Raw genomic sequence first — 72,089 nt, forward strand, 5'->3', positions numbered from 1 at the left:
TGGTTTTATTTTTGTCTCTGAAATCCTCTAATAACATTTAATAGCAATCTGGTCCTCGTTAAGTTGAAATAAATGTTGTCAGTCAATGTGTAAACACTTAGGTTAGTTCCTTTCCCTGTTCAGTACAGGGTCTGGGAGTCTAAGCATGAACCTTCTCAAGAGTAGAAAACAGAGATAGGGATCCAACAGCTTCTAGGAGAGGAAAAGGTGGGATTCTAGACCTGTGTATGTTACATGCCCTGGAGGGGGAAGGTGGTTGTAGTCCTGGCAAATGAAGGACATCTTTGCTAGGACCCAAATGTCTAAGGACCCTGATAATCTACAGTGTCTCAGTGAAATAGAATCTGATTTCTCAGGATCTCTATGTGATCCAAAGACTAGAATGTTTTCAAAGAAAATTTTCAGTCTTAATTTTAGAACTTCAATTTTTGCAGTAGAAACTCCTTTGTTTCTGAGAAAAGTGCATGTATTGAATTGTAAACACTCTATTTCTATCGCAAAAAAATGTAAATGTGGATTGCTTGTCTATAGTCACTGTAGTTCTTACCTTTCCAATATCTTTCCTTTTAGTCCCCAGGTCCAGGCCTGAGAACATAGGGGATTGGAAAATGACCTTGTATTCAAACCAAACATAGAAAAGGGAGGTGGCAGAGGAGTAGGGTGTTCAAGAGTCTGGGATCCAGTGAAACTTTAACTTTAATGGGTATATAGTCTAAAGGCGATTTATTTATGTTCATCATCTATGGCTTCTGTTCTTTTGATCTGGATATGTTGGAGCCATAGTGAAACACCAGCCACCATCAAGGCCATAGGAGTGTAAATAACAACATGAGCTATCCTGTTTTGAATTGGTTCCAGAGTCTCTTTGGTCATTAAAGCTGGGCCATTCATTATCAGATCCTATACCTAGGTGAAGCCAACATCAAGGAGCCAGTCCCTAGAGCAGGTTTTAAGCTATAGAGTTGCTTCAGTCCAAAAGGAAAATACTTCCACACACCCAGAAAATGAAAAGTTATCTACCTATAAAAATTAGCAAGAACTTGTATCCTTCCCTGGCAAACCAGATTTCAGTTAATTCACTTTACTCAAAGTTGGTCTGTTCTTTGGAACTCTTCCTGGGTAAACAGCTTTTTGTTTTGGATTTACCTGAACACAAACATGACACTTGACTAAGACATTCCACTCCAGGCTGTATAGTATAAATATAGCATATCTTGGTCTAAACAACTCAAAGTTTTGTGGATCACAGATGAGTAGCCAGTAATCAGAGTACTGTCAGCTGTCAATCATCTTTCTTTAGTGTCCACCATTAACTGTGGGTCTGAGATGTTCTTTTTTTCTTTAGCACTGAGTATGAGGCATCACTGGGTTAGAGAACATCATGAGAATATCAATAGGTTCCACTGATTTTACAGGATTTTAAGGGGCAGCTTGGTCTTTATACCAGCAATGGAGAACAACACTTCATAGAGGCCAGTGGTTTCTCAAAGGGCCACTTGTTGTTGTTGTTGTTTCTGCTGCTGCTGTTGTTGTTTTTAATATCTCTTTCCCTAAGGATGAGAAGAACTTTTTCTTATATATCACACCATGAAAATGCCTAGCAGTAAAACTATAGTTACTGTCCCTGTATACGGTGGTAAAAATTGTTTCCCCATCTGAGAGCTTGGGTCTCATTCTACTGTTCTCTCTGAATCAAGGTATGTAGTTTGGATCCAGGTCATTTCAGTTAACATATTTACTTCACCTCCCAAGTACCTGGTTTCATATTTCAGCTTGTGACACTCATGAGTAAGTACTTATGGTAATCAACAGACAATAGGGTAACAAGAGTGATGGCAGTGGCTTTCTCAAACTGAACACATGGGTGTGGAAGTTATAGGACCCAGTAGCTCACTCAGACCTCTGACAACCAACATTTTGATGTTCCGCAGGGGAGTGTTGCAATGGCACAGTGTGCTATGAATAAGAAGATCCTGACTCAGAGTATATTTCTGGGATTTTGGTTTGTTTGTCTGGTTGTTTGCTTGGCTTGTATTTGTTTTTATTCTGGTTTGGTTGCTATAGACTATTAGTGCTGTTTCAACTGGAGGTCAGCATGTAGATGAATGCAAACTGATCCATTCTTATCACCCTGTACAAAGATTAAGTCTAAGTGGATCAAGGACCTCCACATCAAACCAGATACACTCAAACTAATAGGAAGACAAGTGGAGAAGTATCTCGAACACATGGGCACTGGTGAAATTTTCCTGAACAAAACACCAATGGTTTATGCTCTAAGAATTGAAAAATGGGATCTCATAAAACTGCAAAGCTATTATAATTTAAAGGACACTGTCATTAGGAAAAAATGGCAACCAACAGACTGAGAAAAGATCTTTACCAATTCTACATTTGGTAGAGGGCTAATATCCAAAATCTACAAAAAACTCAAGAAGTTAGAGTCCAGAGAGTCAAATAACTCTATTAATAAATGGGTCACTGACCTAAACAAATCATTCCCAACTGAAGATTCTCGAATGGCCGAAAAGCTTCTAAAGAAATGTTCAACAACTATAGTCATCAGGAAAATGCAAATCAAGACAACCCTGAGATTCCACCTCACAACAGTCAGAATGGCTAAGTTAAAAAACTCAAGTGACAGCAAATGCTGTGGAGGATGTAGAGAAAGAGGAACACTTCTCCATTGTTTATGGTGTTGCAAACTGGAACAAGCACTCTGGAGATCAGTCTGGAGGATCCTCAGAAAATGGGACATTCCACTACCTGAGGACCCAGCTACACCACTCCTGAGCATATGCCCAAAAGAGTCTCCAACATGGAATAAAGATACGTGCTCCACAATGTTCATAGCAGCCTTATTTATAATAACCAGTAGGTAGAAAGAACCCAGGTGTCCTTCAAGAATAATGGATTAAAAATATGGTAAATCTACACAGTGGAGTATTAGTACCCATCTATCAAAAACAATGACTTCATGAAATTCATAGGCAAATGGAATGAAATAGAAAATATCATCCTGAGTGAGGTAACCCTATGACAGAAAAACACACTTGATATGCACTCATTTATAAGTCGATATTAGCCCAAAAGCTCGAATTACCCAAGATGCAATCCACAGACCATAGGGAGCTGAAGAAGGATGACCAAAATGCAGGTGCTCTAGCTTCATCTTTAAGGGGAAAATAAATATCCATAAAAGGGGATAGGGAGGCAAAGGTTACAACAGTGAGTGAAGTAATGGCCACATGTGGTTCATATATATACAGCCATCAAAACTAGATAGCATTAATGAAGCTAAAAAGTGCATGCTGAAAGGGTCCGGTTATACATCTCTCCTGAGAGACACATGTAGAGTGTGTCCGATACAGAGGTCAATGCTAGCAGCACACCACTGAACTGTGAACAGGACCCCCTTTGGGGGAAATAGAGGATGGATTGAAAGAGCTGAAGGGCCTTGCAACCCCATAAAAACAACAATGCTAACAAAGCCGAGCTTCCAGGGACAAAATCACTACCCCAAGACTATATATGGAATGACCCAGGGTTCCAACTGCATATGTAGCAGAAAATAGACTTGTTGGGGTACCAGTGGAAGGAGAAGCCCTTGGTCCTACCAAGTTTAGATCCCCAGTACAGGGGAATGTTGTGGGGGAGCAGGGATGGTAAAGGGGAAGGGAATAACATTTGAAATGGAAATAAAGAAATATATCTAAAAAAAGAAATGGAGATATATGTAAATCCTCAGTTGAGTGTTGTTGCTGTAAATAGTTAAGAATTTCTCTCCTTCAAAGAAAAGATCTTGGAATGATATAATTTCTCTGTATGAAGAAAAAAACAATAAATATACAATTTATCTACCTGTTCAAGAAAAATAAGTTTCTTTCCACGTTTTTTAAAAAAAGCAATGCTGCGGTTATTTGGCACTTTGATAGACACATTATGTCTCTTGAATTTCTAAAATTATTCAGTATTTCTTTGTTCAGTTTTTAATTATCAAGAGTACTTTTTTGCTACTTTTTAAATAGTGCCATAACATATATAACAGGGGGCCAAATCCCTCTTGTGCAAGTAAGGACATTTCCATATGTTCACATTAGTGGTTGAAAAGTAGAATGTACCTGACATGACTGATGCTCCCACATCCACCTCTCAGTCATTATTCATTTACCTTTAATCCACAATTTTCACAATTGTGTGAATTCTCTTGAACTTTATATAAATGGGAGTATTGCGTGCTTCTTTTAATTTACCACTGCCTGATTCTGAAATGTTTCTTTTACTTTATTTTTGTTTATTAGTTTGATTTTGACATTGCATTTGACTATGTAGCCCTATCTGAACTGGAGCTTACTATATAGACCAGGGTAGAGCTAAACTCAAAGAAATTCATCTTTTTCTGTTTTTGTGCTAGACTAATGGTATTAATCCCTATACCTCAAATAATTTTTCCTTAGTTCCTTGTAGGGGTTTTCTTTTTATTTGTGATTATATTACTTTTATTTTTTGAAGATTTGTCAATCATCAAAGAATCAGAACCCTTTACTGACTTAATTTTTCTTTCACCTTTAAATATGTAATTCCACTGACTTTGAGCTAACATTGTCCTTAGTCTAAAAATAGTTAAACAGACACCTTGTTACTGTACGCATTAAATCACATTTTTGTTCTCTTTATTATTTGTGCATCTTTGCTTTTTTGCACAAACCCAAACACTTACACATATATGTTTTATATCATTGTGTTTACTGTGAATTCATTTCTTGAGTTTCTATAGCATACTGTATATCTAGAGAATTTTTGCTATCTCTCTCTAAATTTTAAAAGTCAATGTTTCTAACTGTATCTTCTGAAAGATCTCTCTTTACTCCCACCATAACTCAAGTCTACCCTTATACAACAAGCTGTTTTGCTCACTGTTCTCCTTAGCTTATGAGAATGTAGACACTGAAGCCTGGTCTAGAGTATTTTGAAACAATTCCAAATAATGTAATAAAATGAAGACATTTCAGTGTAGGTTGTTTGATTAGGTACCTAATACTTGTGTCAAATGATCCTTCAACTTACAATAATTTTTTTGATGTATACCCACTGTGAGAAATAACATCGCAGAATGGAGACACAATGTGTTTGTGAAGATTCACATACTTCCCATACTTTTGAGTCTATATTCAGTGTCTCATCAATGTTTCCTTATTTATTGATAGCAAGAATTGGGGTGGCTGTGATTATGTGTTTATGCATATGTGTATGACTATATTTGCATGGTTGTTCCTTTCTCTCTGATCAGCAAACTAATGAACATCCCTTGCTTGGACCTTTCTTATTTTGTTGTTTTTGTTTTTGTTTGTATGTCTGTTTGTTTGCCCGAGTTAACCCAAGTGGGATTAGCACTGATTATCATCGTTGCAGGTTTTCCTATAGTTGGCTACTTGGACTGATACCCATCTTTACATTTAGAGAGCAATAGTAAACCCACCCTAGTGCTGAAAACTGAGAGAGAGAGAGAGAGAGAGAGAGAGAGAGAGAGAGAGAGAGAGAGAGAGAGAGAGAGTTCCAGGCACTGGCAAATGTTTCCAGGAATTTGACAAATTCTATACCACTTGTCTGAGCATATTTCTTGGCACAGCTTCCCAAAACTGAAAATATAATATTTTCAAAGACGACATAACACATAAGCTTCTCTCAGACACTAATTCCTGTTTATATCAACTTGGGGTCTGGATGATCAGAAAACCAAGCTCCTCTTACAATTAACCTAAAGAAGATTGTTGGTCATGGTAGATACCATAAAGTCAATCTTTGTTTCCTTCTGTTCCAGGGTTGAAGGTTTTCGGTATGTAACAAGATGAGTTTGCTGGTGCAAACTGTAAAGGTGCTGCTACCCAGTATCCTATGTGAGAAAGCTAAAAGTCAGCCACCCTTTCCTCATGGAATTTTTAGTTTAAGACCTGCTTCATTCTTTCACATTAAGAAACATTACTTCCTTATTTTCTTCTTTCTTTCCCTCCTTCATTCCTTCCTTCCTTTTCCCCTTTCTTCCTCCTTTATTTACCTGTCATCTCCTTTTCTTCTTTTCATAGTGTGTATGGTATGAAATCTACTGGAAAAATTCTTTCTTCTAATTTTTGTCTCTATTGATCTTCCATTCCATAGTATCAAATAGACAAATTGTTATCAACCAATCCCTAACATACCTTTCTGTTTCTCAGGGAGAGCTGGTCACTGTCAGATGAAGCATTAACTAACATGATATCTTGTTACAATTTCCACTCACACCAACAGAATTTGCAAGTCACATTTTTTTGTATTGGATATTTTATTTATTTACCTTTCAAATATTAACCCCTTTCTGACTTTCCATTATGGAACACCCCTCATCCCATTCTCTCTTCCCTTAGTTCTAGGAGGATGCTAACCCACCCACCCACTTCTAGCTCCCACCCAGGTATTCCTCTACATTGAGGCATCCAGCATTCAGAGGACTAAGGGCCTCTCCTCCCATTGCTGTCCTACTGTCCATGCTCTGCTACATATGCAGCTGGAGTTATGGGTTCTCCATGTGTATTCTTTGGTTGGTGCTTTAGTCCCTGGGAGTTCACTGGTATCTGGTTGGTTGATATTGTTGTTCTTCCTATGGGTCTCACACCCGTTCAGCTCCTTCAGTCCTTTCTCTGACTCCTCCTATGGGGAAAAGATGCTTAGTCCAATAGTTGACTGTGAGTCTCCACCTCTGTATTTGTTAGGCTTTGACAAAGCCTCTTCGAAGACAGCTATACGGCTCCTGTCAGCATGGACTTCTTAGCATTTACAATAGTGTCTGGGTTTGGTGTCTGGATACGAGATGGATACCCATGTATGGCAGTCTCTGGATGGCCTTTCCTTCAGTCTTTACTCCACACTTTGTGTCTGTATTTCCTCCTGTGAGTATTTTGTTCCCTCTTCTTATTTTTTTATTCATGATGAATATAAAATATTTATTTAGACCATACATATAAATATAATCAATTATATAATTGAATAGGTTCATTATCTACCTTAACATGTGTCTTTTCTCTCTTTCTCTGAAATTTTAGTTTTTTATTAGATATATTTCTTAATTTACATTTCAAATGTTCTTGCCTTTCCCGGTTTCCTGTCCATAAGCCCTCCATCCCCTCCCTTCCCCCATACAGATGTTCCCAAACCCATCCAACCCCCTTAAATCCCCGACAACATTCCCCTGCACTGGGGGTCCAACCTTGGTAGGACCAAGGGCTTCCCCTTCCACTGGTGCCCCCAATAGGCCACATATGCAGTTGGAGCCTTGGGTAAGTCTTTGGGTAGTGGTTTAGATCTTGGAAGCTCTGGCTGTTCCCCCTTCTAAGAAGTACTGAAGCATCCATATTTCAGTCTTTCTTCTTCTTGAGCTTCATGTGGTCTGTAAATTGTATTTTGTGTACCCCAAGTTTTTGGTCTACCATTAACTTATAAATTTACAAAGCTTTTGTAAGGCAAAGGACATTGTCATTAGGAACAAATGGCAACCAACAGGTTGGGAAAAGATCTTTACCAATTCTACATCTGATAGAGGACTAATATTCAATATATACAAAGAACTCAAGAAGTTTTAATCCTGGAAATCAAATAACCCTGTTAAAAATGGGGTACAGAGCTAAGCAAATAATTCTCAACTGAGGAATATCAAATGGTAGAAAAACACCTAAAATAATGTTCAACATCATTATTCATTAGGAAAATACAAATCAAAACAGCCCTGAGATACTAACTCACACCAGTCACAATGGCTAAGATCAAAAACTCAGGTGGCAGCAGATACTTGCAAGGACAAGAAAGCGAGAAATAAGGACACTCCTCCACTGTTGGTGGGATTGCAAGGTGGTACAACCACTGTGAAAATCTGTCTGGAGGTTCCTCACAAAATATTGAACATAGTACTACCTGAGGACCCAGCTGTACCACTCCTGGGCATATAACCAAAAGATGTTCCCAGATATAACAAGGACACATACTTCACTATGTTCATAGCAGCCTTATTTATAATAGCCAGAAGCTGGAAAGAACCCAGATGTCCTTCAACAGAGTAATGGATACAGGAAATGTGGTACACTTATACAATAGAGTACTACTCAGCTATCATAAAAAATAACTTCATGAAATTCTTAGGCTAATATCATCCAGAGTGAGGTAACCTAATTATAAAAGAACACTCATGATGATATCCACTTATTAAGTGGATATTAGCCATGAAGCTCAGAATATCCTAGATACAATTTACAGACCACATAAAGCTCATTGTCACTCTTAAGCTCCTGATACAACAGCATATCCAATCTTGCTTTTGGGGTCTCAGCTTGCTTCAATGGCAGTGAGTCTGAGATCTCTTACTCTCTCATGAAATAGCAGTATGAATGCTGAAGATACCACTACTGACTAATTACAACAGTAGGGCAGTATGCCATTCAGACAATTTTACAAACCAGAACAAAGTTCTGTTTCAGTTTCTCAGAACCATGGTGTTTCTCCCTTAGTCTTCAAGAATATGACTGATATGTAACAGATTCTCCCAGTATTTCTGCAACAGAAGCAGGGCTGAATTTTAATCATGACACTTAAGCAAAAATTCCTTGTAAAGAAGAAAAAGAAACATACTGATTGAGATGGGATAGAAGAAACAGAGGCTCCATCATTGTGACATTCTGTGCAGAGGAATGTTTGAGAGCTGTGATTCAGATTTCTTGAATTGGGCCCTGTTTGTTGTGAAGACTTCCTGAGACTTTTGAAAATATATGTAAGGCTTTACCAATTTACACTTTCATAACTATTTGAAATTTAGTGAGGTACTATAACTCTATCCAAGAGAAAGCCTTCATCAATGCTGGTCTCTGTCTTCATGGTGAAGAACTAATCCATAGAGTCAAATTTGACTATCACCTCTTTTTAGGATACAGAGTATTGGTATAATATTATTTTACTTAATTTTTTGTAGATTATGTAGCACTGTGGAAGATGATGTGCTTAGCAAAATCCACTAATATAATAACATTGCAAAAATTTGAAATTACAATGAAGGGTCTTTATTATATTACCTAAATCATAGATTAAGAATATTGTATAATCTAGGCTTTACACTTTAAAATTTGAAATATACTCAAACATATATAATCACATAGAGGTGTCCTAAACTGCATTCATGTATATAATGATACAATAATATTTTTATTATTCTATTATTAAATTATTATAATAATTTTATAAATTTTTAAAAGATTATCTTAAGACATTACATGTTCAATATAATCCTTCCTTTAGATTTCACATGATCAACTATTCCTTCACTGGTCTCGGTAACGTTACTTTTTGCTTGACCCATAGGAATTTCAGCAGTAGTAGCAACAACACTTAGGGAGGCATATGAACACTGATGAAAACTCACAAAGTTCCATAATAACTTAGGTATTTGAAATAACCTAAAATTTATTATAATGAAGTGTTATAAGAGTTAGGTATATTTTTTTTTATTAACTTGAGTATTTCTTATATACATTTCAAGTGTTATTCCCTTTCCCGGTTTCCGGGCAAACATCCCCCTCCACACTCCCCTTCCTTATGGGTGTTCCCCTCCCAACCCTCACCCCATTGCCGCCCTCCCCCCATAGTCTAGTTCACTGGGGGTTCAGACTTAGCAGGACCCAGGGCCTCCCCTTCCACTGGTGCTCTTACTAGGATATTCATTGCTACCTATGGGGTCAGAGTCCAGGGTCAGTCCATGTATAGTGTTTAGGTAGTGGCTTAGTCCCTGGAAGCTCTGGTTGCTTGATATTGTTGTACTTTTGGGGTCTCGAGCCCCTTCAAGCTCTTCCAGTTCTTTCTCTGATTCCTTCAACGGGGGACTTATTCTCAGTTCAGTGGTTTGCTGCTGGCATTCGCCTCTGTATTTGCTGTATTCTGGCTGTGTCTCTCAGGAGCGATATACATCCGGCTCCTGTCGGTCTGCACTTCTTTGCTTCATCCATCTTGTCTAATTGGGTGGCTGTGTATGTATGGGCCACATGTGGGGCAGGCTCTGAATGGGTGTTCCTTCAGTCTCTGTTTTAATCTTTGCCTCTCCCTTCCCTGCCAAGGGTATTCTTTTTTCTCATTTAAAGAAGGAGTGAAGCATTCACATTTTGATCATCCGTCTTGAGTTTCGTTTGTTCTAGGGATCTAGGGTAATTCAAGCATTTGGGCTAAAAGCCACTTATCAATGAGTGCATACCATGTATGTCTTTCTGTGATTGGGTTAGCTCACTCAGGATGATACTTTCCAGTTCCAACCATTTGCCTACGAATTTCATAAGCTCGTTGTTTTTGATAGCTGAGTAATATTCCATTGTGTAGATGTACCACATTTTCTGTATCCATTCCTCTGTTGAAGGGCATCTGGGTTCTTTCCATTTTCTGGCTATTATAAATAAGGCTGCGATGAACATAGTGGAGCACGTGTCTCTTTTATATGTTGAGGCATCTTTTGGGTATATGCCCAAGAGAGGTATAGCTGGATCCTCAGGCAGTTCAATGTCCAATTTTCTGAGGAACCTCCAGACTGATTTCCAGAATGGTTTTACCAGTCTGCAATCCCAACAACAATGGAGGAGTGTTCCTCTTTCTCCACATCCTAGCCAGCATCTGCTGTCACCTGAGTCTTTGATCTTAGCCATTCTCACTGGTGTGAGGTGAAATCTCAGGGTTGTTTTGATTTGCATTTCCCTTATGACTAAAGTAGTTGAACATTTCTTTAGGTGTTTCTCAGCCATTCGGCATTTCTCAGCTGTGAATTCTTTGTTTAGCTCTGAACCCCATTTTTTAATAGGGTTATTTGTTTCCCTGCGGTCTAACTTCTTGAGTTCTTTGTATATTTTGGATATAAGGCCTCTATCTGTTGTAGGATTGGTAAAGATCTTTTCCCAATCTGTTGGTTGCCGTTTTGTCCTAACCACAGTGTCCTTTGCCTTACAGAAGCTTTGCAGTTTTATGAGATCCCATTTGTCGATTCTTGATCTTAGAGCATAAGCCATTGGTGTTTTGTTCAGGAAATTTTTTCCAGTGCCCATGTGTTCCAGATGCTTCCCTAGTTTTTCTTCTATTAGTTTGAGTGTGTCTGGTTTGAAGTGGAGGTCCTTGATCCACTTGGACTTAAGCTTTGTACAGGGTGATAAGCATGGATCGATCTGCACTCTTCTACATGTTGCCCTCCAGTTGAACCAGCACCATTTGCTGAAAATGCTATCTTTTTTCCATTGGATGGTTTTGGCTCCTTTGTCAAAAATCAAGTGACCATAGGTGTGTGGGTTCATTTCTGGGTCTTCAATTCTATTCCATTGGTCTATCTGTCTGTCTCTGTACCAATACCATGCAGTTTTTAATCACTATTGCTCTGTAATACTGCTTGAGTTCAGGGATAGTGATTCCCCCTGAAGTCCTTTTATTGTTGAGGATAGCTTTAGCTATCCTGGGTTTTTTGTTATTCCAGATGAATTTGCAAATTGTTCTGTCTAACTCTTTGAAGAACTGGATTGGTATTTTGATGGGGATTGCATTGAATCTGTAGATTGCTTTTGGTAAAATGGCCATTTTTACTATATTAATCCTGCCAATCCATGAGCATGGGAGATCTTTCCATCCTCTGAGGTCTTCTTCAATTTCTTTCCTCAGTGTCTTGAAGTTCTTATTGTACAGATCTTTTACTTGCTTGGTTAAAGTCACACCGAGGTACTTTATATTATTTGGGTCTATTATGAAGGGTGTCGTTTCCCTAATTTCTTTCTCGGCTTCTTTCTCTTTTGTATGGAGGAAGGCAACTGATTTATTTGAGTTAATTTTATACCCAGCAACTTTGCTGAAGTTGTTTATCAGCTTTAGTAGTTCTCTGGTGGAACTTTTGGGATCACTTAAATATACTATCATGTCATCTGCAAATAGTGATATTTTGACTTCTTCTTCTCCGATCTGTATCCCCTTGATCTCCTTTTGTTGTCTGATTGCTCTGGCTAGAACTTCAAGAACTATATTGAATAAGTAGGGAGAGAGTGGGCAGCCTTGTCTAGTCCCTGATTTTAGTGGGATTGCTTCAAGTTTCTCTCCATTTAGTTTAATGTTAGCAACTGGTTTGCTGTATATGGCTTTTACTATGTTTAGGTATGGGCCTTGAATTCCTATACTTTCCAGGACTTTTATCATGAAGGGGTGTTGAATTTTGTCAAATGCTTTCTCATCATCTAATGAAATGATCATGTGGTTCTGTTATTTCAGTTTGTTTATATGATGGGTCACGTTGATGGTTTTCCGTATATTAAACCATCCCTGCATGCCTGGGATGAAGCCTACTTGATCATGGTGGATGATTGTTTTGATGTGCTCTTGAATTTGGTTTGCCAGAATTTTATTGAGTATTTTTGCGTCGATATTCATAAGGGAAATTGGTCTGAAGTTCTCTTTCTTTGTTGTATCTTTGTGTGGTTTAGGTATAAGAGTAATTGTGGCTTCGTAGAAGGAATTCGGTAGTGCTCCATCTGTTTCAATTTTGTGGAATAGTTTGGATAATATTGGTATGAGGTCTTCTATGAAGGTTTGATAGAATTCTGCACTACACCCGTCTGGACCTGGGCTCTTTTTGGTTGGGAGACCTTTAATGACTGCTTCTATTTCCTTAGGAGTTATGGGGTTGTTTAACTGGTTTATCTGTTCCTGATTTAACTTCGATACCTGGTATCTGTCTAGGAAATTGTCCATTTCCTGAAGATTTTCAAGTTTTGTTGAATATAGGTTTTTATAGTAAGATCTGATGATTTTTTGAATGTCCTCTGAATCTGTAGTTATGTCTCCCTTTTCATTTCTGATTTTGTTAATTTGGACGCACTCTCTGTGTCCTCTAGTTAGTCTGGCTAAGGGTTTATCTATCTTGTTGATTTTCTCAAAGAACCAACTTTTGGTTCTGTTGATTCTTTCTATGGTCCTTTTTGTTTCTACTTGGTTGATTTCAGCTCTGAGTTTGATTATTTCCTGCCTTCTACTCCTCCTGGGTGTATTTGCTTCTTTTTGTTCTAGAGCTTTTAGGTGTGCTGTCAAGCTGCTGACATATGCTCTTTCCTGTTTCTTTCTGCAGGCACTCAGCGCTATGAGTTTTCCTCTTAGCACAGCTTTCATTGTGTCCCATAAGTTTGGGTATGTTGTATCTTCATTTTCATTAAATTCTAAAAAGTTTTTAATTTCTTTCTTTATTTCTTCCTTGACCAGGTTATCATTGAGTAGAGCATTGTTCAATTTCCACGTATATGTGGGCATTCTTCCCTTATTGTTATTGAGGACCAGTTTTAGGCCGTGGTGGTCCGATAGCACGCATGGGATTATTTCTATCTTTCTGTACCTGTTGAGGCCCGTTTTTTGACCAATTATATGGTCAATTTTGGATAAAGTACCATGAGGAACTGAGAAGAAGGTATATTCTTTTGCTTTAGGATAGAATGTTCTATAAATATCCGTTAAGTCCATTTGGCTCATGACTTCTCTTAGTCTGTCGACATCACTGTTTAATTTCTGTTTCCATGATCTGTCCATTGATGAGAGTGGGGTGTTGAAATCTCCCACTATTATTGTGTGAGGTGCAATGTGTGTTTTGAGCTTAATAAGGTTTCTTTTACGTATGTAGGTGCCCTTGTATTTGGGGCATAGATATTTAGGATTGAGAGTTCATCTTGGTGGATTTTTCCTTTGATGAATATGAAGTGTCCTTCCTTATCTTTTTTGATGACTTTTAGTTGGAAATTGATTTTATTTGATATTAGAATGGCTACTCCAGCTTGCTTCTTCTGACCATTTGCTTGGAAAGTTGTTTTCCAGCCTTTCACTCTGAGGTAGTGTCTGTCTTTGTCTCTGAGGTGTGTTTCCTGTAGGCAGCAGAGTGCAGGGTCCTCGTTGCGTATCCAGTTTGTTAATCTATGTCTTTTTATTGGGGAGTTGAGGCCATTGATATTGAGAGATATTAAGGAATAGTGATTATTGCTTCCCGTTATATTCATATTTGGATGTGAGGTTATGTTTGTGTGCTTTCATTCTCTTTGTTTTGTTGCCAAGACGATTAGTTTCTTGCTTCTTCTAGGGTATAGCTTGCCTCCTTACGTTGGGCTTTACCATTTATTATCCTTTGTAGTGCTGGATTTGTAGAAAGATATTGTGTAAATTTGGTTTTGTCATGGAATATCTTGGTTTCTCCATCTATGTTAATTGAGAGTTTTGCAGGATACAGTAACCTGGGCTGGCATTTGTGTTCTCTTAGGGTCTGTATGACATCAGTCCAGGATCTTCTGGCCTTCATAGTTTCTGGCGAGAAGTCTGGTGTGATTCTGATAGGTCTCCCTTTATATGTTACTTGACCTTTTTCCCTTACTGCTTTTAATATTCTTTCTTTATTTTGTGCGTTTGGTGTTTTGATAATTATGTGACGGGAGGTGTTTCTTTTCTGGTCCAATCTATTTGGAGTTCTGTAGGCTTCTTGTATGTCTATGGGTATCTCTTTTTTTAGGTTAGGGAAGTTTTCTTCTATGATTTTGTTGAAGATATTTACTGGTCCTTTGAGCTGGGAGTCTTCACTCTCTTCTATACCTATTATCCTTAGGTTTGATCTTCTCATTGAGTCCTGGATTTCCTGTATGTTTTGGACCAGTAGCTTTTTCCGCTTTACATTATCTTTGACAGTTGAGTCAATGATTTCTATGGAATCTTCTGCTCCTGAGATTCTCTCTTCCATCTCTTGTATTCTGTTGGTGAAGCTTGTATCTACAGCTCCTTGTCTCTTCTTTTGGTTTTCTATATCCAGGGTTGTTTCCATGTGTTCTTTCTTGATTGCTTCTATTTCCATTTTTAATTCCTTCAACTGTTTGATTGTGTTTTCCTGGAATTCTTTCAGGGATTTTTGTGTCTCCTCTCTATGGGCTTCTACTTGTTTATTTATGTTTTCCTGGAATTCTTTCAGGCATTTTTGCGATTCCTCTCTGTAGGCTTCTACTTGTTCTCTAAGTGAGTTCTTCACGTCTTTCTTGAAGTCCTCCAGCATCATGATCAAAAATGATTTTGAAACTAGATCTTGCTTTTCTGGTGTGTTTGGATATTCCATGTTTGTTTTGATGGGAGAATTGGGCTCCAATGGTGCCATGTAGTCTTGGTTTCTGTTGCTTGGGTTCCTGCGCTTGCCTCTCGCCATCAGATTATCTCTAGTGTTACTTTGTTCTGCTATTTCTGACAGTGGCTAGACTGTCCTATAAGCCTGTGTGTCAGGAGTGCTGTAGAGCTGTTTTCCTCTCTTTCAGTCAGTTATGGGGACAGAGTGTTCTGCTTTCCGGCGTGTAGTTTTTCCTCTCTACAGGTCTTCAGCTGTTCCTGTGGGCCTGTGTCTTGAGTTCACCAGGCAGCTTTCTTGCAGCAGAAAAGTTGGTCTTACCTGTGGTCCCGGGGCTCAAGTTCGCTCGTGGGGTGCTGCCCACGGGCTCTCTGCAGCGGCAGCAACCAGGAAGACCTGTGCCGCCCTTTCCGGGAGCTTCAGTGCACCAGGGTTCCAGATGGTCTTTGGCTTTTTCCTCTGGCGTCTGAGATGTGTGTGCAGAGAGCAGTCTCTTCTGGTTTCCCAGGCTTGTCTGCCTCTCTGAAGGTTCAGCTCTCCCTCCCACGGGATTTGGGTGCAGAGAACTGTTTATCCGGTCTGTTTCCTTCAGATTCTGCTGGTGTCTCAGGCAGGGGTCCTGCCGCTCCTGGGCCCTCCCCCACGGGAGCCCAGAGGCCTTATAGAGTTTCCTCTTGGGCCAGGGATGTGGGCAGGGGTGAGCAGTGTTGGTGGTCTCTTCCGTTCTGCAGCCTCAGGTGTGCCCACCTGACCAGGCGGTTGGGTCTCTCTCTCACAGGGTCTCAAGAGTTAGGTATATTAGTTTTATACTTGGCTAGTACTTTTTCGAGTCTACATGGTTTAATTTGAACTAACTCAAATTGCAGATTGAAAGTTTCCATAAGGAATAAGCAATAAATCCTATAATAGATTAACTTTTGAATCTACGTTTAATATATTATCATTTTTGTTTCTCAACTGACTTCAAAAATTAGTCTTTTTTTATCAAATCCAGGACTCATATAGAACTGTATGACCTTAAATTTGTAGTAGAGGATGACATTGAAGTTCTAGAATTACTGCTTTCTACTTTCAAAAGCTGGGACTATAGGAGTCATCACGAGGCCTTGTTCATGCAATGCCCTTAACAATTTTTTAATACTAGGCAAAAAATCCATCAATTAAGATAAATCCCAGTACATTATTTTCTTCTTCCTTAGTATCAAGAATTAGACTGCATCTATATAGATATGTGTGTGTGTATGTGTGTGTTCTGCATGTATTTATTCTTCCTCATAGTTTTGCCTACACATTATTCTTCCTAATAGTTTTGCTGTATATTCACAGGAAGAAACAGGCTCAGATTCAGTTCATTATTTTTCCTGAGCACATTAAAATTACTATTAACTATGGTTCTGCTTTTTCTTGGGCCCAGCAAGAAGAAAGACTCAACTTTGTCTTCATTTTTGCAATCTCTCCAGCATGGGGAGGATATAATACAGGTCTATCCAAGAAAGATCACCAGAGTCTGGGCTGGTATCTAGTATCAATCACTGTAAAACTAAGAACAAGAGAAGTTTCTAGTTACTTTCCTGTTCACTTGTCATCCAGCATTTTCTCCTTGTCTTTACCTACTTTTGTTGAGAATGGTCTGGGCACATTTCATCCCTACATTTTGTAATGGGAGACTAGAGATCCTAGCAATTCTTTGTGTTGTAGATGTAAAAACACCTGTCCTAGTCCAATGGCCCTGAATAATTACCTTCCTTGGCAGAAGGGTAAGTGTAACACCTCTTTTATTTTCCATTCATCTACCATAATCCACTACAGTGTTGCTGAAGCAGCAGGATTGTTTATCATAAACTGGAGAGAAGATGCTTGTTGACATCTACTAATTTCAACGTTAAAAATATAAAGGCCATGGAAGGAAACCACATCAGCAAATATCTAAGAAAAAGGTTACCCTGAACCACAGACTTGAAGTTTGACTTCCACTCTGACCTCAACAGATCATTAAAGGATGTGAGAAGAGGCAAGGCTATTGAGAAATCCTTTTTTTTTCATTTTTGGTGGGGTTTTCTGTCTTGATTATTGCTAATGGTATTAATCTAGTGAAATGATACTTTTCCCTCTACTTTTTCAAATTATTTACTACCAACATTGAAATAAGTTACCCTTTTGATGGATTCCCTATATTTGAGAGTGTGATATAATTGCTTAATGAAAACATACATGTGTGAATAGATGCATGATAATGGGTAGAAACAGGGTATGGGTCATAATTTGTCTCTATGGAAGACTCTTGTATGTACCCTGTTTAACAAGCACTATAAAACATACGTTAGTCACACTTTTCATCAATTTTCAGGTTAATTATTTATAAAATATATTCCAACACATCTTCTTGACACTAACTTTGTCACCAATATCATTTTCAGGCCCCTCATGGGTATCATCAACCTGGAAAATTTTACATCCTACAGAATGATTACACATACATGCAAACTCTTTCCATTCATTGGATCATGGAGACTCACACTCAATCCACCATAGCTTTACTCCCAATTAGGATCTACTTGGTACCCATTATGGTATCTCCCTGTGTTTACCTTCTATCTTCACTTCTGTACATGCTTCTCTCACCAAAGAGATTCAGTTCCTTTGTTCAGAAATTAAATTAAGATTCATCTCTTCTTAGTTTCTGGAGAAGGCGTGATGCCCATAGCATATGCAAGTAGAACAATTGTATATTCAAAGACAGGGATGATATTACTGATAGAAAACTAATATTCTTAAAAGTCAATACATTGCATTAATATGCAATAACTCAGGTACAATAATGTGAAGCCTCACAGAAATATTGGGTTTAGATATAATCCCAGCCTAATCTAGGTAAAGAGCTCATACACATAGATTGAAGGAGAGATACCCATGAATTTCTCTGCTCTTGATGTCAGTAGTTCTTGGATAGCTTCTCTGTCAAAAATAGTGTAAAATAAGACTGTTTTCCTGAAAAAATTAATATTATGAAAGCTCCTGCCCTTCTGCACAAACCATGTCTTCCAGTATTTTTCTATTATTCTTCTGGGAATCATTGTTATCAAAATGATCCTTGCTGAGTTCCATGGGGAGTTGTGTAGATCAATCATGTGGATACATCTGCAACCTTTTCCATACACAAGGCTTGGAAACGATTTGGAAGAGTAGAGTTGAAATACTGTAAGAATCAAAAGATTGGGGAGTTTTCTCTGAGATTGTATCTCCTATGAATATCAGAAGATATACCTGAAAAATCTCACCTAAATAACTGCCCAACAGTGACCTGAAAAAAGGAGGACACTTCTGAACTGGCCAAACTGGATGGGATAAACCCCATATGCTCTCAGTTCTACACAATGAAATATACACAACTGGCTAAAGCTAGGAGCAGGAGAGGTCTTCCTCTCCAGGGCAGAGCACAACCAATTGATTGAATGTCCAATAATGATCAACCCTGTATATACATATACATATATATGTGTGTGTGTGTGTGTGTGTGTGTGTGTGTGTGTGTGTGCATGTGTGTGTCTGTGTGTGTGTGTGTTTGTGTATGGGTGTGTGTGTGTGTGTCTGTAACATTATACTAACTCAATAGTTTATAGATAAGAATATGTGTGTATGTGTGTCTGTGTGTGAGAGTGTGTGTGTGTGAGAGTGTGTGTAAGTATATTTAATTATGCAGTAATAATTAATGGAAAAAGAGGTGATGAATTAAAAGTAGAGGAAGAATGTATATTTGGGAGATTTAAGAGGGAAGAAATAAAAGAGACAAAATTTATTATTAAAATTCAAACTCACATATAAGTAGAAAAAAAAAGATGAAGCTACACCACCTCAATAACCTTCACAGGTAAATATGAATTTGCCCTATAACCATTTATATACTGTTTAAAATTTACGGTAGATTCCAGGCTCAGCTATAAGAGAAATACAACAGAAAATCTTATAATGAATATGAGAAAAATCAAAACAATATGCATCTAATAGCCTGGTGATTCGTTGTTATTGTTGTTGCTGCTGCTCCTGCTGTTGTTGCTGCTGCTGCTGCTGCTGCTGCTGCTGCTATCCAAAATGGAGCACATTCTCTACAAATAAACTCAAATAAACTTGTACTGGCTCTCTGATCTAAAACATAAGAGGACCACAGGCCTCTTGAGGCACTGACCTGACCAGTGCCATGGCCATTCCTACAGTTTCCTGATTTGCATGTGCTCGGAGGCCAGCCCACTGCTCAGTCGACTTCTTTATAGTCAGGTCTCATCCTGTGCTGGAGTCAGCTTCACACATGTTACACAGAAACATGAACGTGCCCACTCAACTCCTTGGGTTGCTGCTACTCTGGCTTACAGGTAAGGAAGACTGAATAAACTGAAAATTTATACTGATCAGTGCGGTAAGTGCTCCATTGATGGTCTCCATAAATCTGTCTTATACCAAGATGAATTATATGGCAATTCTTTTTCAATTTTCAATCTCAGGTGGTAAATGTGACATCCAGATGACACAGTCTCCTGCCTCCCTGTCTGCATCTCTGGAAGAAATTGTCACCATCACATGCCAGCCAAGCCAGGGCATTGGTAATTACTTATCATGGTATCAGCAGAAACTGGGGAAATCTCCTCAGCTCCTGATCCATAGTGCAACCAGCTTGGAAGATGGGGTCCCATCTAGGTTCAGCGGCAGTAGATCTGGCACACAGTATTCTCTTAAGATCAACAGACTACAGGTTGAAGATACTGGAATCTATTACTGTCTACAGATTTCTAGTACTCCTCCCACAGTGATTCAGGCCATGACATAAACCACCCAGGGAAGCAGAAGTGAGAGCCCACTCTATTGCAAATGCTTCTTCTGGTGTCTCTGGCTGCTGAGACTTTTTCCCTTAGGCTAAATTCAAAGGTCAACGTGATCCTTTTGCATGAGGATCAGAGTAATTTTCATATCCTAATTTTTTTTTCCAAAAATGAGCATTAAAACAGGGAATGCTTCTCATAGTTCCCAAGGGGAAAAAAAAAACTTCCCACACACACACACACACTCACACACACAAATACACACACACAGATGGGGGGCAGAGAGGGAGAGAGGGAGTGAGAGAGAGAGTCCTTGGTACCACCATCTAAGAATTTGGCAGGTTTTTGACATTGTGCTAGGAGGGAAGAAGGCTCAATATGAATACAGCTGAGGAATATGTTCTTTGTATCTTTATGAGTCTCATTAAGACCCGGAATACAGTAACCATGGGACCTTTGTTTATGCTTTTTTATTTTCATCTTTATTAACTTGGGTATATCTTATTTACATTTCAATTTTTATTCCCTTTCCTGGTTTCCAGGCCAACATCCCCCTATCCCTTCCCCTTCCTCTTTTATATGGGTGTTCCCCCTCGACATCCTCCCCCCATTACTGCCCTCCAACCAAGAGTCAGTTCACTGGGGGTAAGCCTTAGCAGGACCAAGGTCTTCCCCTTCCACTGGTGCCCTTACTAGGCTATTCATTGCTACCTATGCATTTGGAATCCAGGAACAGTCCATGTATGGTCTTTGGGTAGTGGCTTAGTCCCTGGAAGCTCTGGTTGGTTGGCATTTTTGTTTATATGGAGTCTCAAGTCCCTTCAAGCTCTTTCAGTCCTTTCTCTGATTCTTTCAAAGGGAGTCCCGTTCTCAATTCAGTGCTTTGCTACTGGCATTCCCCTATGTATTTGCCATATTCTGGCTGTGTCTCTCAGGAGAGATCTACATCCAGTTCCGGGCAGCCTGCACTTCTTTGCTTCATCCATCTTATTTAGTTTGGTGGCTGTTTATGTTAGTCATGTTCTAATTCCTTATTTTAAAACACTTACTTCATTTAGGTGGCTTTTCTTTTCTTTTTCTATATGCATTCCAACTGATGCTGATACCAATAAAATCAGGTATATAAACTTCTATTCTTAGTAATGCCTCTGCCATTATGCTGATATAGTGAAGATTTAGGTGTAAAGCCACATCCTTGTGCTCCAAAACCATGTCTCCCTGCCTGCGGCCCCATTTACTACCATGTAGAAAATGGGTTAATTTTCTTAAAACAAACATTCAAAGATTAAATACTGTCTTTTATGAATTACCTTGTCTATACATACATACATTGCTGTCACAGCATTGGAAATGCAGATGAGTTATTTGCCTTCCTAATAAGGACAGAAATGAACAAATAGGTAATGGAGGAAAATCTCATCCTTTCCATGCATATGAGAGTTGACACCACGGCTGAGAATCATGTGATCAGGAAGCCTTACTTTCAGTAAAAAATGGACTTGAGATTCGAAGAATAATCTGTTCTCAGTGTGGCTGTCTGCCAGAGCAGCAGCAACTCCATTATCTGAGTGGGAGCACTCATGTCTGTGTGTAACTTATGTGAAGCTGATTCCTGCTTAGGGTGTGACATAAAATTTGGACATATAAAAGTTCACCTGAACTCTGTACAAAAACATTACATTAACCTTATGTCTTAGCAACAGGAAACAGTTGCAGCATCTGGAGACCACAGAAGGAGAATTGTGGAAGCTTGTGCTCTCTCTTCTTCTTCCCTGGGTGGTTTATGCCATGGCTTGAATCACTGTGGGAGGATCACTGTATCCCTGTTGGCAGTAATATATTGCAGCATCTTCAGGATGTAGGCTGCTGATTTTGAGAGAAAACTGTGTGCCAGATCCACTGCCACTGAACATTGATGGGACATCATGTTCCAAAATATCTGCACCATAGATCAGGAGCTTTGGAGATTTCCCTGGTTTCTGCTGATACCCTGATAAATACCTGCTGATATCCTGACTTCCCTGTCATGTAATTGTGACAGTTTCTCCCAGAGATGCAGATAGAGAGGCAGAAGACTGAGTCATCTTGATATCACATCTTGCACCTGACATTGGAAATGGAAACAAATTCACACACAAATTATTCTCTCATATATAAGACGTTTATGGAGACCAAGGAGCACTAACAACAGCCATATGTGTAACATTACAATTTATTCAGTCTTCTTCACCTGTAAGCCAGAGCAGCAGCAACCCCAGGATCTGACTAGGAGCATTCATGCCTGTGTGTGACATGAGTGAGGCTGACTGTATCACAGGGTATGACCTGGCGATAAAGATGTCCTCACATCAGTGGGCTGTGCTCTGGGTCTATGCAAATCCTCAAAGGTAAGGAACAGCTGCAGGCATGTTAGTGATCTATTAAGAGGCCATGCACTTCTGATGGTTGAGATCAGAGAGAGAATATGGGTATATTTGTAGAGAGTATGCTCATCTTAAAAAGAACAGCTCCAGTCTGTGAGTTGCACTTATTTTGATTTCTGCCTGATTCAATGTAGAATTTCCTTATTATGTTTTCTTTCACGACCTAGGCTCACAGATATGAACTCATTCTGGTAAATAAATAAGTAATTATATAGTCCTCTCATAGCTATTTGCATGTGTTATTGAGAAGATGCAGATACTACTTTTTCTAATTTTTATTTGTGAGATTGCATTTTAATTATGACATTTCTTCCTTTCTTCCCTCTGAATCTTAACAAATATTCCTATTTACTCCCTTTTAAATTCATAGCCTCTTTTTCATTATATTTTTATTTAATGCAAATAGGCATTTCTGATGACATGAATATTCCAAGATATCAACTGTTAATAATTCCATATACCCTTATTCACATGTAAATTTTCAGGTTAATTATGTGGATCCCGTGGAACTAGAGGGTTTTCAAGCCACCATGTGGATACTGATAATGAACCTAGGTCCTCTTCAAGAACAGTAAATCCTCTTAGTTGCTGAGACATCTTAAAACCATTCTCTGAAAATTACAACTTTATGTAGGCTATGGAGCTTTTATAAAAACATGTTTATAATTTCTGCATTTCTCATTGTGTCCTTAAAACTCACCTTCTGTGACATGTTTTATGGAATCATGGTTCAAAACATTCACATGCACAGCAATCATATGAAGTGTATTTATTTTCTACAGATGCTTAGACTTGAATTTATTGTTACACAGGTCCCAGGATCAGAAATGCTTCAGGAGGAAGACAATGAGTATGTGTGCTAAATCTGCCTAAAAACTGAGAGAGTCAACAGAGAATCCTTTATTTCTTTTTTTAATTAATGTTTTAGAGATTCTCACTATATTATAGTGTAACTTTCTAAAGTCTTATCAAAGAATTTTACATTTAATTTTATGCCAAATCTTCTCATTTACATCTCACCATAAAAATTGACCTCCTTTCATTTTCATACTGCTCTAGTTAGGACTTTGAGTACTATATTGTATAAGTAGTGAGAGAGTGGACAGCCTTGTCTAGTCCCTGATTTTAGTGGGATTGCTTCAAGTTTTTCTCCATTAAATTTGATGTTAGCTACTTGGTTGCTGTATAATGCTTTTATAGGTACAGTTGGGGGCCTTGAATTCCTGATCTTTCCAGTACTTTTGTCATGAAGGTGTGTTGAATATTGTCTCAGTGTCTAATTAAATGATCATGTTTTTTTTTTCCTGGATTTTCTTCATATAGTGGATTACAGTTAAAGATTTCTGTATATTGAACTATTCCTGCATCCCTGGGATAAAGCCGACTTGATCATGATGGATAATTATTTGATGTTATCTTGGACTCAGTTTGCAAGAATTTTATTGAGTATTTTTTCATCGATGTTCATAGGGATATTGGTCTGAAGTTCTCTTTCTTTCTTCGATCTTTGTGTGATTCATGTATATGTGTAATTCTGGCTTCATAGAAGAAATAAGGTAGTACTCTGTCTGTTTCTATTTTGCGGAATAGTTTGGACAGTATTGTTGTGTGTTCTTCTATGAAGGTCTGATCGAATTCAGCACTAAACCCATCTGTTCCTTGGCTCTTTTGTTGGGGTTGTTGTTATTGTTTTGTGAGATTTTTAGTAACTGCTTGTATTTCTTTAGGAGTTATAGGGCTGTTTAGATGTTTCATCTGATCCTGATTTAGCTTTGGTACCTGGTATTTGTTGAGGGAATTGTCCATTTTCTCCTGAGTTTTAAGTTTTGTTGAATATAGGCTTTTGTAGTAGGTCCGATTTTTTTTTTTGAATTGTCTCAGATTCTGTTGATATATCTCCCTTTTCACTTCTGATTTTCTTAATTTGGTTACACATTCTGTGCCCTCTGGTTAATCTTCTTAATGGTTTATCATTCTTGTTGATTTTCTTAAAGAAACAGCTCCTGGTTTTGTTGATTCTTTGTATAGTTAGCTTTGTTTCTACTTGGTTGATTTCAGCCTTGAGTTTGATTATTTCCTGCCTTTTATTCCTCTTGTGTATATTTCCTTCTTTTTGTTTCAGTGCTTTCATATGTGCTATCAAGATGCTAATGTACGCTATCTCCTGGTACTTTTTGAAGGCACTCAGAGCTATGAGTTTTCTTCTTAGCTCTGCTTTATTTTTTCCACATAAGTTTGGGTATGTTGTTCGTTCATTTCCATTATATTCTAAAAAGTCTTTAATTTCTTTATTTCTTCCTTGACCAAGTAATTATTGAGTAAAGTTTTGTTGAACTTCAATGTACATGTGGGTTTTCTGTTGTTATTGTTGTTATTGAGGGCCAGCTTAGTCTCTGGTGATCTGATAGGGTGCACAAAATTATTTCAGTCTTCTTATATCTATTTATGCCTGTTTTGTGCCCAATTTTATGGTAAATTTTGGGGAAAGTAGTGTGAGGTGCTAAGAAGAAGAAGGTGTATCCTTTTGTTTTTGAATGAAATGTTCTATAAATCTTTGTTAAATCCATTTGTTTCATAACCTTTAACAGTTTTCCTATGTCTCTGTTTAATTTCTGTTTCCATGATCTGTCCATTGATGGGAGTGGGGTGATGAAATCTACTATTATCTTGTGAGGTGCAATGTGTGCTTTGAGCTTTAGTAAGGTATCTTTTATGAATGTAGTTGCCTTGCATTTGCTTCATAGATTAATAGGATTGAGAGTTCATGTTGGTGTATATTTTCTTTGATAAATATGAAGTTGATGAAGTTTGGTTAAAAGTCAATTTTATTCGATATTATAATGGCTACTTCAGGTTATTTCTTTGCACCATTTCCTTGAAAAGTTGTTTTTCAGTCCTTTACTATAAGACAGTGTCTGTCTTTGTACTGAGGTGTGTTTCTTGTATGCAAGAAAGTGCTGGGTCCTCTTTATGGATCTGGTTTGTCAGTCTATATCTTTTTATTGGGGAATTGAGTCCATCCATTTTAGGAGGTATTAAGGATAGTGATTGTTGCTTCCTGTTATTTTCGTTTTTAGAGGTGGAATTATGTTTGTGTGTGTCACTTATTTTGGTTTTGTTGCAAGGAGCTTATTCTCTTGATTTTGCTTGGGTGTAGTTTCCTTCCTTGAGTTGGACTTTTCCATCTATTATCTTTTGTAGGGCTGGATTTGTAGAAAGATATTGTGTAAATTTGATTTTGAGATTGAATATCTTGATTTCTGCATCTATATTAATTGAGAGTTTTGCTGGTATAATAGCTTGGACTGGCATTTGTGTTCTCTTATTCTCTGTATGACATCTGTGCAGGATCTTCTAACATTCATAGTCTCTGGTGAAAGGTCTGCTCTAGTTCTTATAGGTCTGCTTTTATATGTTGCTAGACCTTTTCCCCTTACTGCTTTTTTTGTTTTGTGCATTTGGTGTTTTGACTCTTATGAGACAGGAAGGATTTCTTTTCTTTGTCAATCTATTTGGAGTTCTGTAGGCTTCTTGTATGTTTATGGGCATCTCTTTCTTTAGGTTAGGGAAGTTTTCTTAAATAATTTTGTTGAAGATGGGTACCGGGACTTTAATTAGGAGTCTTCATTCTCTTCTATATGTATTATTCTTAGGTTTGAGCTTCTCATTGTGTCCTGGATTTCCTGGATGGTTTGGGCTAGGACCGTTTTGCATTTCACATTATCTTTGATGGTTATGTGGTTGTTTTCTACTTCTGATATTCTGTCTTCTGTATCTCTTCTACTCTCTTGGTGATGCTTCCATCTAGGCCTCCTGATCTCTTCCTTAGGTTTTCTATCTCCAGGTTTGATTTCCTTTGTGTTTTCTTTATTGTTTATATATCCATTTTTAAATTTTGGATGGATTTGTTCAATTCCTTCACCACTTTGGTTGTTTTTTTCCTGTAATTCTTTATAGTATTTTTGTGTTTGCTCTTTAAGGGCTTCTAATGGTTTATTTGGATTGTCCCATAATTTTCTAAGGATATTATTTATGTCTTTACTAAAGTCCTCCATCATCATTATGAAATGTGATTTTTAATCCAAATCTTGATTTTCTGGTGAGTTTAGAAACCCAATATTTGCTTTGTTAGGAGAACTGGGCTCTGATGATGCCAAGTAGTCTTGGTTTCTGTTGCTTAGTTCCCTGTGTCCGTCTCTGGACACACTAAATCAGTCCCTTTATACTATGGTGGAGTCTCATCTTCCAGTCATTCCATTGTCTTAAACCTAATGATACTACATTCCATCTATAATCTAATTTTTGAACTGCTGGTTAAAACTTCCTTGCATCCATAATGTATTATCTATAGAAATGTGTGAAATAATGAGATTTCTCAAAAGAAAATCACACTGGTGCTCATTTTGGTAGCACATATAGTAAAATTGTAACAGTACAGAGAATTATCATGGCCCCTACTCAAGGATGACACACTGATTCATGAAGCTTCCATATTTTTAGACAACTTCCCTAATCTAAAAAAGAGATGCCCATAAACATACAAGAAAACCAAAGAACACCAAATAGATGGCACCAGAAATTAAATTCTCCCTGTCACAAAATAATTAAAACACCAAATGCACAGAAAAAAGAAAAAGTATTGAAAGCACTAAGAGAGAAAGGTCAAGTAACATATAAGAGCAGACCTATGAGAATTACACAAGACTTCTCAACAGAGTCTATAAAAGCAAGAAGATCTTTGGCAGTTGTCACACAGACACCAAGAGAACAAAATTGTGAGCACAGGCTACTATACCCATCAAAATTCTCTATTATCATAGAGGGAGAAAATAAGATATTCCATGACAAAACCAAACTTACACAATATCTTTCTACCAATCCAGTCCTACAGAGGAAAATAGAAAGAAAACTCTAAAACAAGAGGAAAACTACAGTCAATAAATACAAGAAACTAATCTTAAAACAAACCCAAAAGACAAGATCCACATAATCATTTTTCCACTTCTAACAACAAAATTAGCGGCAATCTTTGGTCCTTAATATTTCACAACATCAATGGACTCAATTCACAAACAAAAAGACATAAACTAACAGGCTCGATACATAAAGAGGACCCAACTTTTTGCTGGATACTGAAAACATATCTCAGTGATAAAGACAGATACTGCCCCAAAGTCAAAGGCAAAATTTTCCCAGGCAAATGCTCCCAAAAAATAAGCTTGGGTAGCAATTCTATTATCTAATAAAAATAGACTTTCAATAAAACAATATCAAAAAAGATGGAGAAGAACACTATATACTAATCAAAGAAATAATCCACAAAGATGAACTCCAAATTCTGAACAACTATGCCTCAAAAGCAGGGCACCCTCATTTGTAAGAGAAATTTTACTGAATCTCAAAGCACACATTGAACCTTATAGTAATAGTAGGAGACTTTAACACCTCACTCTCATCATGGAAACAGAAACTAAACAAAGAGGTAGTGAAATTGACAAATGTTATGAACCTAATGAACTTAACAAATATCTATAGCACATTTCACTGAAAAAATAAAAAAGAATATACATTTGTCTCAGCATGTCAGGGTACTTTCTACAATATTAACCATATTTATTGGACACACAACAAAGGCTCAACCAATACAAGAAGATTTAAATAATCTAATGTATCTTGTCATATCACCATGGACTAAGACTGATCTGCAACAACAGTGAAAACAACAGAAATCCCACATACACAGGGAAGCTGAACAATTGTCTACTCAATGATAACTCAGCCAGGGAAGAAATGCGGAAAGAAATTAAAGACTTTTTAGAATTTAGCAAATATGAAGGCACGACATTCAGAAATTTATGGTATACAATGAAAGCAGTGTTAAGAGGAAAATGCATAGGTGAGAGTGCTTTCATAAAAATAATTAGAGAGCATATACTAGCAGCATAATAGCACATGCAAGAGCATTAGAACAAAAAGAAAGAAACATATCCAAGAAGACTAGACAACAGAAAATAATCAAACTCAGGGCTGAAATCAATCAAGTAGGAACAAAGAGAGCTATACAAAAGTCCATAAAACCAAAAGCTGGTTCTTTGAGAAAATCAGCAAGATAGATAAAACCTTAGCCATATTAACAAGAGTACACAAAGACAGTATCAAAACTGACAAAATCAGAAACGGAAATTGAGACCTAACAGAAACTCAAGAAATAAAAAAAAAAATTATGAGATCCTATTACAAAAGCTTATAGTAAACAAAACTGGAAAATCTAGATGAAATGGATAATTTTCTAGACAAATACCAGTTTCCAAAATTAAATCAGGATCTGTTAAGCCATCTAAGCAGTCCCACAACCCCTTAAGAAATAGAAGCAATCATTAAAAGTCTCCCAAACAAAAATCCTTGAGACCACATGATTTTAGTGCAGAATTCTCTAAACCAATACTTCTTAAAACATTTCATAAAATAGAAACACAAGAAACACTACCCTATACGCTTTGTTGTCCCGCGCTACGTCTCGCCAGCAGGAACGACGCGGCACACACAGGATCCTACTACAGAAAAGCTTTAATGCGTCTTGAGAGGGAGAGCATAAGCTTACAATGCGGAGACGGAGAGTGAGGAATAACCGTCCCTTATATAGGAAACTATCCTCGCCTAGGACGTGTCACTCTCTGACTGGTCGCTGCCAATTATGCCAGATGACGTACCAAAACGTACGTGTCCCTTTGAGTAGGGACGTTACCAGGCGCCTGCGTATTGCCCTTTTTACTAGGTGCGTTCTGCCGGATGCCGGTGCCATCTTGTAATGGAGTTTGTGAGGACAGCTCCTCGGACAGCTCCTCACATCTCTGTGAGGACAGCTCCTCGGACAGCTCCTCACATCTCTCCCCCCTTTCTGTTTTTTTTTTTTTTTTTTTAAGCAAACAGGACACCCAGATATAGGAGGGTGAAGACAGAGGTCATATCCTCGTACGAAGTTGGCGAACCTGTACAAGAGAGATACCCTTAGGCTGTTGTTGGGACCCAGGGCACTCCCGACCCGTCGCACTGCCATTTTTCGAGGGAGGGAAAACTGGGGCAGAAACCCTCATGTAATATGACATGCCTTCCAGGGAGCATATTTGGTAGAACTTCCCTGTGCGATGCTAAGCTCGTCACCCCTCATGGGCTGCTCAAGCCGGACACTCTAATCCTGTGCAATGAACCGAGGTTCTAGGAGTGCAAGAGCTGTCCAGCCGGCGACCTGTTGCTTGAGCATGGTCAACCAGATATCGGCCGACGCTCCTTGTTCAAGGGCTACAAGCGCCTGGGCGATCACTACTTTGTCCTTTCTTGTTTGAGATCTCAATTTGCAAAGCAACCAGAGGAGTAACACTAATCCACAGCAGAGGATCACTCCAAAAAGTCCCACTCCCACCCATTCCTTGAAATAAGAGACTGCTGAGGTGATCCAGGACGACAATCCCTCCGTCAAAGACAGGTCCAGTCGGGTAGAATTTATTTGAATGATGGTCGCTCTCAGCTCCCGAAGTGTCTGTTCAAACTCCGAGGTCCAATTCTGTAACAGATGCTGTGAAAGACTCTTAGATTAGCAGCTCGGGTAAATTTGTCATATTATATGGAGGTGACACAAAGGCCTGGGAGTTTTTGCTCACAGCCAAGCTGGGCCAGTTGCCATAGAATGTCTAATTGCTCTCGGACCAGATCTATACGTTGGTTGACAAGCATAAGGCCTCCCTATATCTGAGTATTGGCTGAGGCCTGTCTGTCCCGAGCCACAGAGATGGTGGCCGATAAATCGTTGATAGTTTGGGTTGTCTGTACTGAATTTGACAAGGCCAATGCCGAGGCAGTAACCGAGGGAGCGACTGCTCTCGTAGCAATAATGCCAGCAATAATTGCAGAAGTACCAAAATCTCTTTTTCCTCTAAATAAGGTCATGGTCCCCGGGGCATCAACAGGGATCGGGATAAAGCGAGGCATGCGGGTAACTACTGCGATATTTTATATGAGTAGCTGTCCAGACAGAGGAAGCAGGTTTGATGTTCCCCGTCCAGGAAAATGACAACCGTCCCTTTTCGCCCTTTCCTCCAAGTAGCATCGCTATGGGCGTAAGATCAGTGCAGCTACCATTAACCCAATGTAAGGCCACCACCATAGAGAACTGTGGCGTTAGCCACAATGTCCTCCTCACCAGTTCCCCATGTGGCCTCCCTTAACCAAGCAGAAGATTGATTATATAACATAATGCAAGGGAGATCAAAAGATGTTTTGTTGAATATGCCAAAACAAAGGCTGCCCTTAAGGGGAATAGTCCTATTTTCTTTTAGTCGTTTAACCTGTGGATCCTTAGGTAAATAGGCCAACCCTAAATCCCTGTTAGTGGTACATCACCGGCATCGGGAGTGGAAAGGTTGACATTATTCCCCATCGTAGCTCGCCCTGCACCGTTGCTGGCATCCATGGAAGAAGAGTGAGGAGGTGCAGGAGTCCCAGTCCCTTCTTGATCACTTGCTGTGATGCTCCAAGTAAGTCGTCCTAGGATCCATATGGGATTTCATTGTCCTGTGGAAAAACACAGACAGCTCCCCTGGATCTTATTAAAACAGGATCCGGGCCTTTCCATTCATTTGTTAATACATCCTTCCATTTGACTAATTCTTTTGTCCTCTTGGGCTCTGAGCAATGTCGCTCAGCTGCTGTTTGTCCAGCTTCATCAAGATTTAAAAAATTTAAGGTAAAAAGGGCCAGAGCAGTGGCCACTCGGGGTGTTGGGGGGAGTTCTATCATAATTCCCCTCCTTTGTTTTATTAAATATGATTTGAGCGTCCGATGAGCACGCTCTATGATTCCCTGTCCTTGAGGGTTGTAGGGCAGGCCCGTCAGGTGGGTAACCTGCATCTGAGCACAAAACTGACGGAATTTTTGAGATGTGTAGGCGGGGCCATTGTCAGTTTTTACACATTTTGGCTTTCCCCAAGCACTCCATGCTTCAAGGCAGTGCTGAATGACATGTGTTGTTTTTTCTCCTGTAAGTGGGGTGGCATGTAGAATGCCAGAACATGTGTCTATAGATACATGCACATACTGAAATTTTCCAAAAGTAGAATTATGAGTAACATCCATTTGCCAGATTTGCAATGGCTGTATTCCTCTTGGGTTGACCCCGATGTGAGGAACTGGGAGGAACTGGCAGCACTGTTGGCATTGGGTGACTATATCACGTGCCTCTTTTCTAGTTATAGAGAAGAGGCGGCGTAAAGTTTCTGAGGTGACATGGAAATTGCCATGAAAGGCTTTAGCGGCCTCTAAAGGAGAGGCCAGGGCCACAGCTATACTAACAGCACTAGCTCAGCCTCCTCCTCTGAGTCTAAGGTTTTATTTTCAGAGCTTTCAGAACTGTCGAGGTTCAGCGCTTCTAGCTCTTTCACAGGGTATAGGCTGGCTCCCCCTCCTGGTTTATGTGTAGAGGAGGAAGTGCTGGAATCTGAAAATTTCAACGCTCCCTTGTCTTTGGACTTACCGGGAGGGCACCTTTTCTTTCTTAGGACGTCTTTTTTCTTGCGCGCGCCCAACCTCTCACTACGTTCGGTTTCTGACAGACTTTCCCGGACTACCTCGAGAGTGGCCTGTCCTTCTACTACTGCTGCCTTACACGTTTCATCCTTTAAACAATTCTTAACCAGCTTCCATATAGCTTTGGTCCCTAGGCGCAGATCATCTTCCGCCAATTTTTTGTCAAGGTCTTTTCCAAGTTTGTTCCATGAGGCAATCGTAAACGAGCCTGAACAGGCAAACCAAGGCGCCACCCTCTCCACCTCCTTCACAAAGTTTTTAAGTGTTCCTCCTCCAATTTTGATGTTCCTCTGCTTTAACACTGTTTCCAAGGCCGTGACCACAGACTGTGAGGATCCCATGATGGGCCAGGAACGCCGGCGGCTTATCTACGTCCGTCTGACAAGGCGTGAGGTGAAAGGGTAGAGACGGACACGCTGCTCTCTTATGTACGGGAGTCTTACACGCGCCTCCCCGGACGGTGCCGCTTATCTACGTCGGCCTTATCGCATCCTTGTTCCTCAACAGTCAAAATCGAAGGTAAAAGGGAGCTGCGCGAAGCTCACTTATATACGAGAGACTGAGACGCGCCTTCAGCTGCTGTGATCGTCCTTTTAACAGCGAAAACGGTGAAAACAGAACATAAAGAATAGTGTGGCTCCCAGGACAAATACTATAGCCTCAACAAATCCTTCCCAAGGCGGTGACAACCCCAGACCAAAGTCCAAGAGAGGGCTGCCTCTCCGAACGTATCTACCTGCAGTTCTGAATCCTCCTTGTCGCCAAGGGATCTCCGAAGGTGCTGACGATGGTGAGGTCTTTCCCGGGTTTTCGGCACCAGATGTCCCGCGCTACGTCTCGCCAGCAGGAACGACGCGGCACACACAGGATCCTACTACAGAAAAGCTTTAATGCGTCTTGAGAGGGAGAGCATAAGCTTACAATGCGGAGACGGAGAGTGAGGAATAACCGTCCCTTATATAGGAAACTATCCTCGCCTAGGACGCGTCACTCTCTGACTGGTCGCTGCCAATTATGCCAGATGACGTACCAAAACGTACGTGTCCCTTTGAGTAGGGACGTTACCAGGCGCCTGCGTATTGCCCTTTTTACTAGGTGCGTTCTGCCGGATGCAGGTGCCATCTTGTAATGGAGTTTGTGAGGACAGCTCCTCACATATGTGAGGACAGCTCCTCGGACAGCTCCTCACATCTCTGTGAGGACAGCTCCTCAGACAGCTCCTCACACTTTGTGAAGCCACAGTTACAGTGATACCTAAACAAAACATTGACCTAAAAAACAAAGAGATCTATAGATCAATTACCCTCATGAATATTGATGCCAAAATATTCAATAATATTCTTACAATTTGAATCCAAGAATGCATTAAAATGATCATCCAGCAAGACAAAGTAGGGTTCATCCAGGGATGCATGGATGTATCCATATACAGAAATCAATCAACAGATTCCACCATGTAAACAAAGTCAACGGAAAAAAATAAAAAAACACATGATCATCACATTAGATGCTGAAAAGGTTTTTGACAATATAGAACACCATTTCTTGCCAAAAGTGTTGGAGAGAATAGAAATTCAAGGTCCTTTCCTAATTATAATGAAAACAATATACAGCAAGAAAATAGCTAACATCAAAAAAAATGGGGCAATATTGAAGCAATCTCACTAAAATCAGGGACATGACAAGGCGGTTCACTCAACCCCATCTATTCAATATAGTACTTGAAGTTAGGGCAAGGGCAATTAGGCAACAAACGATGAAAGGGATACAAATGATAAAGAAGGAAGTCAAGATATTCCTATTTGCTGATAACATGGTAGTATGTATAAGAGAAACAAAACATCCACTGGAGAACTCCTATTGCTGATAAACAACTCCATCAAAGTGGCTGGATACAAATTGAACAATTTGACCTCAAACAAAAGGAAGCCTTTCATTACTCAAAGGATCAACTGACTGAGAAAAAAAAATCAGGGAAACTATGTCCTTTACAATAGTCACAAATAACGTGAAATATCTTGGTGTGACACTAACCAAGTGAGTGAAATATTTCTATGGCAAGAACTTCAAGATCTCTAAAGAAAGAAATTGAACAAGATTTGAGAATATGGAAGGGACTCCCATGCTTATGGATTGGCAGGATTAATATAATAAAAATTTCTATCTTACCAAAAGCAATCTAAAGATTCAATGCAATTCATACCAAAATTCAAACAAAATTCTTCACAGAGAAAGAAAGAACATTTCTCAAATTTATCTGGAATACCAAAAACCCGGGATAGAAAAAAAAATTCTTAACAATACAAAGAACTGCTGGGGCAATCAGCATCCCTGACATCAAGCTATACTACAGAGCAATAGTGATAAAAACAGGATGGTATTTGTAAGGAGACAGGCAGATAGATCATTAGAATATAATTAATGACCCAGATATGAACCCACACACCTTTGTTCACTTGATTTTTGACAAAAGATCCAAAACCATCTGGAAAAAAGACAGCATTTCATTACGTTATGATGCTGGTTCAACTGGCAGTTAGCATATATAAGAATGCAATTTGATCCATTCTTATCTCCTTTTACAATGCTCAAACTCAAGTGAGTCAAGTGCTTGCTAAACAGGGTACATACAAGAGACTTCCATAGAGACAAATTATGACCCATACCCTGTTTCTACCCATTATCATGCATCTATTCACACATGTATGTTTTCATTAAGCAATTATATCACACTCTCAAATATAGGGAATCCATCAAAAGGGTAACTTATTTCAATGTTGGTAGTAAATAATTTGAAAAAGTAGAGGGAAAAGTATCATTTCACTAGATTAATACCATTAGCAATAATCAAGACAGAAAACCAGACATTATGAGTCTACTAGAAGAGAAAGTGGGAATGATTTCGAACATACTGGCACAGTGGAAAATTTCCTAAAAAAAAAAAAAATAAAATAAAATAAAAAAATAAAAAAAAAGCGGTGGCTTATGCTCTAATATCAAGAAACGACAAATGGGACCTCATAAAATTGAAAAGATTTTGTAAGGTGAAAGACACTGTCAGTAGGAGAAAATGTCAACAAAAACACTGGGAAAAGATCTTTATCAATCCTACATCTGATAGAGGATAAATACCCAATGTATACAAAGAACTCAAGAAGTTAGACTCCAGAGAACCAAATAACCACATTAAAGAATGGGGTGCAGATCTAAACAGAGATTTTACAACTGAGGAATCTCAAATGGCTGAGGAGCAATTACGGAAATGTTCAACAACCTTAATCATCAGGGAAACGCAAATTAAAAGGACCCTGAGATTCCACCTTATATTAGTCAGAATAGGTAAGATCAAAAACTCTGGTGACAACATATGCTGGCAAGGATGTGGAGACAGAGGAACATTCTTCCTTTGCTCGTGGGACTGCAAGCTCGTACAACCACCCTAGGAATCAGTTTTGTGGTTCCTCAGTAAGTTGATAATAATTTTAACTGTGGACCTAGCTATATCACTCCTGGGAATATACTCAAAAGATGCTCCAACATATAACCAGGAGCCATGCTCTACCATATTTATAGCACCCTTCCTTATAATAGCCAGAAGCTGGAAACAACCCAGGTGTTCCACGTCATAGGAATGGATACAGAAAATGTGGTGCATTTACACAAAGGAGTACTACTCAGCTATTAAAAACAATGACTTAATGAAATTCTTAGGTGAATGATGAAAGAGAGAGTTTCTTCTTGAGTGAGGTAACTCAGTCACAAAAGAACACACATGGTATGTATTCACTGATAAGTGAATAATAGCCAAAAAGAAATTTGGAATATCCAAGATCAGAGAACATATGAAATGGAAAAAAAAAGAAGACCACACCAATGTGTGGATGCTACAGTCCTACTGTGAAGGCAAAGAAAATACTCTTGGAAGTGCAGGGACAAAGAGTTGAGCAGAAACATAGGAAAGGTCATCTAGGGATTCTCTTCCTAGGATAACAAAACCAGACACTATTGCTGATGCAAAGAAGAGTTTGCCGACAGGAACCTGGTATAGCTGAGAGTGTCTGCCAGAGCCTGAACAATACAGATGTGAATGCACACAGCCAAACATTGGAGTGAGTATGGGGACCCCAGTGGAAGGTGCTGAAGGTGTTTTCAACCACTTATGAAGAACAACAGTATCAACCAAGCAGACCACTCAAAGCTCCCAGGTTCTAAACCACCAACAAAGGAGTACATATCCAGGGACCCATGGCATGTGTAGCAGAGGATGAGCTTATCTGACATCAATGAAATAGGATTGCCTTTGTCCTGTGGATAATTGATGACCCAGGGTAGGGTAATGCTCAGGCCTTGAGACAAGTGTAGGTAGGCAGGTGGAGGAGCACCCTCATAAAGGCAAGAGGAAGGCAGCAGGGTATGAGTGGGGTTGGAGGTAAAACTACAGAGGGGATCACAACTGAAATGCCAATAAATAAACTAACCAATAAAAAATAAAAGAAAAATGAAGTCTAAAAGAAAGAAAGAAAAAGAAAAACACACTGTCACTAAGAATTTTATTTAATTATAATACTATAATCAATGGTTGTGGTGTGTTATGTTGTATTCACTCCTGAAGGATAAAGGGAAACCACTCACTAAGGTGGTATTCATTTAGTCTGAAGACAGCACAAGGGTCTTTTCCATGAAGGAGACAAGATGCACAGTAGATATGAAATTCACACTTAGTTTGCTTCATAGCTATATCTACGGTCCCAAATATAGAGATGATACGGTCTAGTGTCTCCATAGTTAATTTTCATAAGTTCATACCATTAGAAATATTCAGGATAAAAAATAATGGGCAAAAGAGACTTCTCAATATCCAATGAAATGTCACACTTTGGTGATCTTTTCACTGCCTGTACTGAGGTTTTGAGATCATGATGGAGATTTGGATTTGAGTATGGTTATGCAATCCCGCAGCTGTATTTGCTCTGAACTGGAGAACAATGGGTGTATAGGAAAGTAAACAAGTGCCACACCGATCCTGGAAGGAATAGAAGAATTGAATACCAATGCATCAGAAACTAAAATTTTCTCTTTTCTCCAATCCCTATTGTTACAGTGATTGACAGTCTAAATTAAGTGATAGACAAGTGTCATTGGCTCCCCCTGCTGGAAAGATTATTAAAATTAAGTAGAGTTCGATCTTTGTTCAGATGGACTCCAGAAAAAAAACAATGATTATATTATGCTCAAAACAAACAAACAAACAAACAAACAAAAAAGAACCCAAAACTGATGGGGTATACTTGAGATTATTTCTTCTTGAAAATGATCAGCAGCATTAAGGAACATCCTGCATTGCCTATGACAGGTAAATGTGTGGAGAAACACACGCATGAGCAGTCCAATTCTTACTACTAGGAAGTACTGAAACACTGTTCTGATATGTACCTTAATTATATGTAGTAGTAAATAATATAAATAAAAATCAAGACATCATCCCACTCTATACATGCCTAATAGGGTCCACTGGGTATTTTCATCTCAAACAGCAAAATGTCTCCACCCGACTCACTAAGTTCACAGTTTCCATTCCATGTTGCTGCCAGCTACTCTCTGGGCTCTGCAGGGATCTCGCCATCCCTCTAGTTCCCACTGTTCGATGCCATTGCAGTTCCATTCAGAGACTGCCTATCTCATGCATTTTTTGCTGTGGAGTCTGCTCATATTCTCAGCAACTGCCCCCTGTGGTTCTTGTCACAACTCTCAGTAACCCATTAAAATCAAAACTCAATAAGCTTTTAATGTATCAATCAGATTTATATCAATAAATTCTCACTCCATATAATGTCCACACACTAAACTCTGAGCCAAATAAGATTGATATAAACTACCCAAGTACATAAGACAAATTGTCCTATAAAATCCATCCCTTATGAAATATTCATAACTACTGTGGTACTTTAAGTCCACACAGATCTGGGTCGTCCTTCTTTTCCTCCATCTTGGTTCTTCTCTTCTTCCCCTCCTGTCTCCTTTCTCCAAAATTGTGTGCCCACCTTACTTTTTCACCACCCAATCATAGCCATTGCTCTATCTTGCGCCTGCCTTCACCTGCATGTAGTCACCAATCCACATTTTACCTTTTCTGTATAATTAAAAAATGAACTTTTCTCTCAGATGTAAGCTGAGCAAAATTACCATCTATGATTTATAAAGGATAAAATATACCTAACACCCAATCATCACGTTTGTCAATTCAATGGAATACTCTATAATCTACCTATTTATCCTATCCTATCTCTCCCTAAGAAAAGTTTCAAATCTATGTGTTATATCTTGGCTATCTTGTATACTATCTGAAATTATCTAATTAAGTATATATTCTCAATGTTGCATAGCCTGGGTAATTAGTCTTCAACCCCATCACAAATCTAAGAAAGACCAATACTATCTGAAAGTGAAGGAAGTCTAACTCAGCTTACCAAACTGAGACTAGAAGAAGAGACAACTGCCAACCTGTACATTTCCTTGTTAGAAACATATACAAACATCATTCTTCGGCCTTCTGGCCCCGGATCATCTGACAGAATTTGTAACAGAATTTTGAAGGACTGATTATTCTGAATTGGCAGAGAATATTGGTCAACTCTTTTGTGTAGTCTCTCATTTCTTGGACAGTAACTTGTCTGCAGATGAAATAGGCAATTTCTGCGAGTGGCTACCTAGCCACAATGTATTACTTAACCTATTTGTAGAGACACTCATTTTTTTAAATCCAAATAGGGGATCTGAACTAGGAGCAGATATGTCTCAACAACAAAAGAATAAACAACATAAAATGTCACATTTTGTGAATTTCTGACATTTCTGATAAACATCTATTCATGTAAAGTAATCTAGATTGTTATCCATTAACTATTCTTAGCTATTTCTAAAAAGTATCTTGAGAATACCTTAAGAGTAAACTCAGAGCCATGAATTTAGTATCTGGCCCTTATTCATACTGCTTAATCATTTAGAAACAGTTTATAATAGCAGTTTAAGACTGGGTCAAAATCTTGTATATTTAAATGTATTGTATAGGCATAATATCTATATGAGAGTAACAATATCGAGCACAATTTTATATCAATAAGAAATTAGTATCAATGAAAACCTTAAATTTATATTAAATAAATTCTGTACCAATGTAAGAGATTATAACTTCAATTTAGTAATGAACAAAAGGATTTCTACCAAAATGACATTATGACTGAACAGTCATTTCTAGATTAGTTATCTCTCTTAAAATATGACCATTTCTAAATTCCCCAGAATAACAAACTCAGAACAACCACGCCCGCAGACCCCCAAATTCAGGAAATTGGTTCGACAACACTTCACAACTTCTTCAGACTGGGTATGGACATTAAGATATCTTGGGCGGGGGTAGGAAAATGAGGACCTGGTCGGCCTTAAGAAGTCCACACCACTGATCACTGTAGTCTCTGTTTGTCCTGAGTGGATCTGGCCGAAACTCTTTAAGATCTGGAGCTCAAGCAGGTCAGTTCAGCAATGAGACTCACCAAAGCTGTACATTATGTAATATATAAATCTCAAAACAAAATTTTAATATCATCAAGATATCTGTATAGATTGTAACAGTCTGTGTAGAGTGTACAGACTGGTTAGGATGCAGTTCTTTTTTGTTGTTTCATTCCTTTGAATCTAGTTATTCCAGAGGTATCCTTCTCTGAAACATAATCCATATATTTGAGGAAGATTCCGAGATCCTAATCACCTTTCTTTTTCTTTTTCTTTTGTATTGCAAAAAGTAAGTTTATATTTAGTTACTGTGGTTAAATGACATTTAACAAAGTAGTTTTTCTTGTGGTGCTAAGGATTTCATCCAGGGCACATTTTCTAAAATCGCAAAGATAAAACCTTTTCCCCAAGTCAGCATATCCTTTAGTTGGCAACCAGAAAAGCTTGTATCTTGTATTCTCTCCCATATAAATAATATTTTCACAAAACTCAAAATCACACCCATTTTGAAAACTGAAACTATATAAAAGCAAATGAAGTATAAACTAAAATATTATATGATCCTATTCTTAGGCTTCTCCAATCTATCATGCCACAAAATCAACCCAGAATTCCCATTGAACCCACATTAGAGAATATGAACTTTCTGTAGACACTAATATACCATCTTTAAAGTAAACTTCTACTCACACCTGCCTATAGGAAGTAGGCAGTTTCTTTATCTATTATGTTCTCTGCTTGGAACCGTTGCATTTTCCCTGAACGAGTTGAGAACTGTGGATAGAATTTCCCACATTACTCAATCAAAATCTGTATTCTTTCCTACTAACTATAACAGTTAGGAGATATATATATATATATATGTATATATATATATATATATGTATATATATGTATATATACAGTTAGGATATATATAAATATTTATTTATATATGTAAATAAATATATATTTAAATATATAATTAACAGTTTAATCACACTTATATTAATAGCTGTTAGTAAGAAGTAGACAGCTTGTCAAATCATTGTAGTAACCCAAAATTCCTGTGAAGCTCACATTAGAGAGAATGTGTATGACTTATTGGAGCATTATATCTTTATACCATCTGTTAAGCTCTCCACCTGGATGCTCTACTCACTTCATTAGCAACTTATATAATATACATCTGTTATGCACTCTGCCTGGTACTACAGACTTCTATATTTTTATCTTAGTTCAGAATTGTGAGTGAAATGTCCCATGTGATTTGGACAAACTCTTTATAAAACTCTATTCTAAAAGCAAAAAAAAAGTCAGTCTTTGAATTAAGCCACACTCTCTACAACCTGACCCAGCGCACATTGTTTCTTTTCACATCAGGGAACCTAGTGTCTGGGAGCAGAGAATCTCTCTCTCTCCCTGTGTTCCTTTGCTTCAAGGTTCCTGTGATTGAGTCCGTGTAATCTTAAATTTTACTAGATTCTTGCCTAAAACGTTGGTGTGACACCTGTAGTAGTAAATAATATAAATACGGATGCTGGGCACATGCACCAGGTCACACTAGCTCCTGCTACTCTGTCTCCAGCAGTCTCTCCTCCTCTATGGTTAGCTCCACATTGACACCAGCTACACTCTGGGCCCTGTGGCTGCTACTTTCTTGCAACTCTCTGCTGTGAACTCTGTTCACAATCCCAGTATCTGCCCCCTGTTGTTATTGGAAAAATTCCCAATATCACTGTGAAATCAAAACTCTGGAAGCTGGTAAGTTATTAATCAGATATGTATCAGTAAATTCTTTCTCCAAAAATCATCCAGACAATAAATTTAGAGTCAATTAATATAGATATAAACTACCCACCTAGATAAGACAAATTGTCCTATAAAAATCCATCCCTTATAAAATATTCATAACTACCTGTGATACTTTGAGGCCACACACATCCAGGTCATTCTTCTCTGCCTCCATCATGGTTCTTCCACTCTCTCCTCCTCCTCCTCTCTTTCCTCTCTCCAAACCTTGCTTTTTCAGTGCCCAATCACAGGCCTTGCTTTATCTTGTGCCTTCCTTCACCTGCATATAGACATCAATCCGCAATTACGAACTTCTTTCCTCCTGTGTCCAAAAAACCAAACAAAACAAAAACCTGGATTACACCCACAAGCATTGCAGGACTTAGGTATTTTTGGCAAGGTTGAAGTCCCAGCTCTTGAGAGTGGTGTCACAAATTCAAAATCATCATCTAATACAAGTTTGAGAACAGTCAGACTGTGTGAGACCCAGAAATTTTCAGGAAAAAACCAACCCTGTATCTTTAGACCAATTCGGAAATATCAATACCAACGTATTAGACATAGTTTTAAGTGGTAATGATGAAAACTCACGAAGTTTCATAATAAATTAGGTTTTTGAAATAACCTAAAATTTATTATATAATGATGAAGTTTTCTAAGAGTTAGGTATATTAGTTTTATTCTTGGCTAATACTTTTTTGAGTCTACATGGTTTTATTTTAACTAACTCAAATGCAGATTGAAAGTTTCCATAAGGAATAAGCAATAAGTGCTTAAATAGATTAACTTTTGAATCTATGTTTAATATATTATCATTTTTTTCTTTCTTTTTTTTTTTTTTTGGTTCTTTTTTTCGGAGCTGGGGACCGAACCCAGGGCCTTGCGCTTCCTAGGTAAGCGCTCTACCACTGAGCTAAATCCCCAGCCCCTATCATTTTTTTCTTAACTAACTTAAAATATTACTTTTTTCTGATCAAATCTTGGGGTCATATAGAACTGTGTGACCTTAAACTTGTATTAGAGGATGACTTTGAAGTTCTAGAATTACTGCTTCCTACTTTCAAGAGCTGGGACTACAGGAGTCATCACCAAACCCTCTTCACAAAATGCTCTTAAATATTTTTAATACTAGAAAAAAACTCTATTAATTAAGTTAAATCCCAGTATAATATTTTCTTCTTCCTTAGTAGCAAGAATTAACTGCATATATATAGATGTGTATGTGTGTGTGTGTGTGTGTGTGAGTGAGTGAGTGTGTGTGTGTGTGTGTGTGTGTGTGTGTGTTCTACATGTATTTCTGTTTGATAGCCTGCACACTATTCTTCTTAAGGGTTTTATTGTATATTACCAGGAAGAAACAGGCTCAGATTCAGTTCATTATTTTTCCTGAGCACATTACAATTACTATTAATGATGGTTCAGCTTTTTCCTGGGCCCAACAAGAAGAAAGACTTTACTATGTCTTCATTTTTGCAATCTCTCGAGCAGAGGGAGGACATAATACAGATCTATCCAATAAAGATCACCAGACTGTGGGCTGGTATCTAGTATCAATCACTGTAACACTAGGAGCAAGAGAAGTTACTAGTTAGTTTTCTGTTCACTTGTCATCCAGAATTTTCTCCAGGTCTTTACCTACTTCTATGAGAATGGTCGTGGCACATTTCATCCCTACATTTGGTCATGGGAGACTAGAGATCCTAGCAATTCTTTGTGTTGTAGATGTAAAAACACCTGTCCTAGGACAATGGATAATTACCTGAATAATTACCTTCCGTGTCAGAACGGTAAGTGTAACACCTCTTTCATTTTCCATTCATCTATCATACTCCACTACAGTGTTGCTGAAGCAGCTGGATTGTTTATCATTATAACCTGGAGAGAAGTTGCTTGCTGACATCTAGTAATTTTCAAAGTTAAAAATCTAAAGGCCATGGGATGAAATCACATCAGCAAATATGGCAGAAAAAGCTTCCCCTGAACCAAAGACACAGACTTTGACTTCCACTCTGACCTCGACAGATCATTAAAGGATGTGAAAAGACAAGCAAGGGTACTGAGCAGTCTTTTTTCCATTTTTGGTGGGGACTTTTTGTCTTGATTATTGCTAATGGCATTAACCTATGGAAATGATCTCTTTCCCTCTCCTTTTTCAAATGATGTTCTACCAACAGTGAAATAAAGTTACCAATTTGATGGATTCCATATATTGAGAGTGTGATGAAATTGCTTAATGAAAACATACATGTGTGAATAGATGCATATTAATTGGTAGAATCAGGGTATGGGTCATAATTTGTCTCTACTGAAGACTCTTGGATGTATCACTTTTAGCAAGCACTTTAAAACATACTTTAGTCACACTTTTCATCAATTTTCAGGTTAATTATTTTTAAAATATATTCCAACACTATTTCTTGATGCCAATTTTGTCTGCAATATCATTTTCAGGGCCCTCATGAGTATCATCACCCTGGAAGATTTTTACATGCTACAGAATGATTACATATACATGCAAACTCTTTACTATCAATGGATCATGGACACTCACACTAAATCCACCATAGCTTTACTCCCTATTAGGATCTACTTGGTACCCATTATGGTATCTCCCTGTGTTTAGCTTCTATATTCACTTCTGTACATGCTTCTCTCACCAAAGCGATTGAATTCCTTTTTCTGAAATTAAATTTAGATTTATCTCTTCATAGTTTCTGGAGAAGGCATGATGCCCATAGCATATGCAAGTAGAACAATTGTACATTCAACGACATGGATGATATTACTGATAAAAAAACTAATATTCTTAAAGACAAAAATTATTTAATATGCAATACCTCAGGTACAGTTGTGTGAAGCCTCACAGAAATTTTGGGCTTATATATAATCCCAGCCTAATCTAAGTAAAGAGCTCATAGGCATAGATGGAAGGAGAGACACCCATGAATTTCTCTGCTCTTGATGTCAATAGTTCTTGGGTAGCTTCTCTGTCAAAAATAGTGTAAAATAAGTTTGTTTATCTGAAAAATTAATGTTATGAAAGCTCCTGTCCTTCTCCACAGACCATGTCTTCCAGTATTATTCTATTATTCTTCTGGGAATCATTTTTATCAAAATTATTCTTGCTGAGTTCCATGAGAAGATGTGTAGCTCAATCATGTGGATACATTTACAACATTTTCCATACACAAGGCTTGGGAATAATTTGGAAGAGTAGAGTTGAAACACTGTAAGAACCAAAAGATTGGGGAGTTTTCTCTGAGATTATAATTCCATGAATATCAGAAGATAAACATGCAAAATCTCACCTAAATTACTGCCCAAAGGTGAGCTGAATAATAGAGGACACCTCTGAACTTGCCAAACTGGATGGGATAAACCCCATATAGTCTCAGTTCTACCCAACGAAGTATACACAACTGGATAAAGCTAGGAGGAGGAGAGGTCTTCCACTCCAGGGCAGAGCACAACCAATTGATTGACTGTTCAATAATGATCAACCCTGTATATACATACATATATATATATATATATATACACACATACACACACACATGTATGTATGTGTGTGTCTGTGTGTGCACGTATGCTTGTGTATGGGTGTGTGGGTGTGCCTGTAACATTATATTAACTCAAAAGTTTATTGATAAGAATATGTGTGTCTGTGTGTTTGCCTGTGTGTGTGTGTGTGTGTGTGTGTGAGTGTGTATGAGTACATTTAATTATGCAGTAACAATTAATGGAAAAAGAGGTGATGAATTACAAGTAGAGGAAGAATGTATATTTGGGAGATTTAAGAGGGAAGAAATAAAAGAGAAAAAATTAATATTAAAATTCAATCTCACATGTAAGTAGAAAAAAATGATGAAGCTAAACCACCTCAATAACCTTCATAGGTAAATATAAATTTTGCACTAAAACCATTTATATACTGTTTAAAATTTACTGTAGATTACAGGTCCAGCTATAAGAGAAATAAAACAGAAAATCTTATAATGAATATGACAAAAATCAAAACAATATGCATCTCATAGCCTGGTGATTCGTTGTTGTTGTTGCTGCTGCTGTTGCTGCTATCCAAAGAGGAGCACATTCTCTAAAATAAACCCAAATAAACCTGTACTGGCTCTCTGATGTAAAACATAAGAGGACCACAGACCTCTTGAGGCACTGATCTCACAGTGCTATGGTCATTCCTACTGTTTCCTGATTTGCATGTTCTCAGAGCCCAGCCCACTGCTCAGTTGACTGCTTTATATTCAGGTCTCACCCTGTGCTGGAGTCAGCTTCACACATGTTACACAGAAACATGAACGTGCCCACTCAACTCCTTGGGTTGCTGCTTCTCTGGCTTACAGGTAAGGAAGACTGAATAAACTGAAAATTTATACAGATCAGTGCAGTAAGTGCTCCATGCATGATTTCCATAAATGATGTCTTATACCAAGATAAATTGTATGGGAATTCTTTTTCAATTTTCAATCTCAGGTGGTAAATGTGACATCCAGATGACACAGTCTCCTGCCTCCCTGTCTGCATCTCTGGAAGAAATTGTCACCATCACATGCCAGGCAAGCCAGGACATTGGTAATTACTTATCATGGTATCAGCAGAAACCAGGGAAATCTCCTCAGCTCCTGATCCATAGTGCAACCAGCTTGGCAGATGGGGTCCCATCAAGGTTCAGCGGCAGTAGATCTGGCACACAGTATTCTCTTAAGATCAACAGACTACAGGTTGAAGATACTGGAATCTATTACTGTCTACAGCATTATAGTGCTCCTCCCACAGTGATTCAGGCCATGACATAAACCACCCAGGGAAGCAGAAGTGAGAGCCCACTCTACTGCAAATGCTTCTTCTGGTGTCTCTGGATGCTGAGACTGTTTCCCTTAGGACTAACAACATCCATATGAATAACATTCCTATTTATTCAGTCTTCTTTACCTGTAAGCCAGAGCAGCAGCAACTCCAGGCTGTGACTAGAAGCACTCATGCCTGTGTATGACATGTGTGAGGCTGACTCTAGCACACGGTATGACCTGGGGATAAAGAAGTCCTCACATCAGTGGGCTGTGCTCTGGGTATATGCAAATCATCAAAGGCTAGGAACAGCTGCAGCCAGGTCAGTGATCCATTAAGAGGCCATGATCTCTGATGGGTGAGATCAGAGAGACAATATGGGTATATCTGTAGGGAATATGCTCATCTTAAAAAGAACAGGTCCAATCTATGAGTTGCACTTATTTTGATTTCTGCCTGGTTCAATGCAGAATTTCCTTATTATGTTTTCTTTCATGGCTTAGGCTCTCAGATGTGAACTAATTCTGGGAAATAAATAAATAATTATATAGTCCTTTCACAGACATTTGCAGATGTTATTGAGATGATGCAGCTACTACTTTTTCCAATTTTTATTTGTGAGATTGCATTTTAATTATGACATTTCTTCCTTTCTTCCCTCTGAATCTTCACAAATATTCCTATTTACTCCCTTTTAATTTCATGGCCTCTTTTTTCATTACTTTTTTATTGAATGCAAATAGGCATTTCTGAGTATATGAATATTCCAAGATATCAAATGTTAATAATTCCATATACACATACTCACACGTACATTTTTAGGTTAATTATTTGGATCCCATGGAACTAGACTGTTTTCAAGTCACCATGTGGATACTGATAATGAACCTAGGTCCTATTCAAGAACTGAAAATCCTCTAAGTTGCTGAGACATCTTAAAATAATTCTCTGAAAGTTACAACTTTATGTAGGTTATGGACCTTTTATAAACACATTCATGTTTATAATTTCGGCAGTTTTCATCGTGTCCTTAAAACTCACCTTCTGTGATGTGTTTTATGGAAGCATGGTACAAAACATTCACATAGAGAGCAATCATATGAAGTGTATTTATTTTCTACAGATGCTAAGACTTGAATTTATTGTTACACAGGTCCCATGATCAGAAATGCTTCAGGAGGAAGACAATGAGTATGGGTGCTAAATCTACCTAACAATTGAGAGAGTCAATAGAGAATCCTTTGTTATTTCTTTTTTTAATTAATGTTTTAGATATTCTCACTATATTATAGTTTAACTTTCTAAAGTCTTATCAAAGAAGTTTACATTTAATTTTATGCCAAAACTACCCATTTACATCTCATCCTACCAATTGACCTCCTTTCATTGTCTTATTGCTCTGGCTAGGATTTTGAGTACTATATTGAATAAGTAGGGAGAGAGTGGGCAGTCTTGTATAGTCCCTGATTTTAGTAGGATTGCCTTAAGTTTTTCTCCATTTAGTTTGAACTTAAGTACTTGGTTAGTGTATATTGCTTTTATATGTATAGTTATGGGCCTTGAATTCCTGATGTTCCCAAGACTTTTATTATGAAGGTGTGTTGAATTTTGTCAAATGCTTTCTCAATATCTCATGAAATGATCATGTGTTTCTTTTTTTCCTGGGATTTCTCCATACAGTTGATTACGTTGAAAGATTTCTGTATATAGAACCATCCCTTCATCCCTTGGATGAAGCCTAATTGATCATGAGGGATCAATTTGATGTTTTCTTGGATTCAGATGGCAAGAATTTTATTGAGTATTTTTGCATCGATGTTCATAACGGAAATTGGTCTGAAGTTCTCTTTGTTGGATCTTTGTGTAGTTTATGTATAAGTGTAACTCTAGCTTCATAGAAGAAATTAGGTAGTTCTCTGTCTGTTTATATCTTGTAGAATAGTTTGTACAGTATCGTTATGAGGTCTTCTATGAAGGTCTGATAGAATTCAATGCAAAACCCATCTGTTCCTGGGCTCTTTTGTTGTTATTATTATTGTTTTTGTGAGACTTTTTAATAACTGCTTGTATTTCTTTAGGTGTTATACGACTGTTTAGATGTTTCATCTATCCTGATTTACCTTTGATACCTGGTATTTGTTGAGGGAATTGTCCACTTCCTCATGATTATTAAATTTTGTTGAATATAAGCTTTTGTAGTAGGTCTGATGATTTTTTTTTTTTTTGGAATTTTCTCAGATTCTGTTGCTATGTCTCCCTTTTCACTTCTGATTTTCTTAATTTGGGTACACTTTCTGTGCTCTCTGGGTAATCTGCTTAATGTTTTATCATTCTTGTTGATTTTCTTAAAGAACCAACTCCTGGTTTTGTTGATTCTTTGTATAGTTATCTTTGTTTCTACTTGGTTTATTTCATCTTTGACTTTGATTATTTCCTGCCTTCTACTCCCCTTGCATATATTTGCTTTTCTTGTTTCAGAGCTTTCATGTGTGCTATCAAGATGCTAACGAATGTTCTCTCCCTGGTGTTTTTTGGAGGCACACAGAGGTATGAGTTTTCCTCTTAGATCTGCTTTCATTTTTATCCCATAAGATTGGGTTTATTGTTCTTTCACTTCCATTAAATTCTAAAAAGTCTTTAATTTCTTTTTTTTATTTCTTCCTTAACCAAGTTATTATTGAGTAGAGTTTTGTTGAACTCCAATGTACATGTGGGCTTTCTTTTGTCATTGTTGTTATTGAGGACCAGCCTTAGTCTGTGGTGATCTGATAGGATGCACAAAAGTATTTAAACCTTCTTATATCTGTTTGGGCCTGTTTTGTGACCAATTATATGGTCAATTTTGGGGAAAGTAGCATGAGGTTCTAAGAAGAAGAAGGTATATCCTTTTGTTTTTGAATGAAATGTTCTATAAATATTTGTTAAATCCATTTGTTTTATAACGTCTGTTAGTTTGTCTATATCTCTGTTAAAATTCTGTTTCCATGATCTGTCCATTGATGAGAGTGGGGTGATAAAATCTTCTACTATTATTGTGTGAGGTGCAATGTGCGATTTGAACTTTAGTAAGGTTTCTTTTATAGAGGTAGTTGCCCTTGCATTTGCAGCATAGATAAATAGGGTTGAGAGTTCATCTTGGTGCATTTTTTCTATGATAAATATGAAGTTGATGAAGTTTGGTTGAAAGTTAATTTTATTTAATATTAGAATGGCTACCCCAGGTTATTTCTTTGGACCATTTCCGTGGAAAGTTGTTTTTTCAGATTTTTACTATATGACAGTAGTCTTTGTCCTGAGGTGTGTTTCTTGTATGCAACAAAATGCTTTGTCCTCTTTATGTATCCAGTTTGTAAGTCTATGTCTTTTTATTGGGGAATTGAGTCTACCGATTTTAAGAGCTATTAAGGAATAATGATTGTTGTTTCCTGTTATTTTCATTGTTAGAGATGGAATTATGTTTTTGTGTGTCTCTTATTTTGGTTTGTGCAAGGAGTTTATTCTCTTGTTTTTTCTAGGGTGCAGTTTCCCTTCTTGTGTTGGACTTTTCCATCTGTTATCTTTGTAGGACTGGATTTGTAGAAAGATATTGTGTAAATTTGGCTTTGTCATAGAATATCTTGGTTTCTCCATCTTTATTACTTGAGAGTTTTGCTGTTATGTTAGCCTGGACTGGCATTTGTGTTCTCTTAGGGTTTGTATGACATCTGCCCCCCAGGATCTTCTATCTTTCATAGTCTCTGGTGAGAGGTCTGCTCTAGTTCTTATAGGTCTGCTTTATATGTTGCTAGACCTTTTTCCCTTACTGCTTTTAATATTCTTTTTTCTGTTTTGTGCATTTGGTGTTTTGACTCTTATGTGACTCTCTGGTCCAATCTATTTGGATTTCTGCAGGTTCTTGTATGTTTATGGGCATCTCTTTCTTTTGGTTAGTGTAGTTTTCTTCAATAATTTTGTTGAATATGTGTACCGGGCCTTTAATTAGGAGTCTTCACTCTCTTCTATGTGTATTATCCTTAGGTTAGATCTTCTCATTGTGTCCTGAACTTCCTTGATGTTTTAGGCTAGGACCATTTTGCATTTAACATTATCTTTTATGGCTATGTCATTGTTTTCTACCTCTGATATTCTCTCTTCTACATCTCTTGTACTCTCTTGGTGATGCTTGTATCTATAACTCCTGATCTCTTCCCTAGGTTTTTTGTCTCCACATTTGTTTCCCTTTGTTCTTTCTTTATTGTTTATATATTCATTTTTAAATTTTGTATGGATTTCTTCAATTCCTTCACCTGTTAGGTTGTGTTTTCCTGTAATTCTTTACACAATTTTTGTGTTTGTTCTTGTAGGGCTTCTAGTGGTTTACTTGAGTTGTCCCATATTTTTCTAAGGATATTATTTATGTCTTTCTTAAAGTCCTCCATCATCATTAAGAAATGTGATTTTTAAATCCAAGTCTTGCTTTTCTGGTGTGTTTGGATACCCAATATTTGCTTTGGTAGGAGAATGGGCTCTGATGATGGCAAGTAGTCTTGTGTCAGTCTCTGGACACACTAAATCAGTCCCTTTATAATATGGTGCAGTCTCATATTCCAGTCATTCCATTGTCTTAAATCTAATAATGCTACATTCCATCTATAATCTAATTTGTGGACTGCTGTTTAAATCTTCCTTGCATCCATAATGTATTATGTATAGAAATATGTGAAATAATGAAATTTCTCAAAAGAAAATCACATTGGTGCTCACTTTGGCAGCACATATACTAAAATTGTAACAGTACAGAGAATTAGAATGGCTCCTACTCAAGGATTACACACAGATTCTTGAAGCATTCCATATTTTTAGACAACTTCTCTAACCTAAATAAAGAGATGCCCATAAATGTACAAGAAAACCACAGACAACAAAGAGATGGGACCAGAAAATAATAATAACAATAATTAAAACACCAAATGCACAGAACAAAGAAAAAGTATTGAAATCAGTAAGGGAGAAAGTTCAAGTAACATATAAGGGCAGACCTATCAGAATTAGACCAGACTTCTCAGCAGAGTCTCTAAAAGCAAGAAGATTTTGGACAGATGTCAAACAGACCTGAAGACAATAAAATTGTGAGCCCAGGCTACTATACCCAGCAAAACTCTCAAATACCATAGAGGGAGAAACCGAGATATTCCATGACCAAACCAAACATATACAATATCTTTCTACCAATCTAGTCCTACAAGGATAATAGAAAGAAAACTCTATAAAACAGGGAGGAAAACTACATCAAATAAATACTGGAAACACATCTTACAACAAACCCAAGAGAAGAGACACACACAATCATAATTCCACCTGTAACAACAAAATAAGCAACAATCTTGGACCTTAATATCTATCACCATCAATGGGCTCAATTCACAAACAAAAAGACATAGACTAACAGGTTGGATACATAAAGAGGATCCAGCTTTTTGCTGGATACTGAAACCATATCTGAGTGATAGACACATATAATGCCACAATGTAAAAGCCAAAAATGTCCCAGGCAAATGCTCCCAAGAAATAAGCTTGAGTAGCAATTCTACTTCCTAATACATTTTCAAAAAAAAAAAAACAAAAACAAAGCATTTTCAAAAAAGATGGGGAAGAACACTAGATACTAATCAAAGAAATAATACACAAAGATGAGCTCCTAATTCTGAACAACTATGCCTCAAATGCAAGGGCAACCACATTTGTAAAAGAAATATTACTGACTCTCAAACACACATTGAACCTTATACTAATTGTAGGAGACTTTAACACATCACTCTTATCATGGAAACATAAGGTAAACAAAGAGGCAGTGAAATTGACAAATATTATGAAACTAATGAACTTAACTGATATCTATAGCACATTTCACTGGAAAAAAACAAAAAAAGAATATAAATTTTTTCAGCACCTCAGGCTACTTTCTACAAAAGTAACCATATTAATAGGACACACAACAATGCCTCAACCAATACAAGAAGATTTAACTAATCTCATGTATCTTATCATATCACCATGTACTAAGACTGGTCTGCAACAACAATAAAAACAACAGAAAGCCCACATACACAGGGAAGCTGAACAATTGTCTACTCAATGATAACTCAGTCAGGGAAGATATGAGGAAAGAAATTAGACTATTTAGAATTTAGCAAATATGAAGGCAAAAGATACAGAAATGTATGGCATACAAGAAAGCAGTATTAAGAGGAAATTGCATAGCTCAGAGTGCTTTCATAAAAAAAATTGCAGAGAGCATATACTAGCAGCATAATTGCACATGCGAGAGCATTAGAACAAAAAGAAAGAAGCATATCCAAGAAGACTAGACAGCAGAAAAAAATCAAACTCAGGGCTGAAATCAATCAAGTGGAACAAAGAGAGCTGTACAAAATCCACAAAACCAAAAGCTGGTTCTTTGAGAAAATCAGCAAGATAGATAAAACCTTAGCCATACTAACAAGAGTACACAAAGATAGTATCAATACTACCAAAATCATAAGCGAAAATGGAGACCTAACAGAAACTGAAGAAATCAAAAAACCCAAAAACCAAAAAACAAAAACAAACAAAAAAAAACCCAAAAAACAAAAAACTGGGAGATCCTATTACAAAAGCCTATAGTAAACAAAACTGTGAAATCTAGAGGAATTGGATAATTTTCTAGACCAATACCAGTTTCCAAAATTAAATCAGGATCAGTTAAACCATCTAAACAATCCCATAACCCCTAAAGAAATAGAAGCAGTTATTAAAAGTCTCCCAAACAAAAATCCTTGAGACCAGATGGTTTGAGTGCAGAATTCTCTAAACCAATACTTCTTAAAACATTTCATAAAATAGAAACACAAGAGACACTACCCTAAATGTTTGTTTAGCCACAGTTACAGTGATACCTAAACAAAACATAGACCTAACAAAGAGATCTATAGATCAATTTCCCACATGAACATTGATGCAAAAATATTCAATAATATTCTTATAAACTGAATCCAAGAACACATTAAAATGATCATTCATTAAGAGCAAGTAGGTTTCATCCAGGGATGCATGGATGTATCAATATACAGAAATTTATCAACAGATTTCACCATGTAAACAAACTCAAACAAAAAAAAAACCAAAATCATCTCATCAGATGCTGAAAAACGTTTCGACAAATAGAACACCATTTCATGTCAAAAGTGTTGGATAGAAAAGAAATTCAAGTTCCCTATCTAATTATAATCAAAACAATATACAGCAAGAAAATAGCTAACATCAAACTAAATGCGGCAATCTTGAAGAAATCTCACTAAAATCAGGGACAACACAAGGCTGTTCACTCTCCTCCTATCTATTCAATATAGAATTTGAAGTTAGAGCCAGAGCGTTTAGGCAACAAACGATCAAAGGAATACAAATTTTAAAGAAGGAAGTCAAGATATTACTATTTGCTGATAATATGGTAGTATATATAAGTGAAACAAAAACATCCATTAGAGAACTGCTATTGCTGTTAAACAACTTCAGCAAAGTGTGTGGATACTAAATTAACTCAAACAAAAGGAAGTCTTTCACTACTCAAAGGGTAAACTGAGGGAGAAAAAAATCAGGGAAACTATGTCCTTTACAATAGTCACAAATAACGTGAAATATCTTGGTGTGACACTAACCAAGCAAGTGAAATATTTCTATGGCAAGAACTTCAAGTCTCTGAAGAAAGAAATTGAACAGGATTTGAGAAGATGGAAGGATCTCCCATGCTTATGGGTTGGCAGGATTAATATAATAAAAATGGCTATCTTACCTAAAGCAATCTACAGATTCAATGCAATTCCTATCAAAATTCAAACACAATTCTTCACAGAGAAAGAAAGACCATTTCTCAAATTTATTTGGAATACCAAACACCCAGGATAGCAAAAAAAAAAAAAAAATTCTCAACAATACAAAGACTCCTGGGGGATTCAGCATCCCTAATCTCAAGCTATACTACAGAGCAATAGTGAAACAAACAGGATGGTATTTGTAAGGAGACAGGCAGATAGATCATTAGAATATAATTAATGACCCAGATGTGAACCCACACACCTTTGTTCACTTGATTTTTGACAAAAGATCCAAAACCATCTGGAAAAAAGACAGCATTTCATTAGCTAATGATGCTGGTTCAACTGGCAGTCAGCATGTAGAAGAATGCAAATTAAATCATCATTCTTATCTCCTTGTACAATGATAAACTCAATTGACTCAAGAACCTCTACATAAAACCAGACACTATGAGTCTACTAGAAGAGAAAGTGGGAGTGAATTCGAACATACTGGCACAGTGGAAAATTTTCTGAGGGGGGAAAAAACACCAATGTCTTATGCACTAATATGAAGAAACAACAAATGGGACCTCATTAAATTGAAAAGCTTTTGTAAGGTAAAGGACATTGTTAGTAGGACAAAATGTCAACAAACAGATTGGGAAAAGATCTTTATCAATCCTACATCTGATAGAGGGTAAATACCTAATGTATACGAAGAACTCAAGAAGGTAGACTGTAGAGAACCAAATAACCATATTAAAGAATGGGGTAGAGATCTAAACAGAGATTTTACAACAGAAGAATCTCAAATGCCTGAGAAGAATTTAAGGAAATGTTCAACAACCTTAATCATCAGGGAAGTGTAAATAAAAACAACCCTGAGATTCCACCTTACATTAGTCAGAATGTCTAAGATATAAAACTCTGGTGACAACATATGCTGGCGAGGATGTGGAGACAGAGGAATATTCTTCCTTTGCTGGTGAGACAACAAGCTGGTACAACTACTCTGGGAATCAGTTTTGTGGTTCCTCAGTAAATTGGAAATAATTTTAACTGTGGAGCTAGCTATATCACTCCTGGGCATATACTCAAAAGATGCTCCAACATATAACAAGGAGCCATGCTCTACCATATTTATAGCACCCTTACTTATAATAGCCAGAAACTGGAAACAACCCAGGTGTTCCACGTCATAGGAATGGATACAGAAAATGTGGTACATTTACACAAAGGAGTACTACTCAGCTATTAAAAACAATGTCTTAATAAAATGCTTAGGTGATTGATGAAAGTAGAAAATTTCTTCGTGAGTGAGATAACTCAGTCACAAAACAACACACGGTATATACTCACTGATAAGTGAATAATAGCCAAAAACAAAGTTGGAATATCCATGATCACAGAACATATGAAATGGAAAAGGAAAGAAAGACCACATCAATGTGTGGATGCTACATTCCTACTGCGAAGGGGATGAAAATACTATTGTCAGTGCAGGGACAAGAAGTTGAAACTTAGGAAAGGTCATCTAGGGATTCTCTTCCTAGGAATCCATCCTATTTTCAGATACCAAAACCAAACACTATTGCTGATGCCACGAAGTACTTGCTGACAGGAGCCTGGTATAGCTGTGCCCTGAGAGGGTCTGCCAGAGCCTGAACAATACAGATGTGAATGCACACAGCTAAACATTGGAGTGAGTATGGAGACCCCAGTGGAAGGAGCTGAAGGTGTTTTCATCCACTTAGGAAGAACAACCGTATCAACCAAGCAGACCACCCAAAGCTCCCAGGTTCTAAACAACCAACAAAACAGTACATATCCAGGGACCCATGCCATGTGTAGCAGAGGATGACCTTATCTGGCATCAATGGGATAGGATCGCCTTTGTCCTGTGGAGGTTGGATGAGCCAGGACAGGGTAGTGCTCAGGCCTTGAGACAGGAGTAAGTAGGCAGGTGGAGGAGCACCCTCATAAAGGCAAGAGGAAGGCAGCAGGGTATGGGTGGGGTTGGAGGTGAAACTGCAGAGGGGGATAACAATTGAAATGCAAATAAATAAACTAACAAATAAAAATAAAATAAAAAAGAAATATGAAGCCTAAAAGAAAGAAAAAAAGAAAGGAAGAAAAAGGAAAACACATTGTCACTAAGAATGTTTGTTTAATTATAATACAGTGATCTATGGTTGTGGTGTGTTATGTGTATTCACTCCTGAAGGATAAAGGGTAACCACACACTAAGGTGTTATTTATTTAGTCTGAAGATAGCACAAGGGTCTTTTCCACAAAGGAGACAAGAGGCACAGTAGATATGAAATTCACACTTACCTTGCTTCTTAGCCACATCTATGGTCCCATATAAAGAGATGATATGGTCTACTGTCTCAATAGTTAATTTTCATAAGTCATACCATTAGCAATACTCAGGATACAAGTAATGGGCAAAAGACACTTCTCAATATCCAATCTCAATATCCAATGAAATGTCACACTTTGGTGATCTTTTCACTGCCTACACTGAGGTTTTGAGATGAGGATGGAGATTTTGGATTTCAGTATGGTTATGCAATCACACAGCTGTATTTGCTCTGAACTGGAGAACAATGGGTGTATAGGAAAGTAAACAAGTGCCACACTGATCCTGGAAAGAATAGAAGAATTGAATGCCAATGCATCAGAAAGTAAAATTTTCTCTTTTCTCCAATCCCTATTGTTACAGTGACTGACAGCCTAAATCAAGTGATCGACCAGTGTCATTGGCTCCCCCTGCTGGAAAGATTATTAAAATTAAGTAGAGTTGGATCTTTGTTCAGATGGACTCCAGAAAAAAGCAGACAATGATTAAGGACAATTTATATTATGTAAAAAAAAAATCAACAAAGAACATAAAACAAAAAAATAACCTGATGTGCTACACTTGAGAGTGTTTCTTCTTGAAAATGATCGGCAGCATTAAGGAACATTCTGCATAGCCTATCACAGGTAAATGTGTGGAGAAACACACGCCATGAGCAGTCCAATTGTTACTACTAGGAAGTAAGAAAACACTGTTCTTGGATGTATCTTAATTATATGTAGTAGTAAATAATATAAATAAAAAGAAAGACACCATCCCACGCTGGAGATGGCGCCATAGGGCCTCATGGCTTCTACTGGGTATTTTCATCTCAAACAGCAAAATGTCTCCACCCGACTCACTAAGTTCCCAGTTTCCATTCTATGTTGTGGACAGCTACTCTCTGGGCTCTGCAGGGATCTCACCATCCCTCTAGTTCCCACCCCTCGATGCCATTGCAGTTCCATTCGGAGACTGCCTATCTCATGTGTCTTTTGCGGTGGAGTCTGCCCATATTCTCAGCTTCTGCCCCCTGTGGTTCTTGTCACAACTCTCAGTAACCCACTAAAATCATAACTCAATAAGCTTTTAATTTATCAATCAGATTTATATCAATAAATTCTCACTCCATAAAATGTCCACACAATAAACTCAGAGCCAAATAAGATTGATATAAACTGCCCATGTAGATAAGACAAATTGTCCTATAAAATCCATCCCTTATGAAATATTCATAACTACTGTGGCACTTTAAGGCCACCCAGATCTGGGTCGCCCTTCTTTGCCTCCATCTTGGTTCTTCTCTTCTTCCCCTCCTGTCTCCTTTCTCCAAAATTGTGTGCCCACCTTACTTTTTCACCACCCAATCACAGCCATTGCTCTATCTTGCGCCTACCTTCACCTGCATGTAGTCACCAATCCACATTTTACCTTTTCTGTATAATTAAAAAATGAACTTTTCTCTCAGATGTAAGCTGAGCACAACTATTACCATTCTATGATTTATAAAGTATAAAATATACCTAACACCCAATCATCATTTTTGTCAATTCAATGGAAAACTCTATGATCTACCTATCTATCCTATCCTATCTCTCCCTAAGAAAGGCTTCAAATCTATGTGTTTTATCTTGGCTATCTTATATACTATCTGAAAGTTATCTAAATAAGTATGTAGTCTCAATATTGAATAGCCTGGGTAATTAGTCTTCAACCCCACCAGAAATCTAAGAAAGAAGAATCCTATCTGAAAATAAAGGAAGCCTAACTCGGCTTACTAAACTGAGACATGTTGAAGAGACAACTGCCAATCTGTCCATTCCCTTGTTAGAAACATATACAAACATCAGGCTTCAGCCTTCTGGCCCAGGATCATCTGACACACCTCTGTAACAGAATTTTGAAGGACTGATTATTATGACTTGGCAGAGATTATCAGTCAACTCTTCTGTGTAGTGTCTCATTTCTTGGACAGTAATTTATCTGCAGATGAAATAGGCAATTTCTGTCCAGTGGCTACCTAGCCACAATGTATTACCTCACCTGTTGGTAGAGACAATCATTTTTTTTATCCAAATAGGGGATCTGCTTCTAAGAGCAGATATGTCTCAACAACAAAAGAATAACAACATTAAATGTCACATTTTGTGAATTTCTGATGTTTCTAAAAACCATCTATTCATCTAAAGTAATCTAGATAGTTATCCATTCACTACTCTTACCTATTTCTAAAAATTATCTTGACAATACCCTACGAGTAAACTCAGAGCCATGAATTTATTATCTGGCCCTTAACTCATACTGCATAATCATTTAGAAGCAGTTTATAATACCAGTTATAGGACTGGGTCTAAGTCATATATATTTAAATTATTTGTATAGTCATAATGTCATATGAGAGTAACAATATCAATCACAATTTTATATCAATAAGAAATTAGTATCAATGAAATAGTTAAATTTGTATTAAATAAATTCTGTACCAAATTAAGAGATTATATCTTCTATTTAGTAATGAATAAGAGGATTTCTACAAAAGGTAATTATGACTAAACAGTCATTTCTAGATTAGTTATCTCTGTTAAAATATGACCATTTCTAAATTCCCCAGAATAACAAACTCAGAACAACCACCCCCAGACCCCCAAGTCGAGGACACTGGGTCGACAACATTTCACAACTTCTTCAGGCTCTGTATAAACATTTAGATATATTGCGGGGTGTGTGGGGGTAGGAAAAATGAGGAACCTGGTCAGGCCTTAAGAAGTCCACACCACCGATCACTGTAGTCTCTGTGTTTGTCCTGTCTGGATCTGGCCGGAAGTCTTTAAGATCTGGAGCTCCAGCAGGTCAGTTCAGCATGTCAGAAGATGAGACTCACCAAAGCTGTACATTCTGTAATATATAAATCTCAAAACAAAATTTTAGTATCATGAAGATATCTTTATGGATTGTATCAGTTTGTGTAGTGTATACAGACTGGTTAAGATGCAATTTTTTGTTGTTTTATTCCTTTGAATCTATTTATTCCAGGGGTATCCCTCTATCGAATATAATCCATATAGCTCAGGAAGATATCCAGATCCTAATCACCTATCCTTTTCTTTTTATTTTTATTTCAAAAACTAAGTTTATATTTAGTTACTGTGGTTAAGTGACATTTAACAAAGTAGTTTTTCTTGTGGTGCTAAGGATTGCATCCAGGGTACATTATCTAAAAACACAAAGATAAAACCTTTCCCCAAGTCAGCATATCCTTCAGTTGGCACCCAGAAAAGCTTGTATCTTTTATTCTCTCCCATATAAATAATATTTTCATAAAACTCAAAATCACACCCATTTTGAAAATGAAACAATATAAAAGCAAATGAAGTATAAACTAAAATATTATATGATCCTATTCTTAGGCTTCTCCAATCCATCATGCCACAAAATCAACCCAGCATTCCCATTGAACCCACATTAGAGAATATGAACTTTCTGTAGACACTAATATACCATCTTTAAAGTAAACTTCTACTCACACCTGCCTATAGGAAGTAGGCAGTTTCTTTATCTATTATGTTCTCTGCTTGGAACCGTTGCATTTTTCTCTGTACGAGTTGAGAACTGTGGATAGAATTTGCCACATTACTCAATCAAAATCTGTATTCTTTCCTACTAACTATAACAGTTAGGATATATATATATATATATATATATATATATATATATATTTACATAAACAGTTAGTATATATAAATGTTTATTTATATATGTAAATAAATATATATTTAAATATATAATTAACAGTTTAATCACACTTCTATTAATAGCTGTTAGTAAGAAGTAGACAGCTTGTCAAATCATGCTAGTAACCCAAAATTCCTGTGAAGCCCACATTAGAGAGAATGTGTATGACTTATTGGAGCATTATATCTTTATACCATCTGTTAAGCTCTCCACCTGGATGCTCAGACCTCTACTCACTTCATTAGCAACTTATATAATCTACATCTGTTATGCACTCTGCCTGGTACTGCAGACTTCTATATTTTTATCTTAGTTCAGAATTGTGAGTGAAATGTCCCATGTGATTTGGACAAATGCTTTATAAAACTCTATTCTAAAGGCAAAAAAAAGCAGTCTTTGAATTAAGCCACACTCTCTACAACCTGACCCAGTGCACATTGTTTCTTTTCACATCAGGGGACCTAGTGTCTGGGAGCAGAGAATCTCTCTCCCTGTGTTCCTTTGTTTCTAGGTTCCTGTGACTGAGTCCATGTAATCTTAAAGTTTTAGTGGATTCTTGCCTAAAACGTTGGTTCGACACCTGTAGTAGTAACTAATATAAATATAGATGTGGGGCACATGCACCAGGTCACACTAGCTCCTGCTTCTCTGTCTCCAGCAGCCTCTCCTCCTCTATGACTAGCTCTACATTGGCACCAGCTACTCTCTGGGCCCTGTGGCAGCTACTTTCTGGCAACTCTGTGCTGTAAACTCTGTTCACAATCCCAGCATCTGCCCCCTGTTGTTATCGCCACAATTCCCAATATCCCTGCGAAATCAAAACTCTGGAAGCTGGTAATTTATTAATCAGATTTATATCAGTAAATTTTTACTCCAAAAAATCATCCAGACAATAAATTTAGAGTCAAGTAATATTGATATAAACTACCCACCTAGATAAGACAAATTGTCCTATAAAATCCATCCGTTATAAAATATTCATAACTACCTGTGATACTTTGAGGCCCTACACATCCAGGTCATTCTTCTCTGCCTCCCTTTTGGTTCTTCTTCCTCTCCTCCTCCTCCTCTCTCTCCTCTCTCCAAAACTCTGTGCCAAACTTACTTTTTCACTGCCCAATCACAGGCCTTGCTTTATCTTGTGTCTTCCCTCACCTGCATATAGACATCAATCTGCAATTACGGACTTCTTTCCTCCTTTGACCAAAAACGAAACAAAACAAAAACCTAGAATACACCCACAAGCATTGCAGTACTTAGGTAGTTTTGGCAAGGTTGAAGTCTGAGCTCTTGAGAGTGGTGTGAGAAATTCAATATCATCTTCTATTACACGTTTGAGAACAGTCAGAGCTGTGTAACACCCACAAGTTTTCAGGAAAAAAGCTACCCTGTGTCTTTAAACCATTTAGGAAATATCGATACCAATGTATTAGACATAATTTTAAATGTTAATGATGAAAATTCATGAAGTTCCATGATAAATTAGGTTTTTGAAATAACCTAAAATTTATTATTTAGTAATGAAGTTTTCTAAGATTTAGTTATATTAGTTTTATTTTGTCTAGTACTTTTTCGAGTCTACATGGTTTTATTTGAACAAACTCAAATGCAGATTGAAAGTTTCCATAAGGAATAAGCAATAAGAGCTCAAATAGATTAACTTTTGAATCTATGTTTAATATATTATCATCTTTGTTTCTTATCTGACTTCAAAAATTACATTTTTCTGGTCAAATCCAGGGGTCATGTAGAACTGTATGACCTTAAACTTGTATTAGAGGATGACACTGAAGTTCTAGAGTTACTGGTTCCTACTTTCAAGAACTGGAATTACAGGAGTCATCACCAGGCCCTGTTCACACAATGTTCTTAAATATTTTTTTAATACTAGGAAAAAAGTCATCACCAGGCCCTGTTCCCACGATGCTCTTAAATATTTTTAATACTAGGAAAAAAGTCTATCAATTAAGCTAAATCCAAGTGTAATATTTTCTTCTTCCTTAGTAGCAAGAATTAGACTGCATATATATAGATGTGTATGTGTGTGTGTATGTGTGTGAGTGTGTGTGTGTGTGTTTTGAATGTATTTATGTTTGATAGCCTGCACATTATTCTTTTTAATGGTTTTGTTGTATATTCCCAGGAAGAAACAGGCTTAGATTCACTTCATTATTTTTCCTGAGCACATTAAAATTACAATTTACTGTTGTTCAGCTTTTTCCTGGGCCCAACAAGAACAAAGACTCTTACTATGTCTTCATTTTTGCAATCTCTCCAGCAGAGGGAGGACATAATACAGGTCTATCAAACAAAGATCACCAGACTGTGGGCTGGTATCTAGTATCAATCACTGTAACACTAGGAGCAAGAGAAGTTTCTAGTTAGTATCCTGTTCACTTGTCATCCAGCATTTTCTCCTTGTCTTTACTTCTGTGAGAATAGTCTGGGCAAAATTCATACCTACATTTAGTCATGGGAGACTGGAAATCCTAGCAATTCTTTGTGTTGTAGATGTAAAAACACCTGTCTTAGGACAATGGCCCTGAATAATTACCTTCCTTGGCAGAAGGGTAAGTGTAACGCCTCTTTCATTTTCCATTCATCCATCATAATCCACTACAGTGTTGCTGAAGGAGCTGGATTGTTTGTCATTATAACCTGGAGTGAAATTGCTTATTGATATCTAGTAATTTTCAGTTAAAAATGTAAAGGCCATGGGATGAAATCACATCAGCAAACATGTCAGAAAAATGTTCTCTTGAACAACAGACATGGAGTTAGACTTCCACTCTGATCTCAACAGATCATTAAAGGATGTGAAAAGACAGGGAAGGATACTGAGTAGTCTTTTTTCCATTTTTGGTGGGGACTTTTTGTCTTGATTATTGCTAATGGTATTAATCTATTGAAATGATCTTTTTCCCTCTACTTTTTCAAATTATTTAATACCACCAGTGATATAAGTTACAATTTTGTTGGATTCCATATATTTGAGAGCGTGATGTAATTGCTTAATGAAAACATACATGTGTGAATAGATGCATAATAATGGGTAGAATCAGGGTATGGGTCATAATTTGTCTCTACGGAAGATTCTTGGATGAACCACTTTAGCAAGTAGTATACAACACACTATAGTCACACTTTTCATCAATTTTCAGGTCACTTATTTTTAAAATATATTCCAACAATTCTTCTTGACACTAGTTTTGTCTCCAGTATCATTTTCAGGCCCCTCATGTGTTTCATCATCCTGGAAGATTTTTACATCCTACAGAATGATTACCTATACTTGCAAACTCTTTCCATTCATTGGATCATGGAAACTCACACTAAATCCACCATAGCTTTACTCCCAATTAGGATCTACTTGGTACCCATTATGGTATCTCCCTGTGTTTAGCTTCTATCTTCACTTCTATACATGCTTCTCTCACCAAAGAGATTGAATTCCTTTGTTCTGAAATTAAATTAAGATTTATCTCTTCGTAGTTTCTGGAGAAGGTATGATGCCCATAGCCAATACAAGTAGAACAATTGTACATTCAAAGACATGGATGATATTACTGATATAAAAGTAATATTCTTTAAAGACAATAAATTGTATCAATATGCAATACCTCAGGCACAATTGCGTGAAGCCTCACAGAAATATTGGGCTTAGATATAGTTCCAGCCTAATCTATGTAAAGAGCTCTTATGCATAGATGGAAGGAGAGACACCCATGAATTTCTCTGGTCTTGATGTCATTAGTTCTTGGGTAGCTTCTCTGTCAAAAATAGAGTAAAATAAGATTGTTTACCTGAATAAATTAATGTTATGAAAGTTCCTGCCCTTCTCCACAAACTATGTCTTATTCTATTATTATTCTCGGAATCATTGTTATCAAAATGATTCTTACTGAGTTCCATGAGGAGTTGTGTAGCTCAATCATGTGGATACATCTGCAACCTTTTCCATACACAAGGCTTGGGAACAATTTGTAAGAGTGGAATTGAAACACTATAAGAACCAAAAGATTAGAGAGTTTGCTCTGAGATTGTATCTCCTACGAATATCAGAAGATATACCTGCAAATTCTTACCTAAATAACTGCCCAAAGGTGAGGTGAAAAAATTAGGACACCATTGAATTTGCCATACTGGATGGGATAAACTCCATATGGTCTCAGTTCTACACAAAGAACTATACACAATTGAATAAAGTTAGGAGCAGGAGAGGTCTTCCTCTCCAGTGGAGAGCACAACCAATAGATTGACTGTATGATAATGATCAATCCTGAAAAAATATATATACATATATATATATATACATATATATATGTGTGTATATTTGTATTTATATAAATGTATATATTAATATATATATAAATATATATATATATATATATATCTGTGTGTGTAATATTATACTAACTCAATTGTTTATAGATAAGAATATATGTTTGTGTTTGTCTCTTTGTGTGTGTGTTTGTTTGTGTATGTGTGTGTGTGTGTAAGTACATGTACTTATGCAATAAAAATTAATGGAAAAGATGTGATGAGTTACAAGTACTGGAAGAAGGGATACTTTGGAGATTTTACAGGGAGGAAATATGAGATAAAATTTATTATTAAATTTCAATCTCACATATAAGCAGGAAAAAAATGATGAAGCTCCACCACCTCAATAACCTTCACAGGTAAATATGAATTTGCCCTATAAGCATTTATATACTGTTTAAACTGTACTGTAGGTTCCAGAGCATGCTATAAGAGAAATAAAACAGAAATTCCTATAATGAATATGACAAAATCAAAACAATAAGCATCTCATAGCCTGGTGATTCGTTGTTGTTGTTGTTGCTGCTGCTGCTATCCAAAGAGGAGCACATTCTCTACAAATAAACCAAAATAAACCTGTACTGGCTCTCTGATCTAAAACATAAGAGGACTCTAATGAGTCACTGACATGACCAGTGCCATGGCCATTCCTACAGTTTGCTGATTTGCATGTGCCCAGAGGCCAGCCCACCTCTCAGTTGACTTCTAAATAGTCGGGTCTCACCCCGTGCTGGAGTCAGCTTCACACATGTTACACAGAAACATGAATGTGTCCACTCAACTCCTTGGGTTGCTGATACTCTGGCTTACAGGTAAGGAGACTGAATAAACTGAAAACTTATACAGATCAGTGTGGTAAGTGCTCCATGCATGCTGTCCATAAATGTTGTCTTTAACAAGATAAATTGTATTGGAATTCCTTTTCAATTTTCAATCTCAGGTGGTAAATGTGACATCCAGATGACACAGTCTCCTGCCTCCCTGTCTGCATCTCTGGATGAAATTGTCACCATCACATGCCAGGCAAGCCTGGACATTGGTAATTGGTTAGCATGGTATCAGCAGAAACCAGGGAAATCTCCTCAGCTCCTGATCTATGGTGCAACCAGCTTGGCAGATGGGGTCCCATCAAGGTTCAGCGGCAGTAGATCTGGCACACAGTATTCTCTTAAGATCTGCAAACTACAGGTTGAAGATACTGGAATCTATTACTGTCTACAGCATTATAGTGCTCCTCCCACAGTGATTCAAGCCATGACATAAACCACCCAGGGAAGAAGTGAGAGCCCAATCTACTGCAAATGCTTCTTTTGGTGTCTCTGGCTGCTGAGACTGTTTCACTTGGGCTAAATTCAAAGGTCAATGTGATGCTTTTGCATGAGGATCAGAGTAACTCTCATATCCTAATAATTTTTTCCAAAAAAGAGCATTGAAACAGGGAATGTTGCTGCCGCTGCAGAGAGCCCGTGGGGAGCACCCCACGAGCGAACCTGAGCCTCGGGACCACAGGTAAGACCAAATTTTCTGCTGCAAGAAAGCTGCCTGGTGACCTTGGGACACAGGAAAGCAGAATTTCTCTAGGACCGGGCACGTTCTGTGTTTACCGGAAGTCCTACACCCGCGAATCCCGGCCCGCAGCAGCTCTCTGCTCCCAGACCCGGTGAGAGAGAGACCCAACCACCTGGTCAGGTGGGCACTCCTGAGGCTGCAGAGTGGAAGAGACCACCAACTCTGCTCACCCCTGCCCACATCCCTGGCCCAAGAGGAAACTGTATAAGGCCTCTGGGCTCCCGTGGGGAAGGGCCCAGGAGCGGCAGGACCCCTGTGCCTGAGACACCGCCGGAACCTGAAAGAAACAGACCGGATAAACAGTTCTCCTCACCCAAATCCCGTGGGAGGGAGAGCTAAACCTTCAGAGAGGCAGACAAGCCTGGGAAACCAGAAGTGACTGCTCCCTGCACACACATCTCGGACGCCAGAGGAAAAAGCCAAAGACCATCTGGAACCCTGGTGCACTGAAGTTCCCGGAAGGGGCGGCACAGGTCTTCCTGGTTGCTGCCGCTGCAGAGAGCCCCTGGGCAGCACCCCACGAGCGAACCTGAGCCTCGGGACCACAGGTAAGACCAAATTTTCTGCTGCAAGAAAGCTGCCTGGTGAACTCAAGACACAGGCCCACAGGAACAGGTGAAGACCTGTAGAGAGGAAAAACTACACGCCAGAAAGCAGAACACTCTGTCCCCATAACTGACTGAAAGAGAGGAAAACAGGTCTACAGCACTCCTGTCACACAGGCTTATAGGACAGTCTAGCCACTGTCAGAAATAGCAGAACAAAGTAACACTAGAGATAATCTGATGGCGAGAGGCAAGCGCAGGAACCCAAGCAACAGAAACCAAGACTACATGCCATCATCGGAGCCCAATTCTCCCACCAAAACAAACATGGAATATCCAAACACACCAGAAAAGCAAGATCTAGTTACAAAATCATATTTGATCATGATGCTGGAGGACTTCAAGAAAGACATGAACACACTTAGGGAAGCACAGGAAAACATTAATAAACAAGTAAAAGCCTACAGAGAGGAATCGCAAAAATCCCTGAAAGAATTCCAAGAAAACACAATCAAACAGTTGAAGGAATTAAAAATGGAAATAGAAGCAATCAAGAAAGAACACATGGAAACAACCCTGGATATAGAAAACCAAAAGAAGAGACAAGGAGCTGTAGATACAAGCCTCACCAACAGAATTCAAGAAATGGAAGAGAGAATCTCAGGAGCAGAAGATTCCATAGAAATCATTGACTCAACTGTCAAAGATAATGTAAAGCGGAAAAAGCTACTGGTCCAAAACATACAGGAAATCCAGGACTCAATGAGAAGATCAAACCTAAGGATAATAGGTATAGAAGAGAGTGAAGACTCCCAGCTCAAAGGACCAGTAAATATCTTCAACAAAATCATAGAAGAAAACTTCCCTAACCTAAAAAAAAGAGATACCCATAGACATACAAGAAGCCTACAGAACTCCAAATAGATTGGACCAGAAAAGAAACACCTCCCGTCACATAATTGTCAAAACACCAAACGCACAAAATAAAGAAAGAATATTAAAAGCAGTAAGGGAAAAAGGTCAAGTAACATATAAAGGGAGACCTATCAGAATCACACCAGACTTCTCGCCAGAAACTATGAAGGCCAGAAGATCCTGGACTGATGTCATACAGACCCTAAGAGAACACAAATGCCAGCCCAGGTTACTGTATCTAGCAAAACTCTCAATTAACATTGATGGAGAAACCAAGATATTCCATGACAAAACCAAATTTACACAATATCTTTCTACAAATCCAGCACTACAAAGGATAATAAATGGTAAAGCCCAACATAAGGAGGCAAGCTATACCCTAGAAGAAGCAAGAAACTAATCGTATTGGCAACAAAACAAAGAGAATGAAAGCACACAAACATAACCTCACATCCAAATATGAATATAAAGGGAAGCAATAATCACTATTCCTTAATATCTCTCAATATCAATGGCCTCAACTCCCCAATAAAAAGACATAGATTAACAAACTGGATACGCAATGAGGACCCTGCATTCTGCTGCCTACAGGAAACACACCTCAGAGACAAAGACAGACACTACCTCAGAGTGAAAGGCTGGAAAACAACTTTCCAAGCAAATGGTCAGAAGAAGCAAGCTGGAGTAGCCATTCTAATATCAAATAAAATCAATTTCCAACTAAAAGTCATCAAAAAAGATAAGGAAGGACACTTCATATTCACCAAAGAAAAATCCACCAAGATGAACTCTCAATCCTAAATATCTATGCCCCAAATACAAGGGCACCTACATATGTAAAAGAAACCTTACTAAAGCTCAAAACACACATTGCACCTCACACAATAATAGTGGGAGACTTCAACACCCCACTCTCATCAATGGACAGATCATGGAAACAGAAATTAAACAGTGATGTCGACAGACTAAGAGAAGTCATGAGCCAAATGGACTTAACGGATATTTATAGAACATTCTATCCTAAAGCAAAAGGATATACCTTCTTCTCAGCTCCTCATGGTACTTTCTCCGAAATTGACCATATAATTGGTCAAAAAACGGGCCTCAACAGGTACAGAAAGATAGAGATAATCCCATGCATGCTATCGGACCACCACGGCCTAAAACTGGTCTTCAATAACAATAAGGGAAGAATGCCCACATATACGTGGAAATTGAACAATGCTCTACTCAATGATAACCTGGTCAAGGAAGAAATAAAGAAAGAAATTAAAAACTTTTTAGAATTTAATGAAAATGAAGATACAACATACCCAAACTTATGGGACACAATGAAAGCTGTGCTAAGAGGAAAACTCATAGCGCTGAGTGCCTGCAGAAAGAAACAGGAAAGAGCATATGTCAGCAGCTTGACAGCACACCTAAAAGCTCTAGAACAAAAAGAAGCAAATACACCCAGGAGGAGTAGAAGGCAGGAAATAATCAAACTCAGAGCTGAAATCAACCAAGTACAAACAAAAAGGACCATAGAAAGAATCAACAGAACCAAAAGTTGGTTCTTTGAGAAAATCAACAAGATAGATAAACCCTTAGCCAGACTAACGAGAGGACACAGAGAGTGCGTCCAAATTAACAAAATTAGAAATGAAAAGGGAGACATAACTACAGATTCAGAGGAAATTCAAAAAATCATCAGATCTTACTATAAAAACCTATATTCAACAAAATTTGAAAATCTTCTGGAAATGGACAATTTCCTAGACAGATACCCGGTATCGAAGTTAAATCAGGAACAGATAAACCAGTTAAACAACCCCATTACTCCTAAGGAAATAGAAGCAGTCATTAAGGGTCTTCCAACCAAAAAGAGCCCAGGTCCAGACGGATTTAGTGCAGAATTCTATCAAACCTTCATAGAAGACCTCATACCAATATTATCCAAACTATTCCACAAAATTGAAACAGATGGAGCACTACCGAATTCCTTCTACGAAGCCACAATTACTCTTATACCTAAACCACACAAAGACACAACAAAGAAAGAGAACTTCAGACCAATTTCCCTTATGAATATCAACGCAAAAATACTCAATAAAATTCTGGCAAACCGAATTCAAGAGCACATCAAAACAATCATCCACCATGATCAAGTAGGCTTCATCCCAGGCATGCAGGGATGGTTTAATATACGGAAAACCATCAACGTGATCCATCATATAAACAAACTGAAAGAACAAAACCACTTGATCATTTCATTAGATGCTGAGAAAGCATTTGACAAAATTCAGCACCCCTTCATGATAAAAGTCCTGGAAAGAATAGGAATTCAAGGCCCATACCTAAACATAGTAAAAGCCATATACAGCAAACCAGTTGCTAACATTAAACTAAATGGAGAGAAACTCGAAGCAATCCCACTAAAATCAGGGACTAGACAAGGCTGCCCACTCTCTCCCTACTTATTCAATATAGTTCTTGAAGTTCTAGCCAGAGCAATCAGACAACAAAAGGAGATCAAGGGGATACAGATCGGAAAAAAAGAAGTCAAAATATCACTATTTGCAGATGACATGATAGTATATTTAAGTGATCCCAAAATTCCACCAGAGAACTACTAAAGCTGATAAACAACTTCAGCAAAGTGGCTGGGTATAAAATTAACTCAAATAAATCAGTTGCCTTCCTCTATACAAAAGAGAAACAAGCCGAGAAAGAAATTAGGGAAACGACACCCTTCATAATAGACCCAAATAATATAAAGTACCTCGGTGTGACTTTAACCAAGCAAGTAAAAGATCTGTACAATAAGAACTTCAAGACACTGAGGAAAGAAATTGAAGAAGACCTCAGAAGATAGAAAGATCTCCCATGCTCATGGATTGGCAGGATTAATATAGTAAAAATGGCCATTTTACCAAAAGCAATCTACAGATTCAATGCAATCCCCATCAAAATACCAATCCAATTCTTCAAAGAGTTAGACAGAACAATTTGCAAATTCATCTGGAATAACAAAAAACCCAGGATAGCTAAAGCTATCCTCAACAATAAAAGGACTTCAGGGGGAATCACTATCCCTGAACTCAAGCAGTATTACAGAGCAATAGTGATAAAAACTGCATGGTATTGGTACAGAGACAGACAGATAGACCAATGGAATAGAATTGAAGACCCAGAAATGAACCCACACACCTATGGTCACTTGATTTTTGACAAAGGAGCCAAAACCATCCAATTGAAAAAAGATAGCATTTTCAGCAAATGGTGCTGGTTCAACTGGAGGTCAACATGTAGAAGAATGCAGATCGATCCATGCTTATCACCCTGTACAAAGCTTAAGTCCAAGTGGATCAAGGACCTCCACATCAAACCAGACACACTCAAACTAATAGAAGAAAAACTAGGGAAGCATCTGGAACACATGGGCACTGGAAAAAATTTCCTGAACAAAACACCAATGGCTTATGCTCTAAGATCAAGAATCGACAAATGGGATCTCATAAAACTGCAAAGCTTCTGTAAGGCAAAGGACACGGTGGTTAGGACAAAACGGCAACCAACAGATTGGGAAAAGATCTTTACCAATCCTACAACAGATAGAGGCCTTATATCCAAAATATACAAAGAACTCAAGAAGTTAGACCGCAGGGAAACAAATAACCCTATTAAAAAATGGGGTTCAGAGCTAAACAAAGAATTCACAGCTGAGGAATGCCGAATGGCTGAGAAACACCTAAAGAAATGTTCAACATCTTTAGTCATAAGGGAAATGCAAATCAAAACAACCCTGAGATTTCACCTCACACCAGTGAGAATGGCTAAGATCAAAAACTCAGGTGACAGCAGATGCTGGCGAGGATGTGGAGAAAGAGGAACACTCCTCCATTGTTGGTGGGATTGCAGACTGGTAAAACCATTCTGGAAATCAGTCTGGAGGTTCCTCAGAAAATTGGACATTGAACTGCCTGAGGATCCAGCTATACCTCTCTTGGGCATATACCCAAAAGATGCCTCAACATATAAAAGAGACACGTGCTCCACTATGTTCATCGCAGCCTTATTTATAATAGCCAGAAAATGGAAAGAACCGAGATGCCCTTCAACAGAGGAATGGATACAGAAAATGTGGTACATCTACACAATGGAATATTACTCAGCTATCAAAAACAACGAGTCTATGAAATTCGTAGGCAAATGGTTGGAACTGAAAAATATCATCCTGAGTGAGCTAACCCAATCACAGAAAGACATACATGGTATGCACTCACTGATAAGTGGCTATTAGCCCAAATGCTTGAATTACCCTAGATCCCTAGAACAAACGAAACTCAAGACGGATGATCAAAATGTGAATGCTTCACTCCTTCTTTAAATGAGGAAAAAGAATACCCTTGGCTGGGAAGGGAGAGGCAAAGATTAAAACAGAGACTGAAGGAACACCCATTCAGAGCCTGCCCCACAGGTGGCCCATACATATACAGCCACCCAATTGCACAAGATGGATGAAGCAAAGAAGTGCAGACCGACAGGAGCCGGATGTAGATCGCTCCTGAGAGACACAGCCAGAATACAGCAAATACAGAGGCGAATGCCAGCAGCAAACCACTGAGCTGAGAATAGGTCCCCCGTTGAAGGAATCAGAGAAAGAACTGGAAGAGCTTGAAGGGGCTCGAGACCCCAAAAGTACAACAATGTCAAGAAACCAGAGCTTCCAGGGACTAAGCCACTACCTAAAGACTATATATGGACTGACCCTGGACTCTGACCCCATAGGTAGCAATGAATATCCTAGTAAGAGCAC

The 72,089-nt window shown here is 37.9% G+C and overlaps 1 long non-coding RNA gene, 2 other non-coding genes and 3 gene segments (V, D, J or C); 5 read left to right on the forward strand and 1 right to left on the reverse strand.

The window, feature by feature from the left end:
- The first annotated feature begins 19,427 nt into the window (after positions 1–19,427).
- LOC102548737 (immunoglobulin kappa chain variable 12-41-like) lies at positions 19,428–19,973 on the forward strand. The segment is given in 2 exon segments: positions 19,428–19,521; positions 19,651–19,973. Coding segments are annotated over 2 exon segments (387 nt in total).
- A 6,809-nt stretch (positions 19,974–26,782) lies between these two features.
- LOC120102585 (U6 spliceosomal RNA) lies at positions 26,783–26,887 on the forward strand. Its single transcript, XR_005504221.1, has one exon. It is a non-coding gene; the product is annotated as a U6 spliceosomal RNA (small nuclear RNA).
- A 2,050-nt stretch (positions 26,888–28,937) lies between these two features.
- On the reverse strand, positions 28,938–39,006 carry LOC134486782 (uncharacterized). The gene is made up of 2 exons (XR_010066184.1): positions 32,704–39,006; positions 28,938–30,956 (listed from the first exon to the last, which is right to left on the reverse strand). It is a non-coding gene; the product is annotated as an uncharacterized LOC134486782 (long non-coding RNA).
- Positions 39,007–45,466: 6,460 nt separating this feature from the next.
- On the forward strand, positions 45,467–46,075 carry LOC690255 (immunoglobulin kappa chain variable 12-41-like). The segment is given in 2 exon segments: positions 45,467–45,607; positions 45,738–46,075. Coding segments are annotated over 2 exon segments (387 nt in total).
- Positions 46,076–50,787: 4,712 nt separating this feature from the next.
- Positions 50,788–50,892, forward strand: LOC120102592 (U6 spliceosomal RNA). Its single transcript, XR_005504227.1, has one exon. It is a non-coding gene; the product is annotated as a U6 spliceosomal RNA (small nuclear RNA).
- Positions 50,893–64,974: 14,082 nt separating this feature from the next.
- On the forward strand, positions 64,975–65,522 carry LOC690259 (immunoglobulin kappa chain variable 12-41-like). The segment is given in 2 exon segments: positions 64,975–65,071; positions 65,200–65,522. Coding segments are annotated over 2 exon segments (387 nt in total).
- Positions 65,523–72,089: the final 6,567 nt, after the last annotated feature.

Source organism: Rattus norvegicus, chromosome 4 (assembly GCF_036323735.1).
Source record: "Rattus norvegicus strain BN/NHsdMcwi chromosome 4, GRCr8, whole genome shotgun sequence".
Lineage (NCBI taxonomy): Eukaryota > Metazoa > Chordata > Mammalia > Rodentia > Muridae > Rattus > Rattus norvegicus.